This window comes from Cottoperca gobio, chromosome 3, assembly GCF_900634415.1.
Source record: "Cottoperca gobio chromosome 3, fCotGob3.1, whole genome shotgun sequence".
NCBI classification, from domain to species: domain Eukaryota; kingdom Metazoa; phylum Chordata; class Actinopteri; order Perciformes; family Bovichtidae; genus Cottoperca; species Cottoperca gobio.
In genome coordinates, this window is record NC_041357.1 from 6,373,734 (window position 1) to 6,445,822 (window position 72,089).

Below are 72,089 nucleotides of genomic sequence, written 5' to 3' on the forward strand. Positions count from 1 at the left end.
ATGAGCACTTCACACTCAAGCCTGCTTCTTGTTGCATAGCAATCCAACTTAAGAAGGTTGAAAAATAACTAAATAAATAAATAAATAAAATAGCCTTATGTTATTGTATATGTATTGAATAAATTGATTAAAAACAGGCATGAAGTTCAGTTCAGCCAATGCAAACACACAAACCTTTAGCTACAACACAGTGAACCTGTTCCATTAAGACTGTTTACCACCAATTATATAACAGTAACTAAAAAAAGATGGCTTTAAAATGAATACCTGCTGTTTGAAAGAGTCATCATAACCTGAGTGACAAAAGGGAGTCAAATCTAAGAAGGTTTAGCATGAAAATGATTGTAAAGGGCCAAATATGTTAAATATGTTAGTTGTGTTGTTTCCTGCCACTACAGACCAACACTGGCCTCCTATGGGTGTCAGGTTGAAGGCACAAAATTGTCCACAAACAGACATGAGTGAATACAAAATAAAATGAATAGAATAAAAGTAGAATGCCTTTGTTGTCATTGCACACAAGTTTGCTGTGGCAGCTCTTGAAACGGTTCATTTAACACTCCACACATGCACGCACGCTCACATTGCATAGTAATTAAATAGAAAGATTAAAAGTAGTTGTAAAAGTGGCATATTAATAAAACAATGAGTGACATATCAGGTTACTATTGCACTTAATCAAAAATATTGCACGTACAGTTATTGCACATTCCCTTATTTACAACTATTTCAGCTTTAGTCCTGTAGTGTGGGGCGTTGTGATTTAATACATGTTGTTTTATGTTATGTCATGTTGTTGTGTATGTTAGAGTTCAGTTCATTGATGGCTCTGGGGTAAAAGCAGTTTTTGTGCCTGTGAGTGCGGTTCTTTAACACTGCAGCAGAGAGAAGAGATGGTGATGGGGGGGGAGCTGCTGGCTCTGCTGCCAGGGGAAGTCCCATTATTTTCTGGGCTGTGTTTATGTCTCTCTGGAGGGCTGTTTTTCTTTGCCACTGAACAGTTGGTATACCATACCGTGATACAGTATGTCAGTACACTCTATGGAGTAGTAGTGAAAGGGCACCAGCAGCTTCACCGACAGGCTGGTTCCCAAGTACTCTTAGGATATAAATACACCATCACTGATGTGTATGACTGGCCCTTTTTACATTAAATCAGTAGGGCTGACTATTTGTGATTTAGTTCTCACTGGTGGAAATGTCATTTTGACTAGTTATATTGCTAAAGGAAGATGTCTTCAAAAACAATTTACAGGTTACAAATAAATTCTTACCTGTAGAAATGTCATTTAGAATTAGTCAAAACTAAATTTACAGTTTTGACTAAATTAATTATCTTTAATGCAATCATAAATATCAGAAATCCCTTTTTCACAAGAAAGATTAACACTGATACCAACAATTGTATAAATGTACATAGGTCATTGAAGATATCTGCAATGACTTTCATTTTGACTGCTGGAAATTCTTTCTTTAAAATCAAAAATGTAACTCTGACTAGTTATAATAGGTAATTGTCGATATCCCAAAAATAATTGTTGCTAGTACGTATATAATGTTCACTAGTTACAATTGAATTTCAGATATCTGGAATGGAATTTTATACTTCTATAATTACTTCTATAATTACATTTTTATGTTACAATTCCAAGCAGACATCAATAATATAATTTTGACTGGTCACAATTTGATTTCAGATTCAGAAGTACAGACAGACAGACAGACAGATTGCAATTTGTAACGAATACATTATGGACATGTGAACTTGGTATTATAACACGTCAAAATTGAATGATAGATTTCTGTGATTGAGTTTGAATTGAATTTTGACATGTTATAATTCCAAGTTCACATGTCCATAATGTCAATGGTAAAAGTTGAATAGGTGCAATTCCAATTCGTCAAAAATAAACGGTTTATATCTACAATTGCTGTAACCACTACTGATTAAAAAGCTCAACGGGCTTGCCATTCGATGTGACATTTAAGAGGAACCAGAGCAGATTGAAACTAATCATTTAAAATTAAAATGTAACATTATGGACTATAAAATATGTTGACAGAACTCTGGAACCAGCAGAGTTGTGTCTTTCGTGTGTGTATTATAGAACTGATTAGTTTACCACTTTCATTTGTCTTTGAAGACAAATCAAATTGTAATAGTTCTAAATTCAAGGCAGCATTTTTTAGGTTTAGGATCTGTGCTGCTGGGAAGATTTAGTAAATGCCAGATTGATCTGCATACCCCACAGCATCAACTGTAACAGAAACATAGTCTCATATTATTTCTAATGTTCCAATACCAATTCACAGTTAATATATGCAATCCTTGATGCCAGACAGGATGTTCTCTGCATTGGAAAACATACACATTCAACTCAAACAAAACTGGTTTATATGAAAAAATGTCCTGTTTATCCATAATTGCAGTAGTCCAGGATCAAAAATGAGCAGGGAGTTGCTGCTGAGGAAGGCCTGGTTTCACTCTGCTACCACACCAAGTCAAACACACACAGTACTGAGTGTCAATATGTGATTTATTACAAAAAATGAGTGTTGATTGGTGGTTTAATCCACCTCAGTTAGTCTCCAGTTGTTTTTAACCAGCCTCAGCTGTCATCTGAATCAAGGACACATGATGGCACCAGAGATTGTTTTTCCTCCTTATGGCGCAATTGAAATGTGATTATTTGAAGGGTATAGTTTCAAAACACAATCACTATTTTACAAAGATCCATTCTTTGTGTAATGTGGCATGTGTTTATTACTTTCATTGTGTTGTGTCCTCCCTGTGCACAGATGAAAGCTTGAACGGCATGCTTTATTTTACACATGGCATTCTAAAAGTAGCCTGTTGCTAAAAGGACAAAGTGAACGGTTGATTTAGTAATTATAAAATTAATGTATGATGTTGGTAATTTAGTTAAAATTACAAGTTCCAGTGTGATTTACATTTTAAAAAACAATAGATTTCTTTTCATTTTCATCCATGTATTATTATGGGTGGAATGTGTTACTATAAGGCTTATTCACTACCACTGAATACAAGAATTGCACAGCAGATACTGAAGCTGTGGAGATGGTGGTAATAAATGTTGGTGATAATCAAATATGGAATCTTACCAAACATTATCTGACTCCAGAGGGGGGGAAGTTCCCCATTCAAGGTTAAGGGAATTGAGAATAAGCCTTGTGCTGAAGAACACCATGACTTTACCATTGAGTGGGATTGTTAATGTTACATTTATTGGAAGTACATATCAGACACCAATTGCAATAGTTAATTGCAATACCGTGTGATTCACAAGTGAAACAATAGAGAGGAAAACCCTCTCTGTGTTTCTTTCATTGAAGTTTCCTTGCCAAAATAAGCATTTCACCCAATATCTTACATTTTCGGGAGTGGATAAATGGCAGATACTATCATCACTGAAAAACATTTGACATCTCTATATAGTAAACAACAATCTATAAAACAACGGCACTTTTTAAGCATTTGCTCAAAACTTGCCCAGGCTGTGTGTTATACAAGATGGTTGTATTTGAAAAAGGTTAAATATTGCAGCGGTAAAAGAGGAAATAAGAAAAAATGTCCACTTGTTTTTGTGAGATTTAATGTTTGTTTTTAAAATAACAAATGTCTGAATTTATTGTGAAAACCGTATAGTGCGTATTGCTCTCTGGTCTTGTCTTCTATTCTCCGTCCAGCCAATCACCTTCATGCTCTCAACATTGTATTCCCATATAAACAAAATGTGGGAATGTGCTTCCCATTTTTAAGCATAATTTAAAAACATATTTATATTTTTAAGACAACCTTTGAAAATCAAACAGTGATGCTGGTTGTGACTAACTCAACACGTCATCTGCAGTGTTGTTGAGGAAAGAGAGTGACACTGCATTCAGTGCTCCAAGCACATCTTCTCAGCTGCTTAGAAACTTGAATCTGTTGCCGTTCAGTCACAAGTTTTTTTCCTCTTCCTTCAGGCCAGGGCTAAATAAAATATCAATGGATCAGTTATTACATTTGCTGTTAAGTCTGGTATCAACAGTTTAATCACAAGTTTTGTGTGATCACATCCCAGAGTTATAGTGTCAATCCTAAAACCCGGTAATTATTGTTTGTCCTCTGTGGGGGACATGACACTGAGGCCTTTATTTAAAACACCATGCATGCAGTTGATTTGAGCAATATTGTACTGTGAAAAGCACGTCCTGTGCTTTCTAGCATACACATGGGGGTACAGTGTGCGTCCAACAGAGCACATCTTCTGTCAAGCAGCAGCAGCAGCAGCGATCAAGTGATCAAACTTATGAAGATATATTATTCCTCTTCTTTATAAGGATGTTCTTTATTTTATTTGCAAGAGTCCTAACTATATCATAATAAGATTTTAGAAGTGTATGTTAATTTAAGAGTTGTCATGAGGAGGGAGAGAGCCAGCAACAGAGCAGGTTTCAACATGTGTTTCCAATATTCATCAAATGAGAATTTAAAAAGAAAATGTATTATTATATCATTACCAATTTGTGCACTGTAATTTAGTTTTTGTGAGTGTGATTTCCACTACAATGCACATGTTATAAATTACATCACTTATTTCATAAACATAACAGAAACACTTTGTGTTATGTTTCTTACATCCCAATTACTTAAATTATGTTTAAAAACACTCTGACTTTAGCTATTCCCCCAGGCAAATTCAAAACATAGGGCCGACTGATAAAGTAATATTTACACACTGACTGAAACACGTGCACACAATTACTTACACACTATAATACAAATACACGTGCATGAATACACGTTGCACACAAACCGTGTGTAGTGTAGGATGATCCAAACATGCGCGCGCGCTGACGTAGCTGCACGCACACTCTGGTGGGAGGAGCTAAAGCTCGCGCTACTCTGAGTTTGTCAGTTTCCTAAATATAGCGGACGAGGATCTGTCTGTGTGTGTCTGCCGGAGTCACTTTGATTTAAAAAAATAAAAATAATACTATTTACAGAAGGATGCAGAGGGGTAAGTCATCTGCCTTTATGTGTGAGGAAGTCTGTTTACTGTCTGTCTTCTCTGCTGGAGAGAGTGGGAGGGGAGTCGCTACACTATTATAATGTTCCGACATTCTTGTTAACACACAGTAACTTGGTCCGTTACATTGTTTCCCAAACAACCTACAGTAATGACAGTAACTGGATGTAGCGTTACTGTTAGTAACTGCTTAATGGCGGTAATTTGTTTTTGTTTACATTTTGTGGTTTAAAGTGTCATAGCATGTGAGTACAGTACGTCTACTGTACATGTAGTGATAAGACTGGATGGAGAGCTTCATACAACTTTAATTCACTTTGCAACGCTGTGCAAACCACTCGCTGTTTGTTGGGATCTGGGCATCCTGTCTCTTAATGTAACGGAACCTGCTGTGTCACAAAATAAGTGTGGTGTTTGTATTATAATTTCAAAGAGGGAAACAGTAGGGCTGCTATTGGAGCACCAAACGCTAATATCAAAAAAGTTCAATACAATTCAGCAGCCCAGTCATATTGGAAGTCCAGTACAGGCATGTTATTGCACTATTACAGTGCCTCTATAGACATACATACATGAAGGTAGTAGTCTTACCTGTTGGACCAACTTCACACAGCTGAACACAAAGTTCTGCAGTATGTGTCTAAAAGTCCGTATAGTACCTGAAACATACCAACCATCCTGTGTGTGTCCCCTCAAGGACCTAAAGGACCTGCCAGTTGTTTGGTCAGAGCAGATGTCATTTTGTTTTAAAATGGCAGTGAGAACACTTTGGCTATAGTAAAGTGGTTTAAAGGACAGCTCCACATTTGTGTCCAGTCTATCCTATTACAATATGTACGTGTCCATATGTACATTGAAAGGGTCATTGGGAACTATAATTATTCCTCGTGTCCTTACTGAGATTCCTTCCAAAAGCGATTTCAGTGTAAAAGTGACAAAATTCACAGCATTCATTTTGTTTAAAAATACATTGTTAATTTCAACTGAAGCTAACATTCTTCAGCCCTTAAAGAAGGGATCTCTTTGTGACCAGTATTGACAGAAGGACCAATAAAGCTTTCAAAGTGCATATGTGAGTATTGCTTTAAGACACTGAACATATGCAAACCTACAGTATGCCCTAATGTGCCTGCACCATTTGGAACAGTTGTTGAGTTCTTCAAATGAAGTATGTATGGTTCAACATTGTAAAAACATGAATGTTACATTTGTGATGCGACAGCACAAAAATGGGAAACGATGACAAAGCATGGCTTACTGGAGAGAAATCTTTTCAGGTGAAAAATGCTTTTTCATTTCTTCACAGGATTTTTTAAGTCTGTGTGTACATTCCTAAATGTCTCACGTTTGCTCCAAATTGGCCCATTTCAATGATGTTTGGAGGCTTTTGGAGCATATCAACACACACATTGTCGGCACTGATCTTTTTTTATTTGGCTTTGTCAGTGCCTGTTGTTGCTTTACAAATGTGCGTTCATACAGCAGACGGCTCATTGAAACAACTCATTAAGATAAGTGATAAGCGTTGGGGCCAGCAACCGACGGTTGGGTGAGCAGAGGTTCCCAAACATTTTGTGCCTCAAGGCAAATATAGTTTTAGCATTTCTGAATGTTATTCTCCAGTATAATTAAATACATTCATGGATTAACCCCAGCTTCCACAGAGCATCTCTCTCTGTCACAGACCTGTACTTAAAGGCAGCGTAAAGATCTAACTTGCTCACCTAACCTGGCAGGGCCTGGGGGAATCATTCTAGTTTTGGAACGAATGGCTTTATTTATTCACCATAACCACTTCCTGTCCTTTCTTCCTTGAATTCCTCTACCTCTGAGCCTCACAACTCTTTAGTTCAGTCAGGACAGATTTCAGCAGGTTGGGAAATGTCCTCCAACTTGTTTTTTCTATTAAAAATGTAGTATTATTTTCACAAGATGTTGTTAAACATAATAATGTTTTAAGTTTGCTGTTGTATGTCACAGTTAGCCAGTAAACCCAAATCCAAGTTTTAAATAACTTTGAGAATGTTACTGTGAAACCGGGAGAGACAATCTGCGGAGCGTCAGCATTTTATGATTAAACTCATTTTACAACCCTTTTGGTTTGATGAACATGAGTAATGGGAAAAAAGACCAGTTACTAAAACAGATATTGTATCAGCTTGTAAGGGAGTCTAATCCACACATAAGCACTCCACATATTTTGAAAGTCTGACGTGTAGGTAAAGTGAAAAGAGGCTGGTGAACAGACAGAAAATGTCCTGCTCTGGAGTTCAGGCCTCTTTGGTGCCTTGCTGCCATGTCCCTGCTCTTTGTTTTCATATTTCATTAGTGGGGTTGGGGCGTGTAGCATCACCTTCAATTATCCTCCCTGTCAGCGGACTGTCAGTGCCTGTCTGCTGGCTTTAGTGATTACAGGCTTCAGGGGACAGGTAATCAGGTCATGGTTACACTGTCACCCTGTCAGACTGCTGAGACCACAGGGAGCATATGGGATAAAAGAACTCTCCCATCTCCAGTCAGTTATCTCTGTGCAGGCTTAGATATCCTGGACACTGTCTAGTCTGTAGCAGATATACTTTTGTTTGTTGCAGTGCGATGTTATGTGTTGATGTTTCTCTTCTTTAATAAGAGTTTAGTTCAGTTATCATGGCATTAAGGATAGTGAGTTTCTACAATGAGTCAATTGCACAGGAAATAATTAAATGTCCGTATGTGTGTGCTTTGGTGGACTGCCCCAAAACCACCCATTTAAACAAAAGTAATTTTCAACTACCAGTAATGAAAATGACCCGACCAAATTTAATGGCTTGAGGAGTTATGCGTCTGAAGATATTGAACCCTAAAAATGTCCTTCCATCTAAAAGACGTTTGCTCGGTGCAAAGACTATCCAATTTTCAAAATTCTGCCAAATCACATAACTTTTTTTTGTTTTAGAATATACGTAAATACGATTTATAAGAGTATTTGACTTACATTCATCATCTGGACTGAATCAGGACTTCAAATGAATGTTAATTATGCAATATGTGTAAATAGTCAACTGCTTGCCAACACATTAGCCATATCAATTTAAAAAGGTGGTATTATGTTAATGTTTATATCTTGTTTCTTCTGCCCCAAAGTGAACAAAAAAAGTGTTATTGCAGTTTCAAAACAAACACCTATTGTCATTTCTGTTACTGATAGATAATGTCCTGTATGCTGATGCCTGTTAATCTAATTATCTGGATAGTTCTTTTTAGCTATTCCAGATAATTCAGTAATCCTGGAGTAAGTAAGTAAAACCCAGAACATCTTGTGTTCTGAAGTTTAAAAATGCCTTTAACTTTAAATGTGAGCATGTGGATAAAATAGTAGAACATTTTTAAAACATGCATTAATAGAGTTTTTATTCTGTCTGCCAAAATGAAACAGCACACCCTCCAAAACTGGTACCATACCCTACAGTGGTTGGTTGGATGTTTGACATTGTTTCATGTGAATAACAATCAACATCTTGCTGTGTCCTAATCTGGCTGGAAACGTTTCTGGGATCCCTGCCCATGTAATCAAAAGCACTTGGTCTTCATGCTAGAGCAATGCGAGTGCATGAGTATATAGATTTGGCGCATACCGTGTTGTTGCTGGTGAGCTTTAGTCAGTTTAGTCTTTTAGCATTGTGGCTACAGGTTGGGTAATTAGTGGTTTATTGGTTTTGTCGGATGGAAGCTTCTTCTTTACATCTGCTGTTAAAGATTGTGTTGATGCCTGTAAATTGGCCATTGCAAAAGTTAAAATACATACCAGCTTATGTCTAAAATACAAGACATAAAAGATACTGTATTTTAAAGGAGGTAACATTAACGTTTAAAAATACTTTAAAGACAATAAAAGCTGCATTTTATTCTTGAAGTCAACATAGCTGCCATCACTAGTAATGCATCTTCAAGCACTTTCATATTGTTTCAGCTACAACCCAGGGCGGCGCATGATCGATCCGGCCGTCGTGGCTGATTTTGAGATTGTTCCCATGAAAGGTACACCAAATCTTGGGTCTTAATTACTGTAAATGTAAAAACCTTGATGGACTGGATATAGGCTGTGGAATCATTTAGCGATAGAGTAGAAAGAGCTGATGATTTCTTACAAGGGACAAAATATCACTTTTGTGGCACTTTTAAAAGGTGTTACCAGTAACATGACAGTCTTTAGTAACTTGCCCCCCCTGGTAGTTAGGTTCCTTCGTGCGGCTGTATGGAGTGCATGTCTTCCCCAGTGATATTTCCTTTCCCTCCTAGTTTCCCTAATGATAGAATATTTGGGGCCTTGTGGTAAACAAAAATAGCAACACTTCTGAAGGACAGGCTTCTCTTTTTGCACCACACGCTGAAGAAATAGAAGCTGCACTGTGTGTGTGTGTGTGTGTGTGTGTGTGTGTGTGTGTGTGTGTGTGTGTGTGTGTGTGTGTGTGTGTGTGTGTGTGTGTGTGTGTGTGTGTGTGTGTGTGTGTGTGTGTGTGTTTTTTATTTTATTGAGAGGCTATTTCGAGACCTCCGTGACCAACTGACTGAATTCGTTTTTTTCTAGTCAATTACATGGCCGGCTTTAGCGAGCCCAAGCTAATGCAGGCTGCTTCTGTGTGGACGAATGTATTTCTTATCCACTTTGATTAGCTGTGGCAATGCCTGGCTAAACCAATGACATGCTGTATCACACACAGTAGAGAAGTTAAGTGGTTTTGATGACTCTTTTTGCTGTGGAGGCTTGTTGTGTGTACCTGTCTGTGCTAATGCTAACATCCAGACTGATGTGATTATGGAATAGCACAGGCTCATATTAGTTCAGTCTCCTGCACTCAAGTCTGCAACTTTTTATGACACACATTGAATATCCCTCTTTTATTTGATTTGATTACACTGACATCATATCGATTTTGGAAAGATTATTCTTGTATTTTCACCAATAACATCCAGAAATATGGTTTCATTCATTACAGATGGTCTACAGTTGTGTGCACACTCACCTTAGGAGAAAAGCAGTCTCTTCTCAATGGTCCAAGTGCTGCTCTCATTGGATCTCCAGAATAACTGAACTGGAGCATCACTTTCTTTCTTTGCCAATTAAATATTTCAGTTGCAACTACAATCTAAATTGAAAAATGTTTTACCGAAGCCCTGAGAGGAAAGCGAGAAGGAAAAAAAGTAAATTATTCTTGCAAATGTATTTTTTTCCACCTATTTTACAGATTAAATCTTTTTTTAAGAAATTTAGAAAGATTAGCCTGGCAATACCTTTTTTCATCTGTTCTTTTGTCATTAACACAAAAGTGGAGACAATTTAGATCAGACTTAAAAAATGACTCACCAGAATTGTTCTTCACACTTATCTCTCAGAGCTTCTTCAATTTTACTTAAAAGTAAAAAACAAGCACCCAAGAGTCTGTCATTCTACGCCAAAACAGCTCTATTAATTGGTCCTCCTCTTCTGTCTATACTTAGACCATATATGTTCTCTTGGCTTGGTTACGACTATGACTAATAATCACAACTATTTTGGTTTTAATATTATAAAACCACATTTTCAGTAATTGGAATACAATGAGCCCAGCACAGAATATTTACTGAAATGTTCAGAACTGCATTTTGCAACTCTGGTTCTCCTGATTCAAATGACTTGCAGACAGTGATGAGGGGGGAATATAAAATAGTGCTTTACGTGTATCTTTACAAGGAAGTAAGATTGCAATCATGTTTACTGTGTTGAAGAATACCTTTTTGTTGATGTTCTCTCCTCTCACTGTGGTTTCTGGAAGAGCTCCTAATCTTTCGGACTTGAGAACTCCTCCTGCGAGGACGGCCCAGTAATCAGGCCTGAGCTGGTCCTTCCAAACGAGCCAAACCTCTGGCTGCCTGCCGTCTGACCACTGGGCCACACACCCGCACGTTTGATGCTAAAAATGCCGCAGAGGAGCTCAGAAATTACACTCAATAAATACAGAAATCAAATAAAACAATTTCCAAATATTAGCATTGCAATCCACTTTCCTGCAGTCATATAAAACCGTCTTTGTTGCTCACAGTAAATAGGTTTCCCTCTGCCCTGCCAACTTAAACAGTAATGTTGGGTCAATGGCTGCGTGGCTCGGCTTAATTAAACTCAGTGTTGATTTGCAGAGACAGGGTCCAGACCAGAGAGTGGTTTAGGTCTGCTCAGGGTCCTGACGCTGTTCTTAATGGTGCCAACACTTCATTAATGCTGGCTGTACAGAAACAGCTCTCTCCTTGCTGAGCTGAGGACTAGGTTATACCAGCAACTTCCACAGAAACAGAGTATGTTCAACTTAGAGCGCTTATGACTATGAGAACAAATACAATTATATATTATTATATCAATTAATATGTCCTTTTATTCTGGTTTTGCTTTGACATTAAATATTAATGTTATACAGCTTCATATACCTCTAGTTTGCTGTTAGTGTTATTTTAAACACTAAAGACAACACTAAAGACTAAAGAAATACATTCAGTATGATATGTGCATGATAATGGTTGTGTCATGTGTGGTTGTAGCTCTTTTCAGAAATGTGAGTATTGGTATAGGAGGTTTAGGTCAGTAAGAATTCATGAATTTGGTGACAACGAATTGGAAGTCAGCTTGCCTTGCTGTAGCCTGGTCGTTCAGGCTAATGTTCATTTCCCACAGAAGAAGCACCCAGTGTGATCTCACAGCAATCATACACTGTAATCCCAGGTGACCCATCTGATTCCAGATGTAATATCTCTTCTCATGCCAGCAATTCAGTGAAAATGTGCACATTTACTCACAGCCTCATAATTCCTCCCTAGAATAGTCTGCAGTCAGGTTGCAGGATGGACGAGCTATTCCAGCTGCTAACAAATTCTAAGCAATTTTGAAATCTCAAACATTTAATCAATGAAAGGAAAATAATATTATAATAAGGTTGTATTATTATGCAACAAGTTGTGTTAACATCTACTGCATTTACAAGCACTTCAAATGACATCTTCACCTATAATGAGAGTGAAACTGCCTTTATACGATCAGCGGTGAAACCGCTCTGCACTGGCTGTGCCGCCCAACTACTCTCGGCTCAAAATTGCCACTGAGCGCTGCACTCAAAGTGCAAATCATTTCAACTTTGACCGTGGTTGCCGCTGACCTTCAAAACCACAACAAATGAGATAACAGCTGTACGTGTTGCAACTTTTTGAACCTGTATTGTGCTTTGCCTCTGCAAGTGTCCGCACTATGCTCTGCTCCCTACGTCACGGTGAGCAAAGACATTTTTTTTTAATCTTGTGAAGGCAGCTTAAGGCTGATTTAAGATGTGCTCCATTAACTCAAACACTGAACAACTGTAGGCTTGACCAGAGACCATTAAAAGTTAGTCGTTTTCTTTTTTACAAAGAACATAAGCTGTGGGGGAAAACACATCATCAAGGGGAGTGTGTCTGCATATTTAAAGTGCCCACTTCTTACCCTTCTATTGATTAGGAGGAATGGTTATCCTGGGCATCGAACACTACAAGTTCAAGGCTGAACTTTACATTTCCCAGCTATTTAGAATATATGCCAAAGCTGTGAGATTGTGCCATTTATCTCATATATATATATATTTCACTCTCACTCCCCTTAAAATGTGGACATAAAATGCTTTAGTGGCACGCTCACTTGAAGTGCCACTTGAAAGGAGCAATTCTTTGATACTTCTATTACTCCTCTGATGTGAGATTGATACAGAATGAATGCATGTGGAATGCTTATAATGACTCCAACTGAACTCTACTTGTCCTGCACATACCCCAACTTGAAAAACAATGCACTGTTTACCCAGTAATCTCAGAGAGAGATGGTGCGTGCGTGCGTGCGTGCGTGTGTGCGTGGGGGGCTTTTAGGAGTGGGGGATAGGAGCGTTAGGAGATTGCCTGAAGGACTCTCAGAATAGAGGCCTTAGATCTACTTACCATCGTTTCACAACATTAAAAGGGATGATATCACTTTGCTGAAAGCACAGTATTTCAATGAGAGCAGGAACAAACAAAATGTTAAAGAATTAATTATATCATTTAGTAGATCAAAAGCGAGAAATACTTCTCTATGATGAAGCTATGTGGCTCTGCAAACTCCTCTGCAGTATGTACTGTATGTGGTGTGGTGTACATGGGACTTACATTCAGAACCAAGGGATCCAGAAATAGCTCACACTTCACAACTCTATACTATCAAGCTTCAGGTCAGCAAGATGCAAAAATAAATAAATATATACATATATATACCAAAGTATGTTAATAATAAAATATACATTTGATGAATCTTAATTCCATGTTGTCCCCACTGTCACATGTTATGTATCAACCATTAACACTACCGGGTCAATAGCAAAGAAGCAAGCCACATGTAACTAATCTAACTGAGATGAAGTTGGTTACTAATGGGTTGTGTAAGAGCAACAGTTCTGGTCAGACATTTTACTTTCTGGTATAATATTCACATCTATTTCTCTTCTGACTTCTGAAAGGAAACATGCCGTTCATTCTCAGAATCCGTGAGGCTTCTGAGAATGTCTTTGTCAAGAATACTGGAACGGCAAATGCTGAATGTGCTTTACAAAGCTGGTGCTCCAGTTAAAGTAGAGTTCCTAGATGTGAGTGTGTTAGGAGGGTCCTTGACATGTTGGAATTGTTTGGGAGCAGTTGTGGTTAGATTTCTATTTTATGTTATTGGCCCAGCCAATCTGCTGCCTCGTTTGTGTTATAAATATTATACTTTACATGCCGCATGATTACAGTTGGGAAACTAGACATTTAATCAGGAAAGTGTCACTTTACTTTAGTGCGAGATCTCTTCACCTCAGTATCACAGCTGAAACATGAAACAAATGGACATATTGTGTCAGTATTGAAAGTTCAGCTGAAGACCAATTAGTGTTTTTATGAAAGGAACAGAGAGTACGGAAGCATAGCCATATTTTACAGGGCAGCTTGTGTTTCCATCTTTGTTCCAGGCATGACATCAGTGTCTCTGTGTTGAGACAGGAAAATCTTATCCCACTGCCACTGTCATAAAAGCAACACAATAACGAAATGACATCACAGCAGGCCAGTAATTAAATGAGTAGACTGCTGTCTTGGAGTTTTTACAAGACGGGGAGATTGTGAGTAACAGTGCAGCACGCTGGAGAATAGGGTGTCAGTGAATGCAGCCCTGAAGCTATAGGGCTGGTTGAGAATGAAATGTATTTATTTTATTATCATGTTTTTTTTTATAAGAATACATTTTGTATTGTCAAGACATCATGCTTTGACATAAATGTAGCTACCAGGGTTTCCGTTAGAAAAAGAAATTGGTGCCGGTCCACGTGTCCTGGAAGGTTTCAATGTCCCGGACTAATAGGAGAAATCCAGTTAAATATTATTAAAACAATTTATAGGTAGACTATAGAAAGAATGACTACTTTTGCTTATACTTTAGGCTATATTTCTATATATGTTTTATCTTTTACATAGCCTACTGTACTCTGTAGATGTTAACTTACCCATATTTGTTACGACTAGGTGAAGAGGTGGATGCAGAACACCCGATGAGGTTAAACAAAAAGAGAGCTTTATTTCTAAAAGCTAATCAAATACAAAAACAAGGTAACAAGTTAAGTGAAAAAACACAAACCGGGAAGCACAAGGACGCACGAGTAACACAAGGCAACATAAGTGTAACAAGAATGACGAACAGAACCAGAACACTGGGACAGACAGGGATATATACACACAGACACTAAACGAGGGAACGAGACACAGCTGGGGAAGAAAGGCAAAGACACAAGGCCAGGGTGGATGGACACAGGAGGATCAAATCAACAATCACAGGGGGAGGGAAAAACACAGACAGGAAGTAAAACAAGAAATGACACAAGGGGAGTGAACTTTACAAAATAAAACAGGAAACACAAAGCCAGAGTCGTGACAATATTACACAAACTCAGTGAAAAAGTTGAAGTTTCGCAGAGCTGTGCTGGGTCCAAAATCTGAAGAAACAATCCCAATACAAAAGCTCACGTCTTGTTTTGCCTGTGACTCTCACAACCATACGCAATATGTGCGCTACAGGTGTAGCCTGTACAAAGATACATCTCGCGGCGTGTTACATTCCGTTATATCTTCAATATTGCCAAAGCGCACATTATGACCGGAGAGACGGACTTCAACAGACTTTCCCGAAAAAAAAGGGTAGGCCTAACTATCAGATAACTGACCTGGTATACACACACTCGCAGAGCCTTTTCTATACTCTCATCTCCTTATAGTGACTCATACTTGACACAGTAACACAGCATCTAAGTTTGCTAACTGACCAGGAGAGTCGGGTGGTATAGCAGATGACACTTCTAATCTCGCTGGCCTTCAGCCTGGCATTAAATGGCTGGGCCGCTGGTGGAGAGAGATGAGTTTAATTATTACATTTCAGTGAAAAACTCATTAGCTCATTGACCTGCAAAGCAGCAGAGGCCAGCGTTGATACTCAAGCTGCATGATACCAGGGACTAGCCTGTCTGACTGTGGGTGATGAATTAATCACAGTCCGTGCTCCTGTCGTGCCCTGCAGCAGACAACAGCAGGACTCGGTTTGCTTGCTCCTTTCTTGCCATAAAATACTTATTAAGCCATAGAAAATGGTGAAGTGGAACAATTTAAGATTGACTTTACTGAATCTTAGGTTTTGTTATTTGGCAGAGATACAAGGAGACTCTTTTTCAGCTGTCGTTGCTGGTTGTGACATGTCTATTAACTTCAAAGATTGTGTATCAAGCCAGAGCATCATTTGCATAAGAAAATGCTAATTTAATCGCTGGTTCTTTTAAGTTGCTGCAACAGCATTATGTTTTTACATAAATTGTCATTCGCTTTACTTACATCAAAGAAAACTCATATTCACAACTGGGCATGTGGGGAGGGTCGGCACAGTGAGTGCTACACCAACAGGGAAGTGTTAAACACTTCAGCCAGTAAACAAGCCTGATCTCACTCCACCTCCCTCTGGGAGCGGGTCCACCATGTAACCTGTCTGTTTACCATGTATAAGTTCCCCTAAGAAGTTTTATAAAAACTCCACTTATGAGAACTTCAAAGAATGTCCGGACGAGAGGGGGAGAAGAATCTTCTATCAGTCCACCTAGTTATGCATTGAGTAAGAGAGCCTTTCTCTCTCCCTGCTGATGGATACAATGCAAATAAGATGCTTGAGGAAGGACAAGATGGAGCAACAACAGAAGTATAGGAGAGCAAGTATAGGAGCGAAGCTGCAGGGAAGGTAGAAAAGAGAATAAAGTAATGTAATCTGTTTCATCAGTCCCTTCTGCAAACAGTGATGAAACCAAAATTCTTTCATCTTCCAGCAAATGGCCATGAATCACACTATGGCTGTTTCCACGCTGACAACCAGGCCCAGCTTTATAATCTACCGAATCAAAATGATGTTCAGTAAGGCTGGGCGATTAACATAAACTGTATGGATAGCGATTTTAAGCACATTTTATTTTCAATTACGATTTTTTGGCTTTCAACGATTTATAAAACCAAACTATTATTGTGCTGCATTCAGTTTCCCAATTATACTCTCATTTTGTCTTGTGTCATAAATCCAGGCCACTTGTTTGCTGTGTCATCATCATTCATAACTATACAACCAATGTGTTTAAAGTTGTTTACAAGAGTAACAAGCTCTTTATACATCTAGCCTCTTAAGTTTGCTCTCAAAGTTCACCAGATTTATGCATTTCACTTTAAAATGTTGCCTACAAAAGGTTGAGCAATCATGTTCATGTTAAATCATATTATGATTTTTGATTGTGATCAAGCAGCCATAATGTTCACTCTTGCACATATCGGAGACAGTGTTTACTTTATTCTACTGGTAGGTAGCAGAGGATTCGGGGGTTACCTAGTGGTGCATGCTGGGTAGTATCAGCTTGACTCCTCATTGATTCCCAGTTGGAGTGACTGGAGCAGAGGTCATGGTGGGGTCAACACAATTAGAGATGAACTTTGGTCTTTAATGAGGAGGGATGAAAGGGTTGCCAATTACTCTGTGCTGCTTTGTACTGAAAACAACCTGGTGATTAACCTTCAGAAGCTCTCTGTTTATTCTTTACATGAGAAGACGTTTAATGTGTGTGTGTGTGTGTGTGTGTGTGTGTGTGTGTGTGTGTGTGTGTGTGTGTGTGTGTGTGTGTGTGTGTGTGTGTGTGTGTGTGTGTGTGGGGGGGGGGGGTAATTAGTGCTTATTTGTTGTTTTTACACCCATTGTTGATCCCGTTTATTTGAGTTTATTGGGGTCAATGGGCAAGTGGTAGAGGGGCACTGCCATGTACTCTTTCACATTGGATGCTGAAAGATGAAATACATGGTACTGTGTGGGTGCACACATGCAAACACACATGGGGGATATGTGTGATATTCCAACTCCATTATCTAAAGAATAATTGCCTGAGTTTTAAAGGTAACAGTTAAACACTTAGTGAAGGATGACGATGAAGTGTTAAAAAGCCAATTAGGAGCGATCATCAATATCTACAACTTCAATCCAAAAACGTCAATTCCCCCGTATCACATAAATGCGGCATGGTTGTTTTGAATGTTGTCAGTAGAGAAAAGGATATTAGGTTAAGACGAACTGAGTCATATTTGCTGAAGTGTTTGTATGATCTCTGTCGTCACTGATGGTTGGTTTAGTTTAAAGAACAAAAATCAAAAATCAAATAACTTTTGACTTCTTAGTTAAGTGGTTGTTGTGAAGGAACCAAAGCTTATTCTGCTTTTGCAGTTTGTCTCGATAATACATTTATGTCCAACTTACTGAGAAAAATGTTCATACTGATGTGTGTGGGAGGAGGTGGTTGGGAGGGGGAATTCAACATATCCTTTCACTGTCAGACAGACAGGTCATGAAACAGGAACAGGAAGTCGGCAGTATGGAGGAGTTTTCCTCAGTTTTTTTGCCAGTCCTGCTGTCATCATTCTGTGGTAATGAATACTTTTCTATTACTCGACCATGTGGTCATTTCTAAGTCTCAAAAGGGAGGAAACCCACGCAGGCACAGGGAGACAACGTGCACCCCGAAAGGCCCCAGCTGGCCGGCAGGTTTCGAACACAGAACACTCTTCCTGGCGACGGCACTAAACTACACGCTGTGGTGGCCCACTCCCACTGTGTACACTTCATATTTCCTAAGAACTACCCTGTACAGTCATAGGTCATGGTTTTCTACTCCTACAAACTGAGTAATATGGAGTTAGGTGCCTTGCGTATCAGTGGGAATTATAAGAGATCCTGTCAATTAACAATATCAATTATATCAGTTAATTATCAATTTTCTGATCAATATATTGATCGGTCACACAATTTAAATAGTTACGCATTATGGAAAATATGCTTATTCGCTTTCTTGCAGAGGGTTTGATCAGAAGATCAGTACAGAGCCAAGCTAGCTGTTTCCCCATGTTTCCAGTCTTTATGCTAAGCTAAGCTAACCGTCTCCTGCTTCATATTTAACATACAGATATGGGAATAGTATTGATTTCATCTATCGCTCGACAAGAAAGCAAATTAGCATATTTCCCAAGATTTCCAACTGTTCTTTTAAGCCTGCCATAACCATGCCTGTTGTGTGTGATCAAAAGCACATCAATTATCTTAGAGTGGAGATAAAAATGAGTGAATTTATTTATTGCTATATTAGCCAATCAGAAATAGTGTTTTTAGCTAACAGAGAAGAAAACATGTTTATGTTGTGCTCATCATGCAGTCATGTACAACATTCAGTAACTTTATGTGTAGAAAAATGCTAGATGGAAACACTCATGCTCCATTTACCAAAACAACAATACCTCTGCACTCTGCTTTTGTATAAGCATAACAGATGGGAAATCCTGTACCATCCAACCTTGGAAAAGTGTGTTTCACACCATCACAAAGCATGGTCACGCTTCCAAAGATCCACAGGAATTGGATTTCACGGGTGAGATAAAGAGAAGAGAGTTTGGCTGTGAGGTTCGCTCGGGGGGCTTAACACTTCTTGTTAAGGATACATCCAGAGAGGCGGAGGTATTTGAAGTTAAAGAGAGACGTTGAGAAGGTCAGGCAAGTATAGATTAGAAAGAACTGTTTCATTGATGTTTGATAATTATTTTAAATATTTTTTATTTTACAAGCTGAGGACCTATATAAACATATACCCCACTATGATCAAAGGAAATCATACAGACATCTTACAGATTCATGCAGCATGTGACTCGTATGTAGGTTGTGTTTCAGGCTTTTCACTTCAGTTCAATTTTAAATGGCTTTATTCCAAAGTGCTACATATCCATTTAAATATACGTATACTAACTAGTCCTGAATTACCATAAAATGTTTATTACTCTGTTCTGCTCATTGTATTAGATTAGGTGTCACTTTTCTTTTGAGTGTAATGAAATTACAATATATAACTCAGCCATGTAGATGTTTGTGTGAGTGCTGGTTGCTGCAGCCCGTTGGCTCATCCCGTGGGTTGCATTGATTTTCACGTCAGCAAGATAGAGTTTCTATTGATCTATTGATCAGGACAACTTGTCCGGGGTGTGAGCTGTAGATGTACAACAGGCTCCATCGATGCTGCACAAGACTCTGCAGAGACAGAGATTTATCGTCAAAGAGAGAACATTGTCTATAAACTGGTGGTACATTTGTATTGTATTTGTGTTGTATGCATTCTGTATTCAAGCTTCTACTTCTGACCAACATTACAAAGAATAGTATATATTATTGTCAGACTGGAAGATCTTCACATCTATAGGTTATTGTCATATGTGCTGAATTGAAGAAAGAAAATGGCTAGTCAATTTGAGAGGGGGGACCTCTGCAGATAATTTGGCCCCTGGTAAAAACCTCCCGAACATCTGGATTTTAAGTTATCAAAGAAAGAATCTGAGCAACAACTCCCGTAATCCGACGCTACTTCACGACATCACCAAACTCCAGTTTCGTTTTTGTTTTGATTGCGAGACCCCGAGTGGCCGAAAATGACATAATGTGCATTTAAGTAGTGGCATGAGCAGTATTAGCCATCATTTTAAATACTTAACAGTAATGTCAGTCCCAGTTTCAGTTTTTCAATCCTGGCAGTCAGGTTGATTGTTTTGAAGAAAAGATCAAGGCACGGCACAATAACTCAAATATTACGTCACTTTGTGTGTTGAAGAAGTGCTAGAAAATGCCTTCTGCTTTTCAAGGATTTTGCTATCGAAACGTATAGAGTGACTTCTCTGAAGAACACATGCTGAAAGAAATGTTTCTTTTATCACGGAAAAACAGGAAAAAAATCACTTTTTAAAAAATATTTGTGTCTTGCAATCAAATCATTCAGATTGTTAAACAGCTTGTGACTTTTAAATCCCAAATATGCAAGGAGTCTTCATTTGTTACAGTGTGTACCCTGAACTGACTTGGCAGGGTCAGCTGGGATCTGGTGGTGAACTTGAGGGGTTAGAGCAGGGGTGTCAAACATGTGGCCCGGGGGCCAAAACCGGCCCACCAAAGGGTCCAATCCGGCCCGCGGGATGACTGCAAAGTGTAAAAATTTGTTGTTTTGATCATAAAGTAAAATACTGTTCCAGATGCCTGTGACAAAATGATTTGTGCCTTTGTAGACACACTGTGATCTGTAAGTTGTAATGCACATGTGTAAATGATAAACTGAGGCATAATATTGTTGGAATTGCTCCTTCTTTTCTTAAGAATTTTAAGTTTGTTCATAATGTTTTGTAAAAAAGATAGTTCATTTGTACTTTCTTGCACTAAAACGAAGGGAAACATTTGGAGTTGTCATTACTTATAGGTTATTATGCTCTGATCTTACTGGTCCGGCCCACTTGAGATCAAATTTTACTGTATGTGGCCCCTGAACTAAAATTAGTTTGACACTCTGGGTTAGAGGATAGCGTGCAGTCTCCTTCAAACCACTTGCCATTATATACAACATGGCTCTTAAATGTTCGAGGACAAAAACAATATGAAATTTAAGGACATCTGAGGAAGCTTTCAAACAATCACTCAAACCACTAGATTTTGAATGCATTTCCAATCAACATGGGATTTTCTATTTGATCTGATGTATTCTTCATTTGTGTGCAGTAAGGTGCATTTGAGAGGACTGGCACTCCATTATATTATCTTTTATCAAACATAGCGGCCATTTAAATCAAAAAGTAATCACCAATACATTTCCAGTGGGGCATAACAAATGTATTTCTCCCATCTCCCAACCCTGTGAACTGGGTCTGCAGTGTGGGGGGGGGGGGGGGTTGGTGGCTCAGCTCTGGGATCCACATGCTGCAGTAATCCAGAGAGGGTTAGGATAAAGCCTAGCTTCACCTCACTCTCTGCCTCCTCCCAGATCAGATGAGATTAGAGGAGAGCTAAGGAGCTCTGGGGGAAGGCAGGGCTAAGAAACCAACGCTGAGGCTGAGGAGAGGAGGGACACAGTAAGGCAGGTGGGAGAACTCCTGGAGGAGGAAGAGAGCAGGAGAACACACACAGGTTCAGACTGCAGGGCTGAATACTCGCAGTGGTGCACTTGGAGGACAGTTTGGAGCCAGCTAGACAAGGTGTGTGATGAATATTTAACTCTTGTGGTCTTGCTCAGTCAGTATACTCTTCAATCCTTCTTGGTGTGTTTTATGTAAATCCAATGGTCACAGATTAAAATCCAAAGCAAAAGACTCCTGAGGCCAAAAGGACTTTTCGGAGAGACGATGAAGAACGAAAGGGAATAGCACTCCTGCACTCTGCTGTGGCAGAAATGCTCATGTTCAGTCCCATGTCGGTTGTGCGTTTGTGGGTGGGAAACCTGTGAGAGAAAGTCCTTGTCGCTGGACTACCAAGTCCTGCTGGTTGGTCAGAGGATCTTAATGCACTCCTGGAGAAGCTAGTGCTGTTTATCCTTCAAGGGACACAATTGAATAAAAACTGAAGACTCATTGCAAGAGTGATCCATCAAGTCTAGACAAGCTTACACATAGAAACAGCTGTATGGATGTACTTTATTCATTTCTCTTTCTTAAGCTATTAAGACAATATCCTCTGTTGCTAAGTCTTTCCCACAGTGCAAAGAAGTTCTGTCCACTTGGATTTCTTGATATTGCGATTTGTTTTAGTGCAAGGAATCAATTAGCTTTTGTTAAGTGATGGTCTTGTGAATTTCACTACATGATTTGTGCAAGAGTTTGAATGCACTTGCTGAATGTTTGTGCCACTGTTCATACTGTGATGACTGAATAACTTGATTGGAATTAAGTTGTTTCTGTCTCGCTCTTTTTCAGCAAGCCATGCCAAAGTGATACTGGACTAACAGAGAGAGTGGAACTATGTGTTAAGGATTGTCTGTGGAAGTCTTAACTACCAGGAGCCCACTGATATTCTTCTTCGGCTGTTAGAGGAAGTTGTTTTGGCAATGGGGAGGAAGAAGATCCAGATCACCCGGATCATGGATGAGAGGAACCGGCAGGTCAGTGTCTTCTTTTTCTCTGGTCTCATTTTAACATCTTAGCCATTTAGTTGTATACTTATTCAAAGCCCCTTACAGTACCACAGCAGTATTGTTACCTTGCTATATCAATTTGATTGTAAAAGAAGTGGTCAGCTCTCACATTGAAACTATCAAGTCTAAGGTAAAGAAAAACACTTTATTTCTCTGTAGGGTCCTTTCCATAATGTTGTCAGATATTCTAAATGTCTGAGGAGAAAGTGTCCTCGCTCAGGCGAGATGTTTACCGGCTGCCGGACTCTATTCCCTATATAATAAGGGCTTGTTTGTTTTCAGCACAAAAAAATAAAATAACTACAATTAAAAGACCTGTGCACATAAGCTTCTGTACTATAGAAGCTCCTTCTCCCTCACACTACTCTGTTAAACATTCTGGAGCACAACATCCATCTATACAAAAACACACTGTATAATTTTGCTGTGGTAAACAACATCTAGAGGCAGCTTTGGTTAACCTTCATGAAATGTGATGTGTAGATGTGTGGTCCCAAATCCTGCTAAGATCCCACTCTCATAACTAGGGATATCTCTGCGTTTGAAGATCTATAGGAGCAACAAGCGGAATTAACATTATAAAAGTAGCCCTTTAGAGTTTCATATTAACAGACCAAATATTATTCGGATAAGTATTGACAGGTTCATGAACACTTTACAAAGGGATCCCTCAAGGAGCGTTCTGTGGGTCCCCTCTGGATTCAATCTAAAAAACTCCCAAAGATAAGGCGTTTTACTTTTGAGAGTGCAGCGGTCACAGCTGGTGGTGAAGGCAGTAATTTGGGGTTAGCTGGGTCCGGACGGCACCCTGTCATTAGCAGGGTGGGTCAGCGTTAGGGACACACAGTGGCCTTCTCTCCTCACCGTCTCCTTGCGCAGCCACACTGCTGCCCACTGGAATCCCTCTCTGTCTGTCTCCTCTATATATATCACCCCCAACAGCACAACAAATACCAGCCTGTCTGGAAGGAAGGCGCAGGCTCTGGAAATAGGGATGTGGCTGGAAAATAAATATCTGGGATGATGTTTATATTTGATGTCTGGGTGCCTTGGCCAGAGCCTTTTTAGATAGACACTGCTTTAGCTGTTGTGTGTGTACATCGCTGGAGGCTGCTGTATATTTAGCTTCTTGTACTCTATTTTTGGGAAGTTGGGTTGTGTTCTTGTTTTATCTTTCAAGAGCATAAAAGTGTTTTTAGCAGTTTTTTCAATTTCAAACTATCATACTATTAAACACCATGCAGAATACAGTATATAACAATAGCAGTAGAAAGATGCTCCAGCAATACACCAGCTGTCAGCAGTTTTACGTGTATTCTGAAAGGGGATCTTCGTTATCCCTTTTTATAGAAATCTATTTGCAAGTCATGCTCAAGGAATAATGAACATAATTTCAAACATCATTTAAGAGGTATTGTAACTGTAAAAAACCCACAACTTTAACAGTTCTTGGAATCAGTGAGAACTGTGTACCATTGTACCACGATCATCTCATCTAGTTACTGTAATGAGATGCAGCATTTGTTCAGGGACGCCTGCTGTTCCAAAAGCTTCTGGCATTGGTGCAAATGTGCAAATGAACTTGGTTGGCCATCTGCAGTCTTTACTCCCTAACATTTGATGTTGCAGGACCTCCAACATCTCGCCTGAGCGAGGACACTTTCTCCTCAGACATTTCGAAAACCAAATGGGACATTATATCACGCTCATTGGGAAAATGTTTGAAGAAAATATACTTTTACGAACAAATAGGAGACTAAATTACTTGTTAACGGCACATCGTCGTTCTGTGCTATAAAATATAAAAAACCACAATGCTGTCATGCATATAATGGTACTCTCCTTAGTTCCCTGGGCAAAAGCCTCCAAGTTGTGCTGGGACTGGAGGGCAGCTGTAAGTCACCAGATTCTACACATTTAACCCAACAACTGACTCATGAAGGCTAAAAGATTAAGGGGACCACACAATTCCCAGTGATGGTTAAGAGGTGCTATGGAAAGTAATAAGATGCCAGAATAGAGAAATGTGTTTCTTTAATTCAGGAGCATGTAAGAGCAAGAAGAGTGGAACAGTTTGGGAGGGGTGTGGATGTTTTCTTCTGAATAGATTGAGCAAACAGTTTTTTGAAAAAGAAGAAGCTGCGCAGCATACGATTGTCACTGTTATGAATGAAGCTTCCTAGCTATGAACTATTCGGTACAGCCCTATAATTTACCCTCAGTGATTTGCAACTTTTTGGCAGAATACAAACACCTCAAGCTTTTGGATACACTGAATGATTTTCATCAATGATCTGTGGATGGACTACAAATCTACTTAGCATGCAAATGACCTGCTCCGCCGCCGTGTGCCAATATTTAAGTTTTGTAGTATTTGTAGAGTTTTCAGGGTCAATGTAGTACCTATTAGTATTTATATTTCATGTGAAGAAGCAGGACTCTTCACTTCATCAACAACTTCTGACAACTACAGTGCTTTTGAGGAAGTACCTGAACTACTAACAACTCCAGTGAAGCTGCTGCGCAGCCAACACCAGTAAAACACTGTGTTTGAGCTGCAGAGTGCGAATGTGTGGAAATGCAGGAGCAGGCAGACAATGACCAATACCTGATCCTCAGCCTTGCTGGAAATCTTGGAGGTGTGAAGGCAGCTTCTAGATATGTGATGACATGGGTCATGATCCCAGAGGGCATGATGGAAGGAAGACATGCACAGATAAATACAGATGACTCACTGCAGGGAGTTAGCTGTAGTGTTCATGTCGTCAACAAAAAACTATGACTAAATATGTTCGTCAGCGACGTCATTAAACACTCTCTGTGACTTTATCAACTTGCAGTATTGTTGACGAAAAAAGACTAAAATGTAGTTAAAAAATGTTAACTTTACCAAAATCTCTCTTATTTCTGTTGACAAAAGAGGAAATGAAATAGAGAGCCATATCAGAACTACAGCAGCAGCACACAATCATTCAAATGTTTAATATAATCTGATGTCTTAAAAAGACTAAAATGTCAATAGTTTTCATTTAATAAAACTGTAAACTACTAAAATAGTTAAGGTTTTATTTGACTAAGATAAGACTAACATGCCCAGGATTTAAGGAAAATAAATCTTGACAAAATCTTATAAAAACTAACAAAGAAATGTAGCTGCACAGCAAACATTTCTTCAGAGTAAGATCGATGTGTGACTCCAAACATTTTACTTTAGCCTTATATGTATAAGTATGGTATGCTTATAACATAACACTGTATGCTTAGAAGGGTTTCCTTCTCAGATAAAGGTTTACTGAATATGTGGACTTTCATGGAATATGATTACCATCAAGGCTGAACACCTTGATAGTCATCAGTAAAGGAAACATTACTCATTGTTTCCCCACCCACCAAATCAGGTTATTGCCACCCTTTTTTGGTAAACCCCCCTCCTTCCACCTCCTCCCGTGACACAGACACATCTTGAATCACTTTTCTTATCTCTCTACACTACAAGGTTCTGTCAGCAACTCACTGTGTATTTTGATGTAGCTCTTAACAACGCTGAGTTCATTGCCTCATATCAGTTGTTCTGGGTAAGAGCAGCTGCAAAATGCCTGAAAGGAAAACACGTTTCTTTCTGGGATCACATGTTTATTGAGAGTCAGAAGCATTGAAACTAGTAACAAAAACATACATTAATAGACAGAACATTAATGATAATAAACACAAACAACTAATGACAACACAGGAGTGGATGTTGGAAGAAAACTAGCTTGACCCTTGGTTTCTGTGTTTGTAGGTGACCTTCATGAAGAGGAAGTTCGGTCTGATGAAGAAGGCCTATGAGCTCAGCGTTCTGTGTGACTGTGAAATCGCCCTCATCATCTTCAACAGCTCCAACAAGCTGTTCCAGTATGCCAGCACCGACATGGACAAAGTCCTCCTGAAATACACAGAGTACAACGAACCCCACGAGAGCAGAACCAACTCGGACATTGTCGAGGTGAGTGGCAGTGTCAGTTAGTTCAAAAGCTCTTCTCCAGCTCATGTCATGCCAGTGTTGTCTGGAGAGCTTTGACCTGACAAAATACCCAGCGCAGTCTTATTAATGTAAAGTCTGTGAACTTTCTTTTCCCTCTTTGCTATTGAAAGCTATTATCCTGTTGCAGTCAGCGTAAATAGTGTTGCGAGTGCCTGATACAGTAAATGCCTAATTACAAATATGCACCACATTAAACAGCCTGTTTCACATTAATGCTCGAGAAATGTTAGAAAATATCTGATATTCGAAAGACTTTTATAATTTGGGAATTGACACTCTAGACTTGTTTTTTGTTACATTGACAGTTAGAGAGTAAATACAGAGGAACAAATACAAGAGGAACAAATAGACAGTGAAAGAGAGGGATATAAATGAAAGACCTAGCAAGAAGAGGAGAGCGAGAGAGATCTTGGCCTTGTAAAACATCAAATGGAGGATTTATACACAAATTCTTTACTTTCCCATTAGGGTTGAAGACTGACGATGTTAGCATCCATTTAGAGAATAAAAGGAAGGAAATGACTGCAGCTTGTATTTCAGAAGGAAGAGTTTCTAGGAAGTGTAACGGCAGAGGACGTTAAGCTGTTGCTGCCTTAAGTGCTGTCTTACGTCTTTTTAAATGTGGGGCAGTAGAATATATATTCTCAAAGACATTTAATGTGTTTTTGTCATTCGAGGGAACACATAAATGCTAAACTTTATATTACACACAAAGTGTATGCCTAGACTAGCTGTAACGTTTTAGAGGCAGGAGAGACTCAACAAGAATGTCCCTGTGACAACTCAGGCGCTGGAGTAACTTCATGCTGACTTACATGGTACAGAACAATAGGACATCATGAGACAATGAAGACTTAATGTGGTAATACTGGTAAAAAAAAAAAACCTGTGGGAAAATGAAGTCCTTACATCCAATAAGAGTGATTACAAACTAGAGGGGCACTCCGTGAGCACAGCCCTCCACCAGGGCCTTTTCCATAAGTGAAATATAAAGAGTGAATCTGCCACGGGATTCTGATCCACTCAAATATAATGGGCTCTTTCTTGGCCAAAGATTCACCCTTCCACCAGGTTTCATGTAAATCGGGTCAATAGTTGTTCCCTACTGCTGACAAACAGGCAAACAAACCAGGCTGAAAACACAACAGAACTGAAAACTGGCAAAAATAAAATGGAAAATGTAGTTATACTTTTTAATAAAGAGTTTTAATAAACATTTAAAAAGCATACGGTTAAACGTGTAAACATATAATAGGAAAATCCTAATGATTACACATACTTCAAATACGGTACGTTAGAATTTTTAAAATGACTGAATTTGGCAAGATGGTCAACTTTCACCAAAATGTGACAAAAGGTTTGGTACAAAAATGGTGGTTTTGTAACGGTACGATCAAGACAGAAGGAGGGTGGAACTATGGCACGACTCAGAGGCAGATCAATGGAAATAGAAATAGTTTTTACTGAAACCTTGCAGTGGCTATGGTACACGCACAGACAGTTGATCATACAAAGCATGCAGGGGTAATCCAGGAGCAGAGTCGGGTCACGGAAACAGGTTCGGTACACGGGTGGGTACACGGGTGGGTACACGGGTGGGTACACGGGTGGGTACACGGGTGGGTACACGGGTGGGTACACAGCGTAACAGCCCAGCAGACAAGGATCAGGCAAAGACAGAATCAGGTCCCGGAAACAGGGTCGAGGAAGCCGGGGAATCAAACGTTTGGAAAACAGGGAGCAGGAAGACAGGGACTAACGCTAGGACTCTTGACATTAAAGAACGAAGACGAACTGGCAACGAGAGACAAACAAAACACAGACTATACACACCAAGAAGTGAGAGGGAACAACGAGACACAGGTGAGGACACTAAGAACAGATTGGGAACACCTGGGGGTAGGAAGTAGAAACAACAGAGAACAGGTAATTAACAAAATAAAACAGGAAGTACAAACACAACACAAAACATCTAACGAACAGGCCGAGAGCTAATAGGTTTTCTAGTTGGTAGCTGTGTACAGTATGCATGCTAACACTTTGATATTGTTTACGTGTGATGAAGAGTCATTTTTTGCCATTAGCATTGTTGTAAAAAGAGAGATAAAGTGAATGTGTAGCAACTGTAAGCCTTGATAGTTTGTTCATTGTTCATTTTAATGACCAAACATGGCCAGCCTGAGGGGGTGAAAATGAATACAAAATAATAAGAAATGACTGTAATGGCGGAACATCCACCTTGTCAGACTTGTCAGTATATTAGTAGTTATATTTACACTGCTTCAAAATAGAATTAGAAATAGACTGAGCTTTTCACATCATGAATTATACTATTAACTAATTAGTATCAATTATACTAATAATACTAATAAGTTGGTCTACTGGCTACATACTAGATGTTTTCAGGGATAGGATAAGACCCAGCTGTTCACCCGTTGTGTGAGGCCCTTCTTTTGCATCATGGTCCCTGAGCAGCGCTGTCACAGCACGTACTCATTGCGGCTGCAATTAAAAATGAATGGCCATCGTGACTCACGTTCTGGCTGTTTATGTAAGCGCCTAATGCGTGTTTGCCTTGCTGACAGCCTGAATTTACTGCTCACACACACACGCACACACACACACACGCACACGCACACACACACACACACACACACACACACACACACGTATGTCAAGGAAGCTAAACTTCCCAAACTAACTGTGTTTTTCTTTTTCAAAGTGCCTCTTTCCTGTTCCTGAAAAAGAGAGGAGCTTCAGGTTCCAAGTTTGTTTCAGGAGAGTCCAGGCATGGTTTCCAGCTGCTCTCTGTCTTCACTTAGTGTTTTCTATGTTACCAGAATCACACACTCAAACTTAACCTTCCCAAGAAAATCTAACGTTGTTTCTCAAGGGGAATGAGACTGTTATAGAGCTGCAAAGAACAAAAGAAAAGGTCACGCATAATGACTCTAAAAGGCATAATAATGTCTATTCTCCTGCTGTAAACCACAGACATACACCTGCGTTGGCTCTGTAAGCCATTAGCTGGGTTTGTTTTGCCTACTTTGAGCCCTTATTTGCATTGTCCCACATCTATTACGCAGATAAACAAGCTCGTTAAAACATAGCCTGGAAAGTGAGAGATTGATCTTTTACATATCGGTCAGACCATTTGCAACATTACGCACAACATTTGACTGTGTACAAGTACAACCCCACTGGCTGCAACAGGCTTCCTGTGTCATTGTCATTGTTGGATGGAACCTGATGTTGGCTGATGATTATCTCTCATTTTCACACACATAGATCATACTCTTAACTCTTAGCTTTTGTTGGTATTGTCTAGTCGAATTGCAATGTGATATCTCCTCGCTTATATAATTATAAGGCAGCTGTTACTGGGTTTCTTTCCATTTTCAAACAACATATTTGTATAAACAATGGATGGATGTTTCCCATTGCACTGACTGACATCTGAGAACTAATGATGCAGATGTGCTGTCTTAGCAGCTGCTAACTCATAGTGTGTTACTGACCAGAGAAACGTACATATCGTACACAGTCAGCTTTCCACCTTTAATGTTGTAAAGGCATGGTTTGACATTTTGGGGAATAAGCTTATTAGAAGATTGATACCACACTGCTGAGAAATAATCCGGCACATAACCCTCATTTTTATTTGTTTATTTTGTACATACTAAACAACAATATTTAATAAGTTAATACGATTCCTGGTGTTCGCCCCAGCGTTGCCAACATAGCAACGTTAGATTAGATTTTATTAAACCCCCTTTTTAGAGATGTTTTTCTTTAAAAAAGCGCCTAGCAACAAATCTAACGACTTCTAGGGCAGACATTAACTCCTCTCCCATCAGTAGAATTGCCAATATTTCTCTGTGACTATTCTCTCATGTGGCTGTGGCTCTCTGACCGTTCAATGAGGGGGGGGGGGGGGCAGCACCTTAAGGTGACCAATCATCAGCCTGTATGCACCTAACAACCAACTTTTGACCCCCATTGTTTGTCCAGGAAACCTGTCATCTTTCTTTTTGTTAATGTATCTTGACGATTTAAATGTTTCTTTTCTCAAAATACACAGGGCTTCCAAGAGTGAGTTTATTCCACTGTCAGGATACTTTCTATATTCATGGTAATACAAGTTCCACCTTTCATAAAAAAGGGTTTTAAATTAGAGGTAGATTTAGATGCATATTGATGAGAGGAGAATTGTATGACTATGGATATGCAAAGATTTATAAGCAAAACTGACTTTTAATTTCAGTTTGACTTTAAGAAATAACTTTTGAAACACACTATCTCCATACAGAGCAGATAAAAGTGTAACGTCAACCTAAAAGGAAGTTGGATTCCAGGAGACCTTTTTTATTTTATTTTACTGATGATAGTCCGCCAGCTAAAACAACTACAAAGCCAGTGGACTGGTCAGCTAATCTCACTGACAGATTACTTTTGTCATAATAATGAGACAGGTTTGTGTGCAGCAGAGTTGTGTTTCAGCAACAACAGAGCAACCGTCCAAGGTATGCGATGTGATCATTTCAGCCTGCGGAGCCCAGAGATAAATGAGAACCATAACAGAAAGTGAAAACTACAACCCACTAAAACCTGACACTGGATACAGCGGAGTGGTCCTTTTGGTTCACTGCAAGACGAATATGAAGGACGCTTCATAATAAAATCTGCAGAAACTGCTCGGACTGGCCTTTGGAAGTGTGTGAGCTTATTTGCCACAGATGTGTCGAATCACGTCTCAAAACAGTACTGTGCCTTCCCTGTTCGTAGCCTCTCGGGCAATCACCCAACTGGAAAGCTCTCTCCAGGGTGAAGAGAGCGGCCTTCTTTTATCTTTGATGCAGCCCCAACAGCAACAAGACATCACCCTCACATGTTAAGATGCTTAACGTTGCAGCTCGTGCCTCATGGTGGCAAAGATCCACATGCCTTCGGAGGTCCACTAAAGCCGACTTTGACATTTGAGATGATAAGGAGACACACACTGTCAGATTCTCTAGCAGACACTTTAAGTTAGTCGTCAGTGCCCAGACATGATGTAGTGGTTTGAAGCAGCATCTGTGGAGCCACATATAGCCCGGTGGGTCTTGGACTAAATCCCACTAGACCCTTCTCTCCTGGGTCTCCTCTGTGTCCCTCTGTGCCCTCATACTGTCCATCCTCTAAAGAAAACAACTTCTTTCTTAGAAGCTGGACCTCCCCCACATTTAAAGATAAACTGTAAAGCTACCTGAGAATAGTGTGAAACATTTAAGGAGTGATCACATGATTAGTAACAGCTGTCCTCTTCCCTCCCCTTTGGTTGTAAGGTCGAGCAGAGTTCACACCTGAATCATAGAGTAACATGATTGTAGAGTAACAAACTCCTGATGCTGAGCAAACACAGAACTTTCCATCAGTCGTAATTGAGCTAATTTCTCCTCACATCGTTAATAATGATTGCCAAGTCATTATGCGTTAAATATCAGTGCTGCATGTTGCTCTGGAGGCGCGTCAACTTACTGTAATGTTTACGATGTTCCTGCAGATATTTTACAAGGTTATGATTGCAATCAGACAGCCAGATGTGGATCAGTCCTGCTTAGTTTTTCTGTTATAAATATGACTGTTGGAGCAGAATCTGGGCCAGAGTTTATTGTGAGAAGAGCACTGTAATGCTTGTTGTTCATACAGACGCATTCCAGTGGACAGGTTATGTACTTCCCTGCAATGAGCTTGTTAAAACTGATACTAGACACTGCAGTGCTTTCATGTAGCAGGAGCAGGGTGTTTGCTCTTAGTGGAACATTTCAGGGAATAAGTGTTGAATGTTAAACAATACAAGCTAATTACCTCTGCCAAGGAGGTTATGTTTTCGGTACGGTTCGTTTGCTTGTCGGCAGAATTACGGAAAAACTACAGGCCCAATTTTCAAGAATCTTGGTGGAAGCGTGAAGCATGGCCCAAAGAAGAACCCATTACATTTTGGAGTTGATCAAAATGACAGGGCGGATACACAGATTATTTTTCACTTTTTTTTAACCTTGCATTTGGCCTTGGCAAAGCTCCGCGCTCTCGGAGTGCCCTTCTGGTTTGTTTGTTTGTTTGTTAGTTTGTTTATTTTTCAGTAGGAATACGGAAAAACTACTGGCTCTATTTTAAGGAAACTTGGTGAAAGGGTGTAGCATGGAGAAAGGAAGAACCCATTGAATTTTCAAGCAGATCCAAATCACGTGGGCGGATACACGCGTTATATTTCACTTATGGAAATGGCCTTGGCAGAGGTCTGCGCTCTCTGAGTGCACTGAGTTAGTATACTGGAACAATTAACTCTTGTGACTCTACTGACTTGCATTTGGCATTTCCAAACAGTCATTCCTGATGATGGAGCTCAAGTTTTCTGGAAAGAATTCTGTAAAAGTGTGACAAGTTTGTGTTTTGCATTGTCTTTATTACTTTACCATGTGTGTCAAGGCCATTTTATCTGTAATTTACATCATCTTTGAGTCACTGATGGATCATCCTTTGACAGCTGTCATTTGAACTAATATCAAATAATTGCTGGCACTGCTACACGGTAACACACATAAGGTACCATCCCATAATTAGACAAAAGAGCATAATTGTCAATTGTAAAGGTCCACAGAACAAGCTCACGCTTTAGGGAAAGCTTGAGTTGAACAAGCCAAACTCTGCATGTGTCTTAATTTAAACTGGTCAGTTTGATGTTTACTGCAGTGTGGAAATAACCAGCCGTTGAATTGAGCAGACATTGAGCGTGCGACTTCTGTGGTCACCAGTTGTTAAACTGTAGTTTCAGGCCTGTGGTGAAAATAGACATGTGAGTGTGTGTTTAAAGCTCCTAATAACTACCAGTGTCTGGGAATGCAGAGGACATGTGGTGGACAGACAGTCAGCTGGCTGGTGTGTTGCTCTGTCCTTTTCACGCTATGACGTGTAAAGTAATGAGGAGCAGAGATGAGATGATGGATACCAGAGAATTGATGTCATAGCACAGGCTCGCATGATGCCCTCATGATTAGATTTGTTCTAATGGCTCCTGTACCGAAGTCCAGGTGTTGTATATTAACATCCATCAATTAATCCGTCCATGTTCTAACCTATTTATCTAAAGCTCATCTTTCTAAGCCTCCTGAACAATGCCAAGTCTTTGTTTGACTCCATTTTTATTTACAATTGGGATTACATGTGTTTTTCTTTTTATGTGATGAATAAGACATTTTGAATTTCAATAATACACATTTCTCTCTTTGGACACTGTAATCATGCCTTACCCGCTCAGCACCAAAGGATAGATAGACAAAGTTATCAAAGTTATAAGGAGCAGGTGGAGACCAAGCAAAGCTAAAAGGAGAGTGAACATTGGACAGGTGCAGAGAAACACAGCTCCAAATACTGATGTTGTATCTGCTGAATTTGTAAATAGGTTTGCTAAAAGGTTTGTCAAAGGTGTTCATAGCTCACTGCCCCAAAGTGGCAAAACACATGCAAGTTAAAATGTTGTTAATTTCCTAACACAAAAAAAGGAAATCTGTAACGGAGGCTTCAATGCTTAACAACAGAAGTGCTCACACCGAGCATGTAATGTGCCTTGTGTTGTTATAACAGGGTCAGATGGTGTACATGTATATGTTGAAGGTATGATGCGATGTAAAGACACTTTTTATTATCCCAGTATGTTACAACAGGAGTTAGAAATCATGAAACCATAAGGAGGATGTTATGACAGAAAGTGACATTGTGGTTCCACGTCCTATTTTCACACAAGTGTGTACATTTGTACAATATTATTGTTATCTCTGGCAGTTGTGTGTCTGTTCACCGCTAATTCTGCATACTACTGTACCCATCAGTTTAATATTTTCTTTCACATTTATGACTGTATGCTCAAGGACCTCTCGGGATTGCGGTGATTTTACAAAACCTATTGTATTGACTGTTTTATGCCGTCATTGACTGCTTTTTTATTGGGCTCGAAAACTGTCATCCATAGAAAAGCTTGGTCTCATTTTGAACCGGAGCATCTGCAGATTAATCCCATACCTGATTTGATATATACGATACAAGATGAATACATCCCCGCTTTGTTAACTTCGCCGCCATCTTGACTGTAAGGGAGCCCGGAGGGACGATGAGTGAGATTCAACTCTTCTTTGTTTGGGAGGGGAGATAATTGTAATTATTGTTTATGATTGATGATACATACCCATATATAAGGAACCCTCACTGACATACAGACGCCGGCCTTTACCCGAAGCAGAACCTAAATGTAATTCTAACCGCCGCAGATATTTGGATATTTGTCCCAGCTGTGCTGCTGACAGTAATACGATCCTCCACAGATTTGTTTGTGCTAATGAATCTCATTTAACGGCTATATCTCTGTAGTGTTCGGGCATGCATCAACAGCCGGCGTTTTGCCTTTTATTTCCCTGTCTGTCCACTCTTCACCACTATAAACACCCAAGCAAACCCAAAGTTGTTTCAGGCTCGCTGTAAAAGATATCCGCTGACTCCAGGCTGCTGTGAATATAGATGAGTAAGTCTGTGATGTGGAGCGGCATCTCTCTCTGAGGAAGACTTCTGCTAATATGTGCACTACTCAGGCCAGCTTTGTGTCTGTCACGCTGCCTCAAAGTTTATAAAGGCAAACAGACTGCCAGACACTCGCTCCTACAGTTAGCTGGAGAGGACATTCCTTCCTTACAGCAGACAGAGTAAGAAGTCCTGCAGACTGTATTTATGAATGTAGAGGAGAAGAGAGGACTAAGGGTCTTCAGCCATGCTGGTGTGCTAATGCTAAAGTCAGCATGCTAACATGCTCACAGCATCAATTTCACTATTAATAATTTATAATAGTTAAAAGTTTAATAATGTTGTTAATATTGAATGTTTTAATGTTGTTGCAAAGAGATGAACTCATCACAGGCATTTTACCACAGGGTAAGATGGTGTTTGCTTGTTCTTACTGTATTGAGAATCACAGTAAAGAACTTGAGTTACAGACTTACAGTAATGTAAATATGACCTCAGTGTTTGGGAAGTATCTTTATACTGTGACCTCTAGAGAATCAGATCTGGTGTCTGTTCTTGTCAGTGGTGGTTGTCCTTCCTGCCTTTTAACCGCACATTAGAAAGGAGCCACCAGAACCATACACTGTGTTCTGCAATACCCGGTGACATGGACACATGGTATTATATTGTAATACTGAAGAATGTATGTTTTTTTTAGGTTTAAACTGATTTATATTGACTATTTTTCACATTTATTTCATTTTGTTTTTATATGTGTATTTATATCTAATTTCTTTAGCAGACCTCTTTCTGAGAAAAAGACTGAACTTTTTTAGCTTTTAAATTTGACTGTATTTTAGAAATTGTGGTCTATAATGAAGGACTACATATGTAAATCGTTTTTAACAAACTGGTTTATTGTGATTTATGAAGCTCTCTCTGCTCTCAGAAGTCAGCTCACTACTCTCTCTTGGGGAAATGTGGCTTTATAATGAATGTCAGCTACAGGCCGCTGTAAGCTGAGCCAAAGAACTATTGATGTTCGTGCTATTTATTTTCTTTTTTTTATATTTAACCAATGCTTATTAACCTTTTTGTTGTTGTTTGATATCTCTCCTGGGTTTATTTTACCTACAGGCTCTGAACAAGAAGGAGCACAGAGGCTGTGACAGCCCTGACGCTGACGCCTCCTACATCCTCACGCCCAACACTGAGGAGAAATACAAGAAGATAAATGAAGACTTTGACAACATGATGAAGAGTCATAAAATTGTGAGTTGCACTGTAGTTTATTGTGTACACCAAGTACAGCCTTGCTTAATAATATCGGAAGTCTGTTAAAGGGACAGGTTTTTTGAAGTGGGGTTGTATCAGGTACTTATCCATAGTATCGATGTATTATCTACAGTAGATGACAGTCTGCACTCCCCGAGTTTGGAGAATAATCACACAATAACTCGAACAAACTAACCGATCCAGCAGCAGTAGAATAACAGCATCTGTGTTCTGAGGGGTAAAATGACTGCTTTTGTCAGTGTGGTCTGGTGGCTTTGACGAGAGCATAGATAACGGCTTCAGTTCCTTTCATGAAAGCTGTCTGACCGCAAGTCTAAATCGGTGAGAATATTTTGAATATAGCGTACACTTAAACTGATATTAATTTCTTTAGGTGGGCCTTTTTTAGGTGGCTAAAATACTTTTTGTCGCTGCAGTACGTTGCTTAGCTTCTGTGCTGGTATACAGCACAACCTGCCAGTCAGTTAGTCACTTGGTGATCATGTACTTGAACCTTTTAGTGAAGTACCTGGTCAAACAGACACAGATCACAAGAAGGCAAGAAATAAAAGACAAAAACAGATTGTGGGTAATAATAATAAGTATTATGTTCTGGTATTTATCATGTTGACATGTCTCTCTCTGTCAATTCCTCTCCAGTCCACTGGCCTACCACAGCAGAACTTCATGCATGGCAGCATGGCGTACAGCGTCGGTGCAGGAGGAGGAGGAGGAGGAGGAGCGACCTCCCAAGCTCTCGCTGCAGCCACAGCAGCTCTGGCTGACAGTGGGATCCTCTCCTTGCCTCACACACACCTCCACCGAAACATAAACCCTGCACAAAGACCTCCGAGCTCTGGACACGCAGGTGTGTGTGTGTGTGTGTGTGTGTGTGTGTGTGTGTGTGTGTGTGTGTGTGGGTGGGTGTGGGTGGGTGTTAAAACACAACAAGTAGTACATTTAAATTTAGAGGTTCACTTTTTGTCTGGATAGGACGTACGAGGACCAACAACTGTGACAAAAAAACACAGTAGGCAAATAGTATTAGTTCCCGGAGAAGGGGAAGAAAAAAACCCACACAGGAATAATCACTGACCAGCACATGAGGTGTCAAAATCGCCACGCTCCTGTAGAGAATTAAATATTGTCCTAATGGGGCTAATATCTACATATGTGTGTGTGTGTGACCCTCAGGTGGCCTGCAGGGCAGTTCTGATATGGTTCTGCAAAATGGGTCTGGACCAGTTGGTATGTACCTCTTAGGAATCGTACAAACACACTCTGACAAAACATGAATAATGCATCACTTGCAAACGCTTTGTGCTCTGCTTCAAGCTCTGAGTTAAGATATTATTATAGTACAAATGTTGCCTTTGCACCAAGAACACAGACAGAACAATGGCAGAGAGAAAAAGAAAAATGTTCAGATCCTAAGCTACAGGTCTTGACGAGGTGCATTCCTCAAAACTTCAAACAAGGAATTTAAACGTTACAGAGAGAAACCATATTTGGGATTTAATATCCCAGTCTGTCAGTGCAGACTGGGAAATAATTATAATAATAATAATGACTTATATTTATTGAGCATTTTCAAGCCATAAGTGCTTTCCAAGGTAAGGAAATTCAAAACCATAAGCAATATTAGGGATAATGACAAGAGGTAAATTAAGAAGAGTGCATGACTTGAAGAAGAGGAGGGAAGTCTTGGCGTGACTTCCCTTTTAGATGTGCTTCAGTTAGCACCAACTCTCTGAAGACACCAAGAATTTCACTTAAGTTCGTGAAGCTATTAGCGCTGATTTCTGAAAATTGTACTGTTTTTGCAATAAGGGTCATTTTCATCTTCTTTATCAGTCATGATGATTCTAGGGGCCCAGCAACTGACCTCTCTCTCTCTCTCTCTCTCTCTCTCGAGAAGAGAGAGAGAGAGAGCCGAGAGAGCAGAGAGAGAGAGAGAGAGAGAAGAAGAGAGAGAGAGAGAGAGAAGAGAGAGAGAGAGGGGAGATAGAGAGAGAGAGAGAGAGAGAGCGAGCGAGAGAGAGAGGGAGAGAGAGAAGAAATAGAGAGAGAGAGAGGAGAGATAAGAGAGAGAGCGAAGAAAGAGAGGGAGAAAGAGAGAGAGAGCGGGAAGAGAGAGAAAGAGAGAGGAGAAAGAGAGAGAGAAGAGATAGAGATAAGAAAGAAAGGGAGCAAAGAGCGAGAGAGAGAGATTCCTATATCTCTCCCTCCTCTCTCTCTCTCTCTCCTCTCTCTTCTTCCTCCTCTCTCTCTCTCTCTCTCTCTCTCTCTCTCTCTCTCTCTCGCTTCCGCTCTCCCTCTCTCCCTCCTCCTCTCTCTCTCTCTCTCTCTCTCTCTCTCTCTCTCTCTCTCTCTCTCTCTCTCTCTCTCTCTTGTGAACCCCTGTTATATCCATCACAAAGTTCCTATATTATCCCTTTGCAAATTTCGTTGCAAACTGTCCTGCCTGCCGTCTTCCTGCTCTCCCTCCCAGTACAGCATGTCTCATAAGAACACAGCCATTATGTAATGTCAAGAGCAAAAAAAGATGAATTATTCATGATTATCTCCTGTATAATATATAGCCGTACTTTATCTATTCTCCATCCAGAGCCTGGTGGTGGAACGGTTGGTTTAATGGATCTAACACATAGAACCTCCTCAATGTTTTTGCCGCACATTCCAAATCTTTAAATATCTCTAAATGTAGGTGCATTGTAATTTTACTCTAAAAATAAAATATCCCAGCAGAAAGTTTATTTGTCGGTATTTCCTCACCATCACTTGTCAAATGTCCCTGTATTTCTTAATTTCTGTGTTCAGTGAACGGTTTTGTGGGCTCACCTGGTGGAGGCAGCTTGGGGAAGATCCTACCACCCAAATCTCCTCCTCCTCTTCCACCTACCAGCCACAAGACAGACCTCCGAGTGGTCGTCCCTCAGTCCAAAGGAATGATGCAGACACTGGTAAGTGTGTGTGTGGTTATATATTTAGGATCGCAATAAAAGTCCTCAAAAAAATGTCCTCCATGTATTGGCACTCTCTTTTTAAGAAATGACGTTTTTGAGGCTGGTTGTTAATACAATGACACTGACTGTAAAGCTTTATTATTTTATTTGTGGCCACTAGAGGGCTACCAGCTACCACCATGTAAAACTTTCATGTTGCACTTCTCAGCTGCTTATGCATAACTCACAGGCTGAGTCTGAGGATTATCAGAAAACCAGAAGGGACTTCTTGAGCAGACAAGAAGGAGGTAAATCGATGATACAGATTACCACAGAGCTGGCCAGAAACTTTACAGAACAATTGTTTGTCATCTGGACCTTCCCACATGTGGAACGCTAGTGGTACGCCTTCTAAACTGAACACTGGAAGGTCGTGAGTTCAATACCGGGGCTGCACCATTGTGCCCCTGAGCAAGGTACTTAACCCCAAGAGACTGTCCCTGTAGTTCACTGTAAGTCGCTCTGGATAAGAGCGTCTGCTAAATGACATGTAATGTAATGTTGTAGAGATTAGATGCACACAATCTAATAGAGTTCATGACTCCCTTCAGATACATTCAGCAACTGAGCTGGGTTATTGAAGTTATTGTTTGCTCTTAACTCCCTTGCTTTGCCCTTCCCTCCCACACTATGCACAAACATGATGTAACAATTAGCAAACTATGTAACAAAAATAGAATTTGATTATCATTTCATCATCATAATTTCCCATGTTGATCACTGGATGACAAATAATCAATAGTCATCTTGTTTGCAGGATATTATTTTTCAGTGGTGTGAGTAATGAATACCAGCTTTTATGGGTTGACACTGGCCTGCAGAGGCAAAAAAAACATAAAACAAAATATTTCCACAATGTTTAACCCAACAGAAGAGGCTGCTGCTCAGCTGATGACACACGTTTGTTTCTGCTTTTTCATTCACTGCAGTAAAAGATGTTGAGTTGTGGTCAGACAGCAGCAACTCCTCTGTTTGATCATTTTGAAACTGCCTTTCACTTCCTCTTCTAAGCATATGTGTGCATGTAAGTGTCTACACTATGCTTCCTTTCCTATTTGTGTTTTGCATAAACAAGCACAAACACATTTTCTTTCTTTTATTTGTTTATTGTGTTTCTTTTAACCAATATTCAAAAATGACTACTACTGTCATCATATATATCAAATAATAATAATAATAATAATAACAACTTTATTTGTATAGCACATTTCATGCAAAGATGCAGCCCAACGTGCTCAACAAAACAACATCAGAAATAGCCATAACAACAGAAAGCAGCCTCCCTAGATTTCTTTAAGACAGTGGAAGATCTGAGAGTTCTTGTTGGGACATTAAATGAAAGGCAGTCACTGATAAAAGCATGTATCAGCACTGTGCTGAGTTGAAAAAGGTCTAATTTTGGCAATGTGCCTCAGATTAAAAAATGATGTTGTGACATTGTTAAAATCATTACTGTGTTAGCTCAAACTTGAATTCTCTACGATGGCATGTGTCACTAAGTGACTGGAGTTCCACAGATAACAAAGGGAAGGGGGGAGGACACACTGGGTTAGTCCTTCTCTTTGAGCATGTATGTTTCAGGTGTGTGTGTGTGTGTGTGTGTGTGTGTGTGTGTGTGTGTGTGTGTGTGTGTGTGTGTGTGTGTGTGTGTGTGTGTTACCCTCAGGTGGCCTGCAGGGCAGTTCTGATATGGTTCTGCGCGTAGTGAATTACCTCATTCAGGGTGATGTCATCGCTGACATTATCAGGCTGGAACAGCAACAGCCCAGAGAGGAATAACACAAAACTTGTAATGATTTTTAGAAATGTGTTTAAAGGTTTAAAGAGCCACTAGTTTTGATCACCAGCAGCTTTTTACAAGCCAGAATGAATTGCCTGCTGGTGTTATATGTTTTAATATTAATTGTTAAGCACTCATTAACACAGTGAATTAGCACTGAGGTTGCAGCAGGAGACCTGATTATAATTCCTTCCTGAACGAGACTGCCACCAGTTGAAATGTCAAGCGCTTAATCACGCAACCTAGCTCAACTTGTTTACATTTATTTATATTTGTATGGCAAGACAAAGGCAAAAGAAACATGAACAGAACAAAAACAGGGCAAGGAAGACAAAAAGCGTGAATACAAGACAGTTATCAAAATGTTGTGCGCGTGTGCGCATGTGTGCATATGTGTTTCACGCAGTCAACCTGGGACAAAGTCTCGAGGGAGGATGCATGACAGGGGGAGGAGATGTTGAACTAAGGGAGTGCATAGAAAATTAAAATAAAACAATTTATAGATAAATGTACACCTACCCAAATACCCAAATACTACTACTACTACTACTACTACTACTAATAATAATAATAATAATAATAATGATAATGATAATGATAATAATGAGGATAATAATAAAAATCATAATAATAATAATAATAATAGTACGAATATAAAATAGTTTAAAATTGAACCAAGTCATTTAGAGGATAGGATTGCATTTTCAAGAAATGTTGTACAAACTAGGCCCTCTTGTGTGTTGTAATACTAAGTAATGACTGTCCCGGATGGATTAGCAGTGTTTTGAGATGAACTGAAGAAACTGGCAGGTTAGTAAGTGTCTGGTTGACTTTTAGTAATGCAAAACATTCAGCATCCATTAACAGCCCTTTGTGCTGTTCAGGGTTTTCTTGAGCAGGACGATGGACCATAGCAAGTTCGCACACACTCACAAGTTGCAGGCATTTTGGAAAATGTAGGAAATTAGGGAGGAAAGAAAAAATAGATGTTGGTACAAAGTGGACACGCCAGAAGGTACTGTACATGTTATGCCTGGAATATAGTGTTTGAGGTTAGATGTTTCCTATAAAGGGAATTAGTTCTCAGTCGTTGTAGAAAGACTCCATGGGAGAATAAATGGATACTGACATCATGTGGTTGAAATGGGACATCACAAGCCATGTGCAGCTGCATGTCATCCGCTGTACCTATATCTGCATTAAGGAATACACTTAGTGACTAAGTATATGTTTTCATGTGTTTCCAGAGTAACCAGCGGCTGAGCAGTCAGTCCAGCCAGCCTCTGTCCACCCCAGTGGTCTCCATCACCACACCCAGTCTGCCTCACCAGAGTCTGATCTACTCCGGCATCAGCTCTGCCTACAACAACGGTACCTGATGACGATTATTCTATTTGTACTGTATAGCTGTCATTAGCGTCGCCCCTGACGACCCAAAGACATTTAAATGTTAAATGAGAGAACAGGACAACCAGATAATACCACATAATATCTACCTTCCCCGAAGAAGCCTACAGGACTGTGAGTTCAGATGGTTCAGGCATTCTTAGCATTAAAGGAACACTTCACCCCAAAAATGACAGTGTGTGTATCACTTACTCACCTCGTGTTACCTTGAATCTGTGAAGAACACTTTGAGGTTGTTTAGCAGCTCATTGTGGGAATGTGAGCAAAGTAGCTTTTAAGTTGTATCAAGGAAGGCCAGGCATGACTCGATGTATCTGCTTTGTGTGCTATCATACTTACATGTCGTCTCTCTCTTTGTTAGATTACTCCCTGAATAGTGCCGAGCTGTCGGGCTTCAGCTCCCCTGCAGGACATTCTTTGGGCTCCATGGTGGCATGGCAGCAACACCAGCTGGGCTCACTGAAGTAAGTAACCTCTCTCTTAATAACTGATGACAGGTTTTACAGTTTCACAGTTTGTTAGTTGACATTATTTACACTAAGTTATCACCTAGCATACAGTAGTATGTACAGAAGATGACAAAGATGTGATGTGGAGAAATGAAGAGGGAGGTTACTGACTTAAAGATGTGGTTCTGACGGCAGCTTCACACTGACGAGTTCAGTGGTGGAGGAAGTGTTCAGATCCTTTACTTAAATGAAAGTAGCAATATGACACAAATGACAAATTAAAGCGAGACTATGCACATTTTGCTGAGCTGGGGTCACAAGTGATAGTTATAAACAAATAAACGTATTGAAACAGTAGCACAATGCTAATGAAGCTAATAGTATTCACCATAAAGGATACTGGTCATACCAGGCCAAATATGGCTGTAGCTGGAAAACCTCTGAGTGTATTAAGTTGAACGTGTGCGTTTTAAATCTTATGAGTTCAACTTTTGTAGGACAAACACTGTATTGTGTCCTGAATTCAAAATATTTTATTAGCTTAATGTATTTAAATCTAAAGTCCCACTAAATGCAGATCAATGCCTTCTGTGAGTGTTTTACTGTTATACATTACATTATTAGATTGTTTTTGCTCATGCATTAATGTGTAAGAAGCATTTTATTGTTTTAGTTGGTGAAGATGAGAGATGATAAGATGAGAGCTTTAACTCAATTATATATACTTTTTAAAGCTCATCATATATTTTATTTGTAATTTCTTAAAGTGTTATATACTTACAACACCTGTTGTCAAATAAACGAAGTAAGAGTAAAAAATAAAATAAAAATATTTATGTATCGTAAAATATTTGCCTATTAATTGTAGTGAAGTGGAAACATAAACATCAATTTTCCACCGCTTTACCTCGTCGTCAGACAGCCCTTTCCACCACAGGACAAGTTTCAGTACAAAGGCAACCTTTTCTGTGTGCAGACCTGTTAGCTTCTCCACTAGGTGGCGCCTTCGCCCCACAGTCACAGCCTTAAAACAGCCTCTTCCTCTGTCCCTCCATATGTAGTTCTGTGGGCTCCAATATCTCCATCAACACCAACCACAACGTCAACATCAAAGCCGAGCCGATCTCCCCGCCCCGCGACCACCTCAGCCAATCAGGGTACATGACCCAGGCTCATGCTCTTCCTCATCCTCACTCATCCACCAGAGCAGAGATGGGGAGGTCTCCTGCAGACAGCGTCTGCTCCTCCTGCAGCTCCCACGAGGGCGGCGGCAGCGACCGGGAGGAGCAGCAGCGGCTGGACTTCCACACGCTCCCTATGAGTCGCTCAGAGGACATGGAGAGTCCAGCAATGGTCAAACGGATGCGAATGGACAGCTGGGTGACATAAACCCTACAGTCACACGTCGACACAACACCAGGGTGAACACAGGAAGGACACTGTTGTGCAAATGAAATGTGTATTTCTTTGTATTATTGATGTGTTCTGTTATTTTTTTAATAAGTTTTGTTTGTTTTTTGCGGTTAGATTTTTTTCAGAAGAGTTGAGCAAAATTTGTCTGAAACTTTTGGATCTGTGAGAATAATTTCATCAACTTTCTTCCATGGTACTTAAAGGAATACTTACCATACCACAAAATGATCATTTGCATATGAATCACTCACCCCATGTTACCTTGAATTCTTGAAAAAGAATGTGTCCTTGCATGCCCCACGGTAAACGAAGTAAATGGGGGCCACGTTTAACAACAGCCAACTGTATCAAGCACCTTACTGTTAAAACATTTCCGCATTAGCAGTCTCAGGCTGTCACAGGCGCACTGCTCATTCTTGCGAGTCCGAAGTGTTTAAAGTTAGGATTTAGCCAAAATGCATGTGTGTGTGAAGTAGTGAGCATTGACAGGACTTTTCTCTACGTTTTAATTCTTCCTTCACCGTGGAGGCATGTGAGAAAAACAAAGTTCTCTTCAAGAATTCAAGGTAACAGAATGAGTACTTGATATGGGAAAGGTAATTTTGTGGGTGAAGTATTCTTTTAAAACATAACATGCCGTCCTTTTAAAATATTACTCATTCAAGCATCACAGACTGATAATGTGGGTCCAATTGCAGTACAATCTGTCATTTTCTCATCCAGCGGGACGCAGTACTGTACACAGAAGACTCTAAAAAGTCTTGTGGCTTCATGATGTTGGTGGTAAAGCAGTGAAATGCTTCTGGTACGTCCCACTGGGTGTCACCCGATTAATTTCTGATCTTCTCAGGGTTTGAAACATTGAAGGAGTTCAACATAAAAAGCAATACCCCCTCCACATCCTCCCTGTTACTCCTATTTATACAGAAAAAACACTTATTTATATCAGCCAAAACAGTATGCTGTTTTTATGTTGTTTTGTGTTTTATATTGTGCACAGAATAAGACAATATTTCATTCAGATTTCAAACTGAAAGCCATGGACACTTGTTCTGTATGTACTACCAAAATATGTCATTATTGTTTTGTATATACTATCTTTAATATATATCACTTTTGGTGTCACTCTATATTGTTGATCTGTCTGTTGTTTCTGCCCGGGTGAAATATGATTTCTGATTGTGTCCAATAGCCTCAACAGACGCTTGTAGGGGACGAGATGGTAATTTGCTTTATTATTGAAAGAAGGAATCTTTTGTCAAATTAACCAGAGAGAAACACAGAAGTACAAAGTTGTTATGACGTGTACATGAGGTGACTTCCTTCAGGGTGTATTTAAAGGCACGAAGAAGGAACTAAACTTAAAGATCCAAACAAAAGGACATTTGAGCAGAAGTGCACACCCTGATGCATATGTTCAGGGTAATGATTCAAAATTGAATTTCCTGAGGTTCTTGATTATGGGAATTTACTGAACGGCCGTGTGACTGTTCATGATTAATGCCGAGAAAATGGAACGTGTGGGTAAGTACGAGGCAGCACATGTGGTGGGCAGTGAAACACTGCAAGTAACCACAGAGGTTCAACTGAAGTGTGAACGGGAAGCATCTCAGTCATGAACGTGAATTGGTTCATCAGGTGAATACGTTTTGTTACACATTCCTGATTTACTTTTTTTTTATGATAGGCAATGTCATCAGAATTCTTCATCAGCAATGGTGCATTTTAATGATACCAGTCTTAAGAAATGATGCAAAGGTGACTATAAATGATGACAAATACAGTTGTGCAAATCACAACTGTAAAGGATGTCATGGTGCTTGGTTCATTGGAATGCATGAATGAGACAAGAAAGGGAAAAATATTAGAAAAAATAGTACATTTAGCTGTTCAGAAAGGGCTGACATTGAGAGCATCAGTGTGCACTAGATTGGATTGTTAGACTACAATAAGCCTGCTGCAAACAGACAGGAAGTATGTAGTCCACTGAGGATGTACTGGGTAAATCAGATATTGTCTGTGCAACAGGATTATTGTAGTTTAGTGCAACATAAAACCATGATGGCCAAGACCTCGCTGTACACTGACGTGGAGAATTGGAGGGCGGAGGGATTAAATGTGCCAAGGTTAATGGGAATGATGAGGCCAAACAGCTGTTTGAGAAAAGGATTAGGTTTATGTGAGCCACAAAAGACTGCTCTCGAATAAGTCTAGCAAATAATAAAAACGTTTTAGATTTATCATGGACATATCAAAAGGACTTACACAATGATTCAGCTTCACATGGACACATCTAGGGGTCCAAGTAACCTCATAAAATAGATTTGCATGATCAGACAAGGTCTTTAACATTTCACAACAAAAATATTTTAACCCTAGATCTGTTTCGTCCAAAGTGTCTGACATTTCAGACAACCGGTTTTTCCACCTAAATTTAAGAGAAGTCATACGAGGGAAATGTATCAATTTGCATGGATACATTTGATTCCTAGATGTGACAGGAATCAAATGACTCAAAACACAACATAGCGGTCTGATTTGCTGTGAGATTAGACATGCTCCAATTACTGACATAACAGCGATGTAACAATCAAGTTAGCCAGGGCGAGCAGGGGTCAGCAACGTTTCACGTTCTACGTTTTTTGGGCCAAGGACCCCCAAACTAGTGTAGCATGGTGCAGGGACCCCCTACTGTATATATTGTACACAATAGGCTTGAGGAGGTTTGTGCGACGGGTGTGTGTCGCCGCCCTTCACGAAGTACAGCGGAGGAGGGAATGTGAATGGCAAAGCAAAAACAAAACAATTGTAATAAAAAAAAACAATTTTGCGACTCCCCTGCAGTACCTGGGGGTCGCGGACCCCCTGTTGAAGACCCATGGCCTACAGGAAAATATTTACTTTTACTTTTAAAATATCAACAAACCTGTATTAATCATACAGCACATTACTAGCATTATAGTATGACAATAATATCGTGTTCTCTTCGCTCTGCGTCGACCAATCGGCTCGCCACTCCTTCACTACGAGTTGGACCCAGATCCCCCTCAAACAAAACCCGCCTGTTTGCTATCCTGGCTCCAAAATGGTGGAACGACCTCCCCATTAATGTCAGGACAGCAGACAGTCTTCACACCTTCTGTCGCAGACTGAAAACTCACCTGTTTCGACTGCACCTCAGCGAATGAAGAAAACAAAACAACTGTTCTTTGTATGTTGCACTTATATTGGTTTGGCTTATTTATAGCTAATAGTTGAATTTGTATTCTATTGTTTCTGTATGTTGCACTTCAAACTGGCTTATTTGAAGACAGTGTTCACTTAAACGATTGTACCTATTTGAAGCTATTGTACTTTTTTTGTACTGTTCGGAGTTGTATCCGATGTTGATTGTTTACACTTTTTGTACGTTGCTTTGGACAAAAGCGTCAGCTAAATGAACTGTAATATAATGTAATGTAATGTAATGTACATATAGGCTAATATCAATTTCAGCAAAATATAAGATATTAACATATCACTCGAAAATTATAACCTATTTTTTATATTCAGCATCAATTTCCATATTTATACTATCACTATGTTCTACACTGTTATTCAATCCTATTTGGTGCACGTGCTCGTGGGCAGGGCTTTTATTTTGAAAATCTAACAGAGGTGCTGTCTGGCTTGACATTTGATGCTCACACACACGGAGAGGAGGAAGTCCGTCAAAGCTGCATATTACGGTCGATGTTCTGTGCGGGTGGCGTCGTTTTTCTGACCCCAATGTTTAGCAGCCATGAGGTGAATGAGAAACACTCGTCGGAGGTTCTTTACAGCGGGAAAAGGTAAAAGTTCACTCAATATTGTCTTTTCTAAGGGAGAAGCAGAAGTTAGGTAGTTCGTGACCCTGTGGGGGTCTTTGAGGTGGGGCTGTTCAGGTGAGCCTTTTCCTGCCCGGAAGCATGTCCTCTGTTGGGCAGGTGAGAAGTCTCAGCGGCCTCCGTTTGAACTCCTTGTAACTTCTTGGGAATGTTCCAATGATATGCCTACTGATTACATCTGTATGCCAAGAGGCTGAGTCAAACGCCATTCTGGCCATACTTGTTTTTTCATGATACACACACTTCTCTTGTGCAACATCATTTAAAAAAGTTTCCTTGTCGAGTCGGTCGTCAATTGTGTCGGCATTGATGTCAAACAAACGCACCGTGTTTCAGTCCCCCACCTCGGCTGGACGCAGCGAGAAGTTGACACTTTGAAGTTTAGTGTTATTTTTAAAACTTCTTGGTCATTGTGTGATACATGCCGAATGAACGACCCACCCTGTCTATCATGTATCTGTTCCTATAGGCAGGATAATATTATTTGCACGTTTTTTTAAAAATAAGATTGGTCTGATATTTTCTTGGAGAGCAGCGGCTCACTTTTAGTTTTAGTGTTTAGTGTCAGTGCAGTGAGCGGATAGGGTTGCTTTTTCAGGTGCCGTCTACAGCACTCATTTCTGGAGAAATAGCTTTCTGTTATAGTTAGCGTAAGTTAAACAGCCTACTTTCACTAACTCTGGATACAAATGGAAACCTCTTCGGGGTTGTAGCCTACTTAAAAGGGTATTTCCCCACATAAATGCCAGCATCGTATCGACCCACAGGTCTTGTTTATGTTGCCACAGCGTGTAAAAGCTCGTAACCACTAAACTGACTGACCTTTTTTTTTTATCCACTGGAACTGTAGATTTCTCATTGGTGCATGCATTATTTTATTTTATTTTGTTCTGCTCCAAGCTTTTGTCTTGCCCCATATCAAAGTGTAGAAACTGCAAACTGTGAACAAGTTTCAGGAAATAGCTTCTTGTCTAGTTCTGACAAGGCAGGGCTCTCATGCAGTTGCTCAACTCGCCCCACTGACTGAGGAAAAGCAACGTAATAGTCATATAACGTCTTTATGACTGCTACTATATGTTTTTTAGGATTATCTAGTATTTGCTATTGCTTTTATTATCTATCTGTTTTGTGCAGACAAAATCATTGCTTGTTCATCTTTAGAGCTCTAAAATAGGTTCCAGTCTGCAAAAGTGCTTTCATGTCCAACAACGGATTAACCCAGTATCATTTTAAAACGCTACCATCGGTGATTTGTATTCTATCAGGCATTTTGGAAAATCAGTGTCTTTGTTTATTCAATTGGTGGTGACCTCATTTGGAAATGAAAGTAGAAAAACAGTATTCTTGCAGTCATCGGTACATGTGTCAGCCTGCTCCAGGACATGTAATAACTGAGGCTAACTGCATGCACAACCATCATTTTTCCTGTCAGAGCCTACTTATTTGTGGCAATAAAATCCCAAACGTATTTTTTCTCTCCCAGTTAGTGTTTCAGTATCATATCATATCATATACACTATATACACATATAGCATTTAATCAGTTTACATCTCTTTTTAAAGAGTGACTTTTACTTTGCAGTGGTCACTTCATGTAGGCATTTGTATTACATGCATGTACATTTGTTGTCAGTGAAATAGACAGTCTTTGAAAAGGTAATGTATTATGATTAAATGCATTTTAAATTACATTATTTTATCAAGATGACACACAACATAATTTTTCATGCACTGGTCAATTTTGAGCATTGGGGCTGATTTTGTGCTTAAGTGTTTGTTTTAGCAAACTTTTCTATTTGTGTCTATTCCACTCCTCCTAAATTCAACTAAAGTTAGCTGGGGAAGTTTCATGGTGATATCTATTAGTTCATATTTTTACCCTATTCACCTGTAGTGTCTCCCCTTAAATATAATTATAGACATAACTGGGTAACTGGTGTTATTTTCCGTCCTAAATGCTCCCATATAACGACACTTTCTACGATCAACAAATGCTTTTTATTTATTTACTTACTTACTTGCATAATTACTTCAAAGCACTAGTTTGAGTCGTTTTGTCTTTCCCATTTTTTCAACCATTATCATGTTCGGTTCACACCCTGTTTGTTCAACGTGGTGACCTCCTTGTATATCAAGGAGACCAATCTTGTTTTTTCTGGCCATCTCACTGAATGTCTCCTTACGCAAGAGAGTCAGATAATAAAATATGATGCAAGGTTAGTGAGACTGGTTTCTGGACAAGGTTGTCTGCAGAAAGGATGGATGCTTCTGCAGTGTCACCTTGAACTGGGCTGGCTCTGCGTCACAGCATTCACGTGTCCACAGATTGGGCTGGCAGTAGGGGTCTACTCTGTAAGGGACCCAATTGGCCTTTCAAACTTGAACAAGATTTGATGAAAGTGTAGTTCTCCCCATTAAGAAATTGGAATGGGGGCTGTTCTGACCATACAGTATTTGGCCAGCTGTGGAGTCTGCATAGCTTTATCTGTTTAGTCCAGGTTAAGTCTGGCTGACTCTCCTCTGGCTGGACGAGCAGTTTGAATGAATACCATGACCCACTCAGCTGTGTGCCACCTGGTTATATCAGTTACATGATTACACCGGGGCCTTATCAGCAATGGACTGTTAATGTTTTTCAAGCTTAACTTATTTTATAGTCAAATCGAGGGTCCAATGTGCACGATTAATGACACTTCAGTAATACTGTACACATGGTTATTGTTGTCATTTTGTGCTCCCATGATGCTCTCTGTTAATCCTCCTAGCTGGTGTAATAGTTTTGTTTTAGGTTATTGGGACAACTCAGTGTAATATTGATGTGGCTAGTCTTTGTTTAAAGAGTGCATTGTGCAGAGCACAGCTAAGGTCTTGAAAACCGTGTCTTCAAAAGTATTTCATAAATAAAATAGAAGGAAGAATTGTTTCAAATACTGCAATTCTTTCTATCTGTCGAATGACCGACCAAGGTTGACACGTTTTTCCCAGCGCTCTATCACTGTCCCTCTTTCGCTTCTTTTTGTTCTTCGATCCATTTTTTTCCTTTTATCTTTGCTGATCAGCCATTACCACAAAATACAATAAAAAAACAAAAATATCTTCTTTTTAACAGGCTAATATTCTACTCACTCCAAAACTGCCTGGGAAAATGTAAACAAAGGCTCTTTCGGTCTGCTTTCCGTCATTTAGGACTCGGACAAGCATTAAGAAAAACTATATAGAAATAGCCAATCTTCTCGTTTGCCTTTGTAGGTCATATAGACACATCAGTAGTAAGTTGTTTCCCAACCAGTTATAACGTCCTTGCAGTAGCTTTAATGGAGATGTTGTAGAACTGACGGCAGCAAGCATATCAATAATATTTGGCTAAAACATCTGCTAAATCCCTCCAATACATAAAACCCTTTTCTCCAAGTTGCTTAGTTTCTGGAATTATACATGGTCTTAATGGGGTCAAAGACAAACTTCCATTGACATTTTACCTTATTTCTACAAGTTGTTGATTGTATAGATATAAATTGACTGTAAGATGCTCTGACATGAGTGTAAGTAGTGAAACACCGTAACTATATACAGCGAGGAGAAAGAGATGCAGGCTTTTAGCCCTGTAGACATTGGCTGTTTGGACATTCAAACAAGCTATAAACACAACATGGAACACACAACACATATTTCTATTCACCTGGCAACTCTTAGTCGAATATTCACTCTCTTTACTGTAGTCCGTAACTTTGTCTGTTTGGTGCTGAGCAGGTAGCGTACAGTGGGTTGTTGGAGCTTTTTTGCTGAAAGCACTGATCTGAAAGATGCTATAACACTGCGTAGCTCTGAGTGGACAATTGGATGATAATTATTTGTTGGTTTGTCACATAGTAATTTGAACCACTGTGGAAATTTAAAGCCGCTATTTGTAGAATTTGACAATTTCCAACTCCAGTATGAAAAAAGACCGTGTGGCAGAATGCACTCTGCTACAATCAAATCATTGAAAAGTATGTGTAGGGAATACAGAGCTCTGGAGCTGCAGAGGACTGTTGGCCTTCATACACAGTACACACCTCCCTCCCGTGTTGTTAAATCGGAGGTGGAAGAGGAAACAGGTGAAATGAAGTAATCAGACCTCAAGCCATAATCTTTGGAAATGTACACAAAGTTTTTGCCAACTGAAATATCAATACACAACGCCCACTAATGGATCTTTCTGCTAGCTACCTACTGTACAGCTTTTATATGATGGATGGGGTTAGCTAAGCTTGTCACCCAAAATCACATTTGATTGAATATATTTATGTAATCGCCCCAGAGTTCAAGATGAGTCATCAAAATGGTTTTATTTTTTGTATTTAAAAAAAAAAGAGGGATTTCAAATTGCTCCAAAAAGATATTTTGGCACATTTGGCATGTGACAGAAGGACACAGGATTAGAATTTGGGAAAAATGTCAGTTCATTTCACTGTGGCTTTAAAGTTTAACTCGAGCTGTAACATTCTGTAAATGTTTCAAGTCAACACAACAGAGTGGACCTGTAGATCATGAGACTATTGTATCCTTTAGATAAACTATTCCTTTCAGTCAATCGCCACTTGAGTAATAGGCAGATCTGCAGTCAGTGGCAGTCATCCTTTTCCTCTGCCCACTCGTCAGTGATCCACGAGTGGCCGTCATCCTTTTCCTCTGCCCACTCGTCAGTGATCCACTATCTAATCCTTGTATTTGGGTCATGCTACAGAATTCTGAATTTGGATATCTGAGTCATTACTTTACATATTTTCTCCAAACTACATCTAAAGATAAGTAGTTGTAGACTACTTCAGCCCAACTGCAGCTGTTCTTAAAAATATGTCACTTATTTTCCAAGCTGTGTTTTCAATTTCACTTCTAAACATCTACCGTTACCTGCATCTTTTTGTAAACTCTGATTCTTGTCTTGTTCCTTGATAATGTTCCTGTTAACATGGCAGGTCATTGGTTGCAGTTAATGACAATACAAAGTTGCTTTACAAAATCAGGTTGTCAGCAGCCGCTCTGGGCAGGGACTTCTGCTGTTTTGTATTGCAGAGATCATTTAGAAAGCATTCATGACTCATCACTGGCTGCTTTGTCTACCTGCAGTTTGTTCATTTAATTTGAAATAGAGCTCTTGTTTTGCATATGACAGTGACTTTGCATTGAGTAAACTGAATCTATGATGGGTGAGTCAGCCACACACAGTTTCAGGAACAAGGCATCAAAGTCATTGTAGTGGCTGCATTTCAATAATAATAAGCTTTATTTGTATAGCACCTTTCATACAAGAATTGCAGCCCAAAGTGCTTCACAGCAGAAACATAACAATTAGTACAAGATTAGACATAAGAGCATTTACAGAACAATAATCACAGTGTTGATGTAAATGAGTCTGAAGTACCATTACAAAAATAGCCGAATTAAAATAGTATAAAATAGCTGAATTAAAATATAAAACATTGGAATTCATGCCTAGTTTCCCCATCTGTGCCGTACTTAACAACCCTACTGCCGGGAAATCACGTCACACAATTCTTGTACATTTTTTAAACTATCAGAGCCATATTTTGAAAGCCTTGAGTGTGTCGTTACACTGGAGGTCAATCAGCTCCATTTGGATGTTCACATGTGCCGTTTCCACGTCAACTGCAAACGGATTGCTGAGCAGTTCATGCGCAGTCGGGAACACAGCGGTGGAGATGTTTGTCAGTGTTTGGAAACACGTAGTGACCAAAGTTTCCTGCTGCATCAGAGTCTCCCACAGGCAGCTCGGCTTGGAGCGCTGTCACTGCATCATACATGTCCGTGATCACACGGCCCTGAAGCTGCAGGTTTAATAGTGAGATGCTTCGTTATGTCGCACAAACAGTCCAGCTCACATCGTCCCAGAGATCTGTGGTGTGTCCTCGACTCAGCCATCGCACCGCCATGTTCAGAATGCATCTCCTCAGGTAAAGACTTAAATTGACTCTTATAAAGTTTCCTGTCTGTGTTACGGTGCTTATTATATGTTCCATGTCCAGCGCATCCTGGTGCTCTTTTCATCACAATCGCTGGCGCTGTCTGTCGTCAGACCCGTCAGTTTAATTTCTAACACATTTAGATACTTCCTCAAATATGTATTTTCCCATTGTTGTGCCATGCATTGATTTAATTACCAAAACCATATGATATTTTCTCACGGCCAGATACAATTGTGGCCTTGAGTTTGACACCAGTTCAGTAGACACATAAATTAGATAAATAACATAAGCGGGGTTCCGTGGGGGGCACAGACAATGGTAGGGGAAACACTGATAGCGCTTTTAGGACTCGGAGACGTGATATACTTAAAATTCAATTTTATTAAATATATGGCTCTCAAGGAAATACATTCTTATTCTTAAAAAATGCAGGCATAAAGTTGCATTCAAATTGATTAAATATATGGCTCTCAAGGAAATACATAAACAAATATTTGGCTTTTATGGCTCTCCCAGCCAAAAAGGTTCCCGACCCCTGGTCTATATGATCTCAGGCTTTTCAAAAATACACTCTGAAATTCATCTCAGTTACCTTTACACATTCAATGTTAAACCAGGCATGGCAAATTTATGAAATCATTTAAATGATAATGGCACCATTAAAAAGGCTAAGATAAAAAGATTGTAAGGGTCGCTGGAACCGGCAGAACTGAACACAAAAGCACGACACAGAGACAGGCAGAATACAATATAGTTCAGTTTACTCAGTAATCCAGGCAGGGTCAAATACCGGTAAATCAGTCCAAAAGGCAAAAAAATCCAGTAAGGGAAAGGCAGAAGAATCGGAGTCCAGAAACAGGCAGGCAAGGTCAAAACGGGCAGGTCAGGAAAACTAAACAGGTAAACTAGACGATCGCTGAAGAGCTTGGCAGGAAAACACAAGACAATCTGGCAGGGAACAAGCAGGAGAGAACTGGTATATATCCTCTGAGAGAACTAATGAGGGAATGAGAAGCAGGTGAGGAGATGGGCTGTGGAAACCAGGTGAGGGGAATAAGTTGATTGCAGGCAGTGAGGATGAACCAGGATCTGAAATGATAAGAGAATTACCAAAACCAAAGTTAAAACCAAATGAAAATAAACTAATAGTGGGTGGAACGCGTGACAAAGATATTAAGTATCACTATTAAAAGGCTAAAGTAAAAATATATGTTTTTAGCTTACTTTTGAAGATATTGAGCGAGCTTGCCTCCCTAATGTCTGCAGGTAAAGTGTTCCATAGCTTTGGTGCATAACTGCAAAAGGCTGCATCCCCAATTTTCTTTTGGATGTTTCTGGGAACATTTAATAAACCAGTAGTGGATGATCGTAATGTTCTTGGGGGCACATGCGTGCGGTTCCGTTTAGGGCTTTGTATACAAGAAGGAGGACCTTAAAGTCAATTCTAAAAGTTACTGGAAGCCAGTGTAGAGCGGCTAACACTGGTCTCTCCTCTTGGTTCTAGTCAGCAGCCTCGCTGCAGCGTTTTGGATGAGCTGAAGTCTCTCCGTTGTTGTTTATGGAAGGCCGGTAAAGAGTGCATTACAGTAATCGAGTCGGCTTGAGATAAAAGCATGGATTAGTTTTTCAGCATACTTTTGATTTATAAATTGTCTGACTTTAGCTATATTTCTAAGGTGGAAGAATGATGTTTTTGTCACCTTGTTTATGTGGGATTTAAAGCTTAGATCTGAGTCTATGATAACACCAAGACTTGTAACTTCAGGTTTAATCAAAGGAGTAAGTTTCCCCATGTTATTCAGCATCATCTCTCTTTTTGTTACAGGACCTACGAGTAGGATTTCAGTTTTGTTCTCATTTAATTTTAAGGAATGATTGCTCATCCATTTATTTATTGCTAACAGACAGGTGGTGATGGAGTTAATAGCTGTAGCATCATTTGGTTCAGCAGAGATGTACAGTTGTGTGTCATTCGCGTAGCTATGGAAGCACACATTGTGTTCTCTAATGATGTCCCCCAGTGGTAGCATGTATAGGGAGAACAGTAATGGACCGAGGCAGCTCCCTTGTGGAACTCCAAAGTGGGCATCATTTGTATCAGAGTTTAGTCTGAGGTCACTAATTATTTTAGTCAGAGCAGTTTCGGTACTGAGGCATGCTCTGAAGCCTGATTGAAATTCCTCCAGGATGCTGTTTCCTTTAAGAAAGGAGTTTATTTGGACCGAGACTATTTTTTCTAGTATTTTGCTGATGAATGGAAGGTTAGATATTGGCCTATAGTCGGTCAGCGTATTACTGTCTAGGTTAGGTTTCTTTAGCAAGGGTTTTACAACGGCTGTTTTGAAGGCGTCTGGGAAAATGCCCGTTAGAAGAGACGTATTTATAATATTTAGGACGTGACTTGAAATGCTGTCGAATATCCGCTTAAAGAATGCTGTAGGTATCAGGTCAACACAAATACACCTCAGTCACTCGATGTTTTTAATGTTGATCACATTATGCAAACTTCCATCATTAGGAAAGCATACCAGTACAGTAATACAAAACAGTTCAATGTTATTTCATAAAATACATCCTGCGTCACCCTGAGTCAGCTGTGTGGATTCAAGTATATGTTCGTTTTTCAGACTATATTATCTATAGTTGTATTTATTTTTTATCCACCACCATCATGGATAAAGTAATAGGGGTTTAAGAAAATCTAGATGCGTTTGAGTATCTCGATATATCTCGTAAAAAATCATTATCGATTCCTAATGAATCTTTGACATGCAAAGATTTGTGGCTGACAGTGGCTCCTTTCTGTTGCGATGTTGGATTTTACAAGGACTGTTTATAAATGCAAATGCAGATCCCACTGTTCCGATTTCCTAAAAATGTTCAAAAATGTTCAATAACGGTTGCTGTTAGCAGCCGGCGGGCAGCACAGGCCTGCACGGAGCCAACAGCTAACGTTAACATGGGTCCCTATTGAGATGCGTTACAATGCGTTTGAGCTCTATTCAGTAAAAATGAAGGTAAATTATAACGCTATAATGATATGTGATCTTGTAAAATGTATTTGTTGCAGAGAAACAAAAATAAATACATTGGTTTGAAGGACATGTTTTCAGTGTTACTCTCCCTTGCTGCCCCATGTTTCTGCTGCTTTCTGCTGGCAGTCAGGGAGGGTCGTTAGGCTGGTGAGGTGACACCTGTGATGGTCTCCACAGAGGCTATAGATGCCAGCTGTCTCTCTCTCCCACGCTCCACTCAGGATTGTTGGGTTTGTTGTTTTGCTTGCCTTCGTCACACATAAACACACGTTTTACTCACCCACGCATGTCACTTGCCACTAATGAAACCACACTTCATGACCTTTTGTAAATAGTTACGTTTGTTTACTTCTAATAAACTATTAATTAACTTACCTGACTGGTTTCCCCACTTTGTAACATTCCATGAGTCGGTTTGTGACAAGTGTATGTTTGCTTTGTGGGGATTCACCAAATATTTTGTGAGGAAAAATGTCAGGTTTGTCTGCTAATGTTAAGTATTTTAAGGGTGAGTTGTAGGAGAGGGTGATTTTTTTAAATAATTTATTTCCCCCCAAGGAACTAACTGTTTGAGACTACGTGGTGGGCCAGACCTGGTCTTTGTTAGAGCAGGAGTACCTTTTAACCCTGATAGGATTGTCAGCGGATTCCCCTATTCCAGGGGTCGGGAACCTATGGCTCTTTTGATGACGCGATATGGCTCGCAGACAATTTTGAGCTGACATGTCTTAACATGATTAACAAGTAATACACAATTATACTGTGTCATTTTAAAGTAAAACATTTAGCAGCGGATTTGTTTTTAGTTCTCCCCTCTCCTTTCCTCCGCTCTGTCTCTGACTGCACACCGCACACACTTACACACGTGTGTGTGTGTGTGTGTGTGTGTGTGTGTGTGTGTGTGTGTGTGTGTGTGTGCGCGTATGTGTGTGTGTGTGTGTGTGTGTAGGGGGCGGAGCCCTGCCCTTCGCGAAACAGCTGAGGAGAAACTGCTCAAAGCAAGCAGTAGACCGGGGGTCAAACTCAATCACAGAGAGGGCCAACATTAAAAACTGGGACTACGTCGAGGGCCAAACACGGTCCACATTTATTGAACAGGATACACATAAAGTGCAAAAAGATATGGAACATATTTAAGTCAACTGCAAACGGATTGCTGAGCAGTTCAATTTTCATTTCTGAGCTGCAAAGTCGGCAAATGCGCTCAGTTTATGAGCAGAATGCAGTCGGGAACACAGCGGTGGAGATGTTTGTCAGTGTTTGGAAACTCGTAGTGACCAAAGTTTCCTTCTGCATCAGAGTCTCCCACAGGCAGCTTGGCATCATACATGTCCGTGATCACACGGCCCTGAAGCTGGAGGTTTAACAGTGAGATGCTTCGTTGTGTCACACAAACAGTCCCGCTCACATCGTCCCAGAGATCTGTGGTGTCTTTCTCTTTGCTTTCCAAAAACTTTCATTTCATTCACACATTTAGATTCTTCCTCAAATGTATTTTCCCGTGGTTGTGCCATGCATTGATTTAATTACCAAAACCGGCGGGCCAGTTATGACAGACATATGATATTTTCTTGCGGGCCGGATATAATAATAATAATAAATTGTATTTGTAAAGCGCCTTTCAAAGCTAAAAGCAATCTCAAGGCGCTAAAATGCGGGACAACAACAAAAACAACACCAACAACAACAGACATAAGAGGTTAAATAGGTCATAATTGCCTTGAGTTTGACACCCGTGCAGTAAACACTGAAAGATGAGATAAATAACTTAAGCATTTAGTTTATTTAATAAAAGAGCACCTGTTCAATGCAACACTGATACCGCTATTAGTACTCGGAGACGTGTTATTCTTAAAAAATGCAGGCATAAAGTTGCATTCAAATTGATTAAATATGTGGCTCTCAAGGAAATACATAAACAAATATTTGGCTTTTATGGCTCTCCCAGCCAAAAAGGTTCCCGACCCCTGCCCTATGCCATAGGGCCTATGGGATTTGTGATTTAGGCGACGGGGAAAGTGGGTAGAGTTATACGCTCAGGAGCATACCTCCCAACATTAACTGCTCGAAGACTAGGGGTGCTTCAGCACTACTAGGTAGTTAAGTATAGGGGTTGGGGTCTCCTGATGCCTTCTTTGCTGGGTTTTGGGTTCTCCATGTGTCTCATTCAAGACTGATAGAGAGTAGGGCTGTTTTTAAAGATGGCTTCCCTCGTAGAGAGTTTCATTCAGAACCCTTCTGAGCTGTTAATGGAGCTGTGTACTAAGGAACAGCTTTTGAGGATTGAAGAACATTATGATGTTGAAAAAGCAGATAAAAAGCTTAAAGAGTGTGAAAAGTTACCTGAGGTATTGTTTTGAGGTATTGTAATGTAATGTACATGTATTGTATTGGTATTTTGATGTGGCCCAAGAGCCAATCACAAATGCCTGCGATGCAGTGAACCAATCACTTTCGAGGGGGGAAAAACCTATCGTTGAGTAAACACTATCTGACCATCTGAGTTCGATCCTAAAATGGCAGGGGAAAATGCACAGCTAAGCGAAAATATGAAGACCTATATAGGACGTTTTATTAGAGTGGGAGAGTTCATATTCATATAGAAATGCTGCCTGACCTAGTGCAAAGTGTATTTGCGTTTGTTAACAAACTGAAACTGTTTAAGACACTTCTTCAAAAGGGAGAATTAGCGCATTTTCCCTCTCTGCTAAAAGCAAGCGGACAAGCCGAAATGCAACATTGGTTGAAACCCTGCACGAAAGCTTTGCGACCCAGTTCCATGATCTACAGCTGAAAAGGTCACAGATTACGTTCCTCGTCGACCCTTTTAATGCTGAGACGGACTGTTTGAAAGCCCCACTAGTGCATACCTTTCAACATTGGAATTTCAAAATAAGGGATTTTTTTTGCCGGACTCCGCCCGGCTCTCTAACAGCTCTCAGCCGCCAATGTAAACGTAAACACATAATACATGTTTATTTAAAGTATGTATTACTTGTACATATATGTTTATAAGATTTATGTATTTTATTTGATGAGTTATTATCATCAATGTATTTGATGATGGATGAGTTGTGTGGCTTGTTTCCCCCGATGAGGACTTCCTTGCGATGGCAGAGTCGGGAAACATGTCCGCTACACTGCGACTGAAATCATCGCAGAAGCTGAAGGCTACATTATTTTCAACACAAAGCATCGACATCTTTCCCTCAGCTTTGGTCACTTGGTCTGCCTCCGAAACAGTTCTTATCGCACATGAAGTCATTGACAGTGTATGTTTTGTGCCTCTTGGCGTGCTTGTGCATGGACGATTTTTCTTGCTGGCAAACATCGCTTATTCCGCCGTGTGCAAAGCTAACATCTGAATGGCACACTTTACAAAAAGCACGAGTTTGCCCGACTGCTTTTAATAAATAAGGGAAGGTCTCCTCTCATTTGGCCAGGTACTTGCATAAAGTTTTAACTTGTTTGGCAGGTACAACTGCATCTCTCTCCCGTTCACTGTGACTCTCATCCATATGTTTTCGTCTTCTTCTGTGTTATTGTTCCTGTTTTCTTCTTCTGTGTGTTTACTCGCGGATAACGTTTTTCAGCTAAAGTTAAACATAATACTGCCCTCTGCTCTACCGGAGGCCACTTTACACTTTTTTTAATTAGGCCTATTTTGTTTTCTGAAAGGTTAGAAATACGGGATAATTACTGGAAAATATTTAAACGGGAGAAAATCAGGATAGAAGTAAAAATCCCGGGAAAAACGGGAGGGTTGACAGGTATGCGCTAGTCACGGACGAGGCGGTGGCCCAGTTGGAGATGATTGAACTTTCTGAGGAAGGCCGACTGAAACCTGTTCTGAGGGAAGGGACCCTTGAGTTCTGGAAAACTGTGCCAATGGAGAAAATATCCCAATGTCAAACGGGCTTCACTCAAGCTACTATCAATGTTTGGGTCAACATACGTCTGTGAGTCGGTGTTATCTCCCCTGAAACACGTGAAATCAAAGTATCCATCTGTTCTGACTGACACACATGTGAAATAAATGCTTCGAGTGACCACAACAGAATACAAGACAGATTTGAGGAGGATTGTTCAAGGCAAGGAATGTTAGAAGTCCCACTAATTTAAAGAAGCAACATGCATAGGAAGATAAAACACACTGAGAGCTTGTGTGTGAGTGCACACAATGTTCATTGTTGATAATAACTGGCCTCTGAATACTGGTAGGAGAGGTTTAATTCAATTTCTGTCAATATTATGGTGTGTGACCTTTACAATAAATCTGTCTGAGCAGAGCTGTGTGTGTGTCTGTGTGAGGGAGTGTGTGTCTTTGGGAGGGAGGGAGGGTGCGTGTGTGTAAAGTTTTTGATTTTAATTTTGTCTGTGTGAGAGAGAGAGGGGAGGAAGAGAGTGAGGGAGCACAGAGAAAGGCTGAGAACAAAAGAGAGAAGGGGGGGTGCGCATCTGTGACTGGATGATGTGGCTCCTTGCAGTAACATAGTAACATTTTTGGCTCTTAACCTCTGACTGATTGGCCACCCCTGTTCTAGTAGGAACCTCAAACAAATGAACCATGTTGCCATAATTGACCAATTACCCATTACATTACATGATTTAGTGGTGATACCGTTAACCTTTCAGACTATCGCCTGGCCCATCAGTCCCCGGGAAGCATCTCTGTACCACTGGAGTATTTAACAGTAGGAGATCAAAAGATGAGGAGCGGATGGGTTGAAGCAGAATAAGCAACATGGGACTAAGGGTCTACTAGTGCACGAGAGAGTGCCTCTGCAATTACATTATCAAAATCTTATGATAGGACGAATATCTAAATTGAATGGCTGCAGCAAAGTAAAAAAGATAACATAGAGGAAATAATGACCTGTTGAACTTCCTAACTCCAGCTCTGAGCAGCTATAATAGTTAAAACTACTAATGCCAAGAAACACTTTTAATCAAAGCAAATGTTTAAGTAAATGCAATCATTTATTTCCAATTAATTCATTATATCCTATATGTATACACACACACACACACATTTATCAGGAATCTATGAGGGAATAGATAAACAATGGGATCAATAAATGGAAGAAAATCTTATTAATTCCCATCCCTATTCATGTTTTCCATTTCTCCAAAGTACCACATGTGCTTAGCTTGTAGTTTAGTGCGTTATGACCATATTGGTTGATGTGTTATTTTGATTGTAGTGGGCGTGCGTGCGTTTTTTAAATTCTGCTGAGATTTGACTCAGACATTTCTTTTATTATTTTATGATCATCTTTGGCAACATGATTTAATAATGAGACTCCAGAAGACTTTTGCCAATGATGTTTGCTACAGAATGTTTCTTTCCTTCCTCCTTCTTTGTTCTTTTGTTTATATTCCAAGCCAGCAGATAGTTAGCATAGCTTAGCTTAGCTTAAAGACATAAGAAACATAAGACACAAGAAAATAAGGGGAAACGGCTAGCCTGGCTCTGCCCAACAGTAACCTCTAAAGCTCAATAATTGAACACATATCTCAGTTGTTTGATCCATAAAAAAACAAAGTGTGAAAGTGACACCTTGTAGTTTTATGGGGGGTTATGTGCCAAACTAATTCTTCACTGGAGACTGCAGGAAGTCACTACTACACTAAGTGTAGTGACGTCTTTTAATTTCCACATACAATACTTAAATCCATTTAACGGCTGCAATTATTTGAGGGCAGATCAAGACAAATCAAGAGATTTATTACCTTTCCAATTTAGGTTCTAGCTAACTCTGGTGCAATAACTTAACTGTGAGCTGTCCCTGCAAAAATAAACTATAAAATAGATAATGTCTATTCATGTCAGTTACTTGTTGCCAACAGAAGAACATTTTAGTTTGAATGTCTGGAATTGTAAGAACACTAGACAGACTCTGAGGAACTTCTGCTCATAGCTGTAGATGTACGACAGTGACTGACTCCTCTTGTCTGTGTTTTTCTACTTTAGCTGTAGGTGATGTCCAGATCTTAGACACGGTCACAATCTCCCTCCCACCATGGACTCAAAGAAGCCGGGCCTACTGCAGCATCTCCGCCAGAAGATGCTGCCACACCGCCGGCGAGGCAAGACGAACCAAAGCAAGCAGCTCGTTCAGCTGGAACACACCATGGACCATCGGATGAGCTCCTCCGTACCCGACATGAGGGACATGAGGCAGGAGTACGCTCAAGTCTCCTCCGTCTCGCAGCTCCAACAGTACAACTCTTCCAGCTACAGCAACCCCTCCACACCGCTTGTCAAGCCTGCCAGAGGCCCGGGAGGAGGTGGGAGTGGCCTGATGATGAGAGTAGTTGGTGGAGGAGCTGGGAGGCGTATGCCTGCTGACTGCACGGACTGGGCTTCCTCCCAGGAGTCATTCAACAGTCTCTGTGGGGAGGAGAGGAGCTCTCCAGAGACAAACTACAGACCTGCCAGGGGCATGGAGCCTGAGGAGCTGGGCCTGCCAGAGATGATGACCGTCTACAGTGCAGAGCCTCCCTCTGTGGAGGTGTCCCAGGACGACTCACAGGTATACACTCAGGCCTTTACACAATGAAATAAAGGTTTAAACTTTGCGGGTGATGGCAATCAGAGAGAGATTTTTGTTTACAAACATTGGCTATTACTTTGGATTAATGCTTAATTTTATATTTAAGGCATTTGTAGAATCATTAACAGTAGAATAAACTTGGATGGTATTGCATTTTGTTTCCCTGTTCCCTGTGACTCACAGGTAAAGAGATAACATACTAGTCTGAGGTATCGGGTGTATTTGAACAGGATTTACAAATCCTGGAGGACCTGCATGAACAGGAGCCTCCGTGACACACACACACACATACACACACACACACACACACGCACACGCACACGCACACGCACACACACACACCTGGATATTCAGTGACTTGACTCTGCACATATTTATTATAGTGTGTTCACATTTATTGATACTATATGTTCTCTGTTTCATACCTGTAATATTTATATACCTGTGTTGTACATGTATCAACCGGTTCTATCAGAAACCTTTCCGTTGCTTAAGATTTGTGAATTTTTCAAGGCTCCCACATGGTCTGAAAAACATTATTTTAAGTAATTTTCAAATTCTGATCATTTTTTAAATACTCAAAAGGTTTGAGAAAGTATTACATGCTTCGAACTGTCTTGAAAGTTTGGAAAATGCTTAACTTTAGCTGTTATGCTTTCAAGGTTTGGAATATGTTTGAATTTGAATATATGCTCTTTGCAAAATGCATGATTTCAACATAATCTGGCATTTCATGTACACAATCACTCGTGCAAACAAAAGGAAAGTTATTGTCTTGTGTTCACTCGCATAATAGCTAAATAAGTCTTCTGTTGATCCCTTACTATAGACATCAGCTTGGGCTTGGCTTCATATGAATGATGCTATAATGATTCATAAAATCCAGAAATGTTTCTTTTAATATAGGCTATGCCTTTTGCTCAGGATGTGTGAAACTTCAACCCGATCTCTTATTGTCATATTCAGACAATATTGTTATTGTAACTGAAATATCCATAATCGAATAAATATTGAATCGAATCAGAATCTAATGGATTTGGGAAATCCGTGGCAATACCCAGCCCTAATCATGATCAAAACATACAATCACAGTTATTATTGCCAGCTGGTACAATAAACTGATTGTGAATATACATTGATTGCTGTGGGTGTAAGTTACTTTTGTAAACTTTGTTAAAAAAAAAGAAAATGTTGCCTAAAAAGTGCTTGAATTTTACTCTTAAATGCAGGACAAACCCTGGTATTAAAAGATGTTTTGGCGTGACACCTGTACATATTTACATAAGAGAAGACATGACAAACACGTCACAGATGGATACCCAGCAGAACTGCCACAGATGAAAATGGCTAAACCAGATGTGTTGCTAAACAATGACTGCAAATAGAGAGTGTTGTCTCATGACTTTGCACCACACCCTTGATGTTATTTCTGTGATGACATAGCATTTAGTACAGTAAGCTCTTAATGTACACTTGTATACCTTTTCACGAAAGCAAGGAAAGTAACTTCAAACGTCATCACTTATCCAGGGAAATATCGCAACGGCTATTGGGTGGATTGCTGTGAAATTTGTACAGACATTCACGTCGCGCTCAGGATGAATAGTTTTTTTTCTTTTCAGTCTTTATTGAAAAAGCATTCAAATGTACAAACATTGCAGACGTGTACTCCACAAAATGGTAAAAAGAAACAAGAATATAAAAAAAATAGAATTGGGATAAGTAACTTCAATAATATAAAATGCATAAAAAATAAGTTTTAAAAAATCATTTTGAGAGTCTTAATGCATTTCTTATATTTGCATAAAAGTCCAGTGAACTTGGGGATAACTTTTGTTTTATAATATTTTTTATGTTTTCAGTACTTTATGAACAAATACCTTTTTATACTGACTGACATTCTCATTAACCTCTGATGTATTTTGTGTTCAGTGCTGATTAGCAAATGTTATCATGCTAACATGACATGATAAACTAAGATTGTGAACATAGTAAACATTATACCTGCTAAACATCAGCAAATCTAGTATTAGGTCCCGGGGAAGGGCTCACAATTGTAGTTACTTTGAACTGAACAACAGGTGTTCTTCAGTGTAATGCTGTTCAGTCCTCTGGTTACAAATGTCTAATAAATGCTCAAAGGATTAATGCTGGTGGTAGAAATGCCAAAGAGAGTTCAGTTCCTGAACCTTTCAACCGGTGACGTGCGATGAGGTTCATGGCTGGGGAGGCACGGACTCTTTCAGAGTCAGATTTACAAATATATGAACCCAACTCTAAATAAACAAAACTCAAAGTGCTACAAATGAAAAGTGCGCTTATAAATACAATTTATTATTATTATTATTATTATTATTATTATTATTATTATTATAACTGAGTAGCTTATTCACCATTTTCTTGGCAGCATGAACATTGACTACTGGTCATTTTTCATGTCTCATATCAGCATTCTTTATACACACACAGGTAAGGGACATATTTGGCCAAAAAAGAACGTTACATTTATAGCGGCTCAGAGATATTTGCTCGGCACCCTCAATAGCATGTTTAGTCTGATGCTTTGATTAATTTCAATACAGACTGCACTATTAACAAAATAATATTTTATTTAAGGTCAAAATGTAGTTTTTAATTTAAATATTGGATTGTTTTCTCTTAGTCAGATCACATTTTCAATAAAATTGTGGTTTTACCTTTACTTGTAAAATCTTCCATTTCTGGCCGTCAGTCGGAGAAAAAAACTAAACTAAACGGTGCTACAGTGCACGTGACTCTGATGTTAGCTAGCAGTAGCTTGTTGGTGCTACAGTGCACGTGACTCTGACGTTAGCTAGCAGTAGCTTGTTGGTGCTACAGTGCACGTGACTCTGACGTTAGCTAGCAGTAGCTTGTTGGTGCTTCAGTGCACGTGACTCTGACGTTAGCTAGCAGTAGTTTGTTGGTGCTACAGTGCACGTGACTCTGACGTTAGCTAGCAGTAGCTTGTTGGTGCTACAGTGCACGTGACTCTGACGTTAGCTAGCAGTAGCTTGTTGGTGCTACAGTGCACCTGACTCTGACGTTAGCTAGCAGTAGCTTGTTGGTGCTACAGTGCACGTGACTCTGACGTTAGCTAGCAGTAGCTTGTTGGTGCTACAGTGCACCTGACTCTGACGTTAGCTAGCAGTAGCTTGTTGGTGCTACAGTGCACGTGACTCTGATGTTAGCTAGCAGTAGCTTGTTGGTGCTACAGTGCATGTGACTCTGATGTTAGCTAGCAGTAGCTTGTTGGTGCTACAGTGCACCTGACTCTGACGTTAGCTAGCAGTAGCTTGTTGGTGCTACAGTGCACGTGACTCTGATGTTAGCTAGCAGTAGCTTGTTGGTGCTACAGTGCACCTGACTCTGACGTTAGCTAGCAGTAGCTTGTTGGTGCTACAGTGCACCTGACTCTGACGTTAGCTAGCAGTAGCTTGTTGGCGCTTACCGTCTCTGCTAGAAGAAGAGCAGCTACACGAACCTGTGGGCTCACGTGCGCCCTCTTCAGTGCGGCAGAGTACTGTCTGCCTCACCTGGTGTCTTTTCACTGTGGCTTTATGTCACATCAGCAAGACTAAATATGTTACACACATACATTACATACATTAACTGGACTATGGAAAGTCAGGACGTATAATAAAAGTGTCTGTAAACATTATATTGGCGACATACAGAGAGATAGCAACAGGCACGCGCCAAATGCATGCGCTCAACCTAGTTTGCGAGGGATTTTTTTACTTTTCATGATGACCTCCCCTGACCGCACGTCCCTGCTTTCAACTGATCAGCAGACTGAACATTTCCTCTTTCACCAGAATCCTCTTTATACATCAAATGTTAGATTTATGAAATGTATTTACCTTTTTGTTTCCGCAGTATGATAATCAAGATTTCGACGGCCTCGGGGTAAAAGACGGGGACAACCAAAATGTAAGTGGTGCTACCCAGTTTGAATGGTGATTATGTGTTGTTGAACTGCTATCATTTTAACCTTGTTTACGATGTTGTCTGCTAAGGATTTCTCTCACAATATTAACATAAAAGATTGCGTGTAAGTGGTTTTATCCTGAGCTGCCTCTCTGTGGTTAAAAGGACTGTTTCTGTCCAGTGTTACGCATCGTGCAGCATAGGGCTTTGGCACACACTCGTGTCAAAGTTTAATTCCAGATTATTGTGCAGTGTTCAGGGCATGATGGGACAGTAGGCAGTGTGCAGTTCAGCACTCAGTGTGTGTCATCCTGGCTTTTGTGGCCGGGTTGGGTTGGGACGCTGAGCCGGGTGATTCCAGGCGACCGGGTTTATTCTCTGAAAGATGCTTGCTTTGGTGGAGAGGCTTAATAGTGATTAAATAATCCATTGCATGGACAGGAAGAATAGATGGCAAACAACTGCATAAAGCCTTCCATAGAGTGTGCTTTTTATATAGTATCAAAAGCAGTATTAAAAGCATGGTCAGAACAGTACAACCAAAGACATAATGCAACAAGTAAACGCCAGCAAGCAAAGAACAGTTACAATGTTGTGTAAAACAACAACCCATGACGCCTTTCTTTTACAGGACAATGTGGACACCAAAGTTAATTTTACATTTTTGTTCTAAAAATGATAATAAATGAGCACAAAATAAGAACTGTTCCTTTGTGCTTGGCAACATGACAGCTTATTTTGAACTGACAAATTATTAGAACATGAGACGGAGGAAAATCTATCAAGATATGAGTTCTATTAAAATCCAAACTTTAAGGCGAGACGCTACAAGTGAATACTTGTATTGTACTATATCAATATCAAACTAATGGATGTCACCATGACAATGCCCCGGTTGATAAAATTAAGACAGTTATTGTTTATATTACAAGTTTTCTGAAACGTTATCTTTAAATATGCAAAATAGGCATTCTCTAATGCTAACTTCTTTAGGAATAATCTTTAGATGCAAATAGACACATTTAGTCAAATAAACACCTTATGTGTATTTTGGATTCCCCGGTTCTGATAGAAGACGTGTTATGGAAGCAAACTCTCTCAAAAAAAAATAGTTTTAATAATATAATAAGAATTTTCTGCTCTATTATATATTTTTTGATCAGATCGTTAAAATCAAAATTTGCTTCAAGAATTTGAAAAGCATATTTTTTATTGAGGAATAGTGGGGCATCTAAAAAAAGTGTGGTTTTAGAATAAAGTACTGAAACTCCAGTAGACTTGTAAATGTAATCAGATGTACTACGTGTTGTAATAGAATAAATAATGTGTGTGTGTGTGTGTGTGTGTGTGTGTGTGTGTGTGTGTGTGTGTGTGTGTGTGTGTGTGTGTGTGTGTGTGTGTGTGTGTGTGTGTGTCCAGTCTGAGGTGGGCAACGACACTCTGAGTGTGTCGTCGAGCATCAAGGATCCACCCAGGTCCTTCCTGCTCACCATCACCCTGAAGGAAGGACGCAACCTGGTCATCAGGGACCGCTGTGGTAAGAAGCACATCTTATTACTAACACCACTACTGTACCAACATTAAAACTTTCACTCTGTGAAGCAACCACTAGCAACTGCCACTCTATTAGCTCTATCTTCTGTGTGTATGATGAGGATGTTACACAACAGAGAAGTGCAAAAAGCTGTATACAAGCAGATAAGGTCTAACTATTTTCATTATCAATAAATCTTCAGATTAGTTTTCTCCTCACAGTTTCTCAAAGTCCGGGGCGAGATCTTTAAATGTCTTGTTTTTTTAGTCTAAAACCCAAAGATATTCAGTTAAAATGGTTTAAAACTGAGACAAGAAGGAAATCTCCACATTTGAGGGGCTGAAAACAGCATTTTTGGCTGTTTTTGAATGGAAAAATTACTTTTGGGAATCTTCAAAATAGTTGGCGCTTATTTTTCTTTAAATGCATTAGTCGACTAATCGTTGCAGATCTTTCTTTGGACTGTAGTCTGCAGAAGGTGGCAGCTGTTCTGAACGTGATATTACGCAAACATCACTAAATCAACAGGATATACAGAACCTCAGAACAAGGAAGCTGGGTTAATGCAGTGGTAAATGTAGATCATTGTATAGGTTAAGACAAAAAGAATATTCTCAAAGAAACTGGGCCTTTTTCTACATCCTTCCCAGTTCACTTAGATCTATTACATCCTTTCATCTCTTTAAGGCATCTCTTTTCACTTTCATTTTGAACAACATGCTCTTGCTTCTAGTTATACTTCAGATATGAAAATATGTTTTCTCTAATGTGTAGGTGTATGTAAATGTATATAGCTTTGTTTGGGTATGTGTACATTTACAGAGTGTTTTTAGTAGAGTCAGTGTGTGTGTGTGAGTGGCTAAGCCTGAGTACTTGTGTTTTAGTTTCATGTAGTATTGTGTCTATATATATATATGTGTGTTGAAAACAAGATGGTTCATCTCAAGAGGTTTGTCCTTCTAATAAATGTCTATGAAATAATACTTAAGCTCATTAGGGTAACACAATAGCAAATGAGAAGCGAAGTAGTGGTATTATAATTATTTTCATATATCATTCACCCTCCTGTCCTACATTTGAAAATAGGTGAGAACTTAGTCATTTAACTTCTCTAGTTGGTAATAGTTGGTATAACTATATTCCTGTTACTTATGTCACATGGTTTTACAGTTTATCACCATGTCTTCATTCATCACGTCCCAGTGAGCAAGTGTTACTAATGTTATTCATTTATTCTACGGTTCTCATGCTCGTGTTGCAACTGCTGCTTGGATGTGTTGTACTCTTTTTCATTTCATATTTTCCATGTCCTGTATAACATCTGAAACGACACGAGATCATTGAAAAAGCGTATTTAATCTCATCTGTCCTTATTGCAGTTTGGTTTGCTAAATGTCCCACACCTTTCAAAATGATCTGTGCGGAGTGAGCTGACGTTTGAACCTAGCAGAAAAACCTGTGTCCTCCTGCCAGTGTGTGTTTTCACTTGCGTTGACCTCAGTTTGTGTGTTTAGCCTTGGCTTGTTAATGATGCCCAGGAGTGTCTGTTTGATTACACACAGTGTTATTAACTCCAGGGACAACCAAGACAGCCGAGTGTCAGGTTTTATGTGAAGCTCCTATAACAGCCGGGGCAGGATTCCACACAGCATATTAGAACCTGTCTGAGCCACACCCAGCATTCATCACGCCAGGCCTTTTACTCTGAACATTTAGTTGGATTACATTTTCTCTCTTGTGTGGCTTTGTATTTACACAGCCAGGCTCTGAGTAAAGAGAATGCAGCAAATGAGGAGGAGGATCAAGTTGCAGGAGGATTTTGCTTTATTTGTTGTGTTTGATTATATGATAAACACTGTATGCTGGCAGCAGTTTGTTGATGGACAACACCGGTTTGTTGTGTAAAAGGTTTCTAATGTAATGCTTATTTTGCAATGATTATCTATCTCTATAGATATATTAAAAAAAATTATGATAATATATACTTTTTATATTTACACTAAGTGTTTCCCCTACCATTGTCTTGGAGGGGCGCTGCGCCCTGCCAACGTAGCCCCGCGCCCCTTCTGAAATTTAAGGTGTTTTTGTTTTTTTCTCAAATTCTTTATTAAATAAACTAAACGCTTATGCTATTGATCTAATTTATGTGCACGTTTCAGTTTGTACTGTCTACTTTGCACATTCACATTCTCTCCTTTGCTCCGTTTTGCGAAGGGCGGGGCTTCGCAGCTGACACACACACACGTGCGCACACACCTACAGAGCGGAAGAAAAGAGAGGGGAGAACTAAATAGAAACCGCGCTACGCACGCGTACGCAATCTCTCCACCCCCCCACCAAAGCAGTAAACCTAGGGGAAACACTGCACTTTTTATATATACATTTGCATACATGGGGAAAAGGGAAACATAATGCATAGAAGTTAAATGTTTGTTTTAGCTCTGTCCAGCTTTGTTGTCCTTGTTTCAGCAGTATTTCTATATTCTGTGTAAGTACATTTAGAGCAAAGATATTCCTTGTATGTGTCCACACACTTGGCCTATACAGCTGATTCTTCTGATGGTCCACAAACTGTGTTTGGTGGACTGCTGCCCTCAGCTGGCCAATAGATAGAATAGCTAGAAGGCACAGACTGAACCTCCTTTAGCTTGAAGTGCAAATGATTTGACAGAGCAGCAACAAATGTGAGGTGTAAA

General features: G+C 39.8%; 2 protein-coding genes and 1 long non-coding RNA gene across 9 annotated transcripts in view; 2 read left to right on the forward strand and 1 right to left on the reverse strand.

Moving 5' to 3' along the window:
• Positions 1-2,651: 2,651 nt before the first annotated feature.
• On the reverse strand, positions 2,652-14,748 carry LOC115006355 (uncharacterized). The gene is made up of 4 exons (XR_003832052.1): positions 14,570-14,748; positions 10,784-10,963; positions 10,037-10,187; positions 2,652-3,994 (listed from the first exon to the last, which is right to left on the reverse strand). It is a non-coding gene; the product is annotated as an uncharacterized LOC115006355 (long non-coding RNA).
• On the forward strand, positions 4,924-45,618 carry LOC115006353 (myocyte-specific enhancer factor 2A-like). 3 transcript variants are annotated; one of them, XM_029428552.1, is made up of 10 exons: positions 4,924-5,024; positions 22,389-22,573; positions 26,388-26,591; positions 36,297-36,431; positions 37,095-37,302; positions 37,629-37,682; positions 39,255-39,397; positions 42,467-42,590; positions 42,988-43,090; positions 44,137-45,618. In XM_029428552.1, the coding sequence occupies exons 2-10, from the start codon at positions 22,520-22,522 to the stop codon at positions 44,462-44,464; spliced, it is 1,353 nt and encodes a 450-aa protein (XP_029284412.1). In that variant the 5' UTR covers positions 4,924-5,024; positions 22,389-22,519; the 3' UTR covers positions 44,465-45,618. The 3 variants fall into 3 exon arrangements, with proteins under 3 accessions (XP_029284412.1, XP_029284414.1, XP_029284413.1); XM_029428553.1 differs by lacking the exon at positions 4,924-5,024 and adding an exon at positions 21,563-21,674; XM_029428554.1 differs by lacking the exon at positions 37,629-37,682.
• Positions 45,619-48,180: 2,562 nt separating this feature from the next.
• The window catches only part of mctp2b (multiple C2 domains, transmembrane 2b), a 48,201-nt gene continuing 24,292 nt past the window's right edge, over positions 48,181-72,089 (forward strand). For 4 of the 5 annotated variants that reach the window (XM_029428632.1, XM_029428634.1, XM_029428635.1 and 1 more), the window contains exons 1-4: positions 48,181-48,318; positions 63,329-63,890; positions 67,809-67,862; positions 69,279-69,396. In XM_029428632.1, the coding sequence (XP_029284492.1) occupies positions 63,378-63,890; positions 67,809-67,862; positions 69,279-69,396 (685 nt within the window). In that variant the 5' untranslated portion in view covers positions 48,181-48,318; positions 63,329-63,377. Of the gene's footprint in view, positions 48,319-54,280; positions 54,308-63,328; positions 63,891-67,808; positions 67,863-69,278; positions 69,397-72,089 lie in introns of those variants that run through there. The other variant, XM_029428633.1, reaches the window with a different exon arrangement.

What these genes read in the sequence shown, in the direction of transcription:
- LOC115006353 (XM_029428552.1), top strand. Translation starts at nt 22,520, where the DNA reads ATGGGGAGGAAGAAGATCCAGATCACCCGGATCATGGATGAGAGGAAC. An exon ending in TCCGAGCTCTGGACACGCAG is followed by an intron (nt 37,303 to 37,628) that starts GTGTGTGTGTGT and finishes TGTGACCCTCAG; the next exon opens with GTGGCCTGCAGGGCAGTTCT. An exon ending in CAGCTCTGCCTACAACAACG is followed by an intron (nt 42,591 to 42,987) that starts GTACCTGATGAC and finishes TCTCTTTGTTAG; the next exon opens with ATTACTCCCTGAATAGTGCC.